General features: G+C 54.6%; 3 protein-coding genes across 3 annotated transcripts in view; all 3 read left to right on the top strand.

Annotated features, from left to right (window-relative positions):
* Positions 1–8,082, top strand: part of MRGPRF (MAS related GPR family member F) — a 9,322-nt gene extending 1,240 nt beyond the window's left edge. The window contains exons 2-3 of the mRNA XM_018043520.1: positions 1,914–2,026; positions 6,278–8,082. Coding sequence (XP_017899009.1) covers positions 1,979–2,026; positions 6,278–7,261 — 1,032 coding nt within the window. The 5' untranslated portion in view covers positions 1,914–1,978 and the 3' untranslated portion in view covers positions 7,262–8,082. The remainder of the gene's footprint in view (positions 1–1,913; positions 2,027–6,277) is intronic.
* On the top strand, positions 24,229–25,188 carry LOC102188749 (mas-related G-protein coupled receptor member D). Its single transcript, XM_018042769.1, has one exon. The coding sequence runs from the start codon at positions 24,229–24,231 to the stop codon at positions 25,186–25,188; it is 960 nt and encodes a 319-aa protein (XP_017898258.1).
* LOC106503748 (mas-related G-protein coupled receptor member D-like) lies at positions 27,886–54,492 on the top strand. The gene is made up of 7 exons (XM_013975959.2): positions 27,886–27,970; positions 28,132–28,157; positions 48,065–48,245; positions 48,384–48,572; positions 50,687–50,854; positions 51,013–51,968; positions 54,068–54,492. Exons 1-7 carry the CDS (start codon positions 27,886–27,888, stop codon positions 54,092–54,094), a joined length of 1,632 nt encoding a protein of 543 aa, XP_013831413.2. The 3' UTR covers positions 54,095–54,492.

The following is a 69,862-nucleotide window of genomic DNA, read 5'->3' as shown; positions in this document are numbered from 1 at the left end:
GTCACACACATGTCCTTCCACGGCCCACATGGGGCTCACCTCGGCTCTCAGGTCCCTCCGGCCCCTCCGTGCCGGTGCAGTAGCTTTTCAGCTGGCCCGCGGCAGGGCGAGGAGGGCTCAGACACACAGCAACAGCCACCCCTCGAGTGAACACTCCCTGCCCAGCCCCGTCGCGGGCAGGTCCCAGCCAGCAATCCTGGGGGGCATCTAGCCTGGCCGGAGGGGACCAGGGGAGGCCCTCCACGTCAGGACATCGAGCCTGGGGCCCGGGCCTCGGGGTGGTGTGGGTCTGGAAGGATGAGCAGAAGAGGAAGGGACAGTGGAGGAAGAAGAGGGTGGAAGGGCGACTCCTCCGCGGGAAGACGGGCTGAGGCCGGCACCTTGAGGGCTGCAGGCACCTGGAGAGTTTCAACAAGTCCCAGCGTGTGAAGGAGGTTGAGATCTGCCCGTGGCAACGGGGACAGGGGTCCAACGAGAGTCAAGACCGCCACGGGGGCGGGGGTAGGGGGCACAGTTATATGCACGCCTGCGACCCCTCCCCTGCCCGGCTCCTTCGCTATCTGCAGACCCACACTGCTCAGGCCTCACGAGCTGGCTCATGCAAAAGGGGTCCCACCCCTCGCGCAGCCAGAGGCTGGAAGGCCCGCCGTCCGCGCCGGCCCCGCCCCCGGCCCCGGCGGTGGCCCCTCCAGGCGACCCCGCGCCCGGGGCTCCGGGAGGCCGGTGGTTAAAGAGGGCGGGCGACTCTCGAGAACCGCCTCTCCGCGCAGCCAATGACCGGCGCCCGCCCGGCCCGGGGCGGAGGGGCGCGTGGCGGCCTCGACTGGCAGCGGAGGCCGGGTTGGAATTCCGGGGGAGTCAGGAGGAGGAGGAGGGGCCCAGCGGCCCGCCGCCCGGCCAGGCGCCCCCAAAGGCCCCTCCTCCACTCACAGCCTCAGTTTCCCGCCTGCACGGTGGGAGGGATGGGTGCTTGCCAAGTTGGGGCTGAGCTCAAGTTGGGGACCGCGGTCAATTCGAGTGAACTCGTGGCAAGTCCACCAGTGAGCTCTGCCCGGCCAGGATGGACAAGTGTTCAGGCCACTCCCGCGCTTCTCCCAGCCCTCTCGCCCCAACCCCGCCGTGAAGTCCTGGCCGAATCCAGCTGCTCTTCCTCCAACCTGGAGCTGGGGCCACCCTGGCGACTTCAGGGCTGGCCCCTTCAGCCTCCCTGCCTCTTCAGCCCATCTAGGCTCTGCAGACACAAATCTGCAAAGCCGTAATGTCCCCGCTATCCCCGCCACCCTACAAGGAAGGTGACCTCACCTCCCTGCCCTCATCACAGAGGGAGTGACTACACCTGCCTCCTCAGTGGTACCCAGGACCAGACAGGAGGATGGGTGTCCCGGAGCAGGCTCTCACTGACCCGGGGTTGATGGTGGGTGATGACACCAATGCTGATGATGACCGGGCTGCCTCCTCCTCCTCCAGGAAGTCTTCCTGGCCAGAAATGATCTTTTCTCTCCCACGTTCCCTCCTGGGACTAACTGCCCGGAACCCCTGTCCCACCCCTGGCTGGACACAAAGGTGATGCCCAAGAAATGTGTGCAGGTGAACAGTCGTATCCCCAGACGCCGTCTGGCTCCAGAAATGTCCGACAGAGCTGGGAAGGAGAAGGACTTCTTCCGCAGGCTGTGTCACTAGGGTATCAGCAGGGGGGTGAATGAGGACCCCTCCCCCCAGGGAAGGAGGGGATGGTGCACATGGTTGCCACCCGCTCTGGACTCAGCAGGAAGCCCCGTGCCTCCCACAAGGCCCTGCCCCTGGGGAACCAGGGGATGGTTCATGAACCTACCCTCCAAGGGGACAGCTCTGCGGGCCACCCCTGGGCGTGGAAGACACCACCCCCCTGATGCGACCCTTTCTGCCGTGCCCAGTGGGTTGTGCAGGCCGGTGAGCTGTGAGCGGAGCCTTGAGGAACGTGGACTGGCCAGGCCTGGAGATGGCTGGAAACTGCTCCTGGGAGGCCCACCCCACCAACTGGAACAAGGCAAGTCCCTCCATCAGCTCCGTACAGAGGGGGCTCCTCCGCCAGGGTCTGCAGGATGGGTGTGATGGGACGGGCACGCCACTCTGGTATGTCCTGCTCACACACACTCTGCCACCAAGAACCCATCCTCTAGCTCAGGACAGACAGGGCCCCTCTGGTCTGTGTGGCCTGGCACTGCTTACCAGGTCCCTTGGATCCCTAGTGCCTTCATCACTGGACTCCCTCAAATCCTGTCCTGTGTTACCAACCTCCAAAGATCTCATTCTCTCTTCCTTGTGGAGATGGGGCAGTCAGCTATTTCCCACGGCTAGGCCCTGCCAGGAGGCCCTACAAGGCTGGCTCCGAAGTGGCCCCAATGTTACATGCTCCAGGGGGCTCTGGCCCACCCTGCCAGTTGTCACCCAGGGTCTGGTCTCCATGGCTTACCTCCCGCGTGCAGGCACCATCCTGCAGCTGAGACTCTGACAGTGCATCAGGCTGACCCATCCCTTCTGCCCTTGCCCCTCCAGTCCCTACTTGTCTGAGGCCCTTGGAAACTCCGGAGTTCCTTTCTGAATCCTGGGCAAAACCCTCTCAAGTTGGAAGGACCTCTTGAGTTTAGCGGGTACAGTGTTTGAGGAAACCAAGGCTCACGCCAGTGTAGTGACTCAATGGGGGTGAGTCCAGAGGCCCAGCAGAGCCCAGACTCCTGCCCAGGACCTGAGCCCTAGCCCCAGGCACCTCTCCGCCATGCCTGCAGCCCCCTACTGCCTCCGATGGTGACTGCTGTGGGGTGGCCACCACGGGAAGCAGAGATGGGACCGGCTCCGGAGTCTCCAGAAACCCCAGAGAAGAGGCAGAGCCCAGGGAGGGGACCAAGCTCCAGGCAGGCATTTTACAGGGTGGTATGTGGCCGGGATGGCAGCTCACGCCCAGTGACTCACCAACCCTCCCGCTCTGACTCTGCGGAGAGGATTGCAGATTTTTTCCAGCCTGCGAGAGGCTCTGAGTGATCTGGTCTGTCAGCTGCAGCCCCTGCTGCCCGGCTCCCTTGGGCGCAGAGCTGGTCCTTCACAGACTCCTTCAGTCAGTATAGATTATGCCTCTCCTCCCCAGCTAAGAGGAGGTTCTTCAGAACCACCGACAGGACAGGCTGAGATTAGCGCAAGCTAAGGCGTTTGATGGGCTTCCCATGTGGTGCACTGGTCAAGAGCCTGCCGGCCGATACAGGAGATGCAGGTTCTATCCCTGGGTCGGGAAGATCCCTTGGAGGAGGAAATGGCAACCCACTCCAGTATTCTTGCCTGGAAAATCTCATAGACAGAGGAGACATGGCGGGCTGCAGTCCATGGGGTCGCAAAGAGTCAGACACGGCTGAGTGCACACACGCACAGCACGAGGGGTTGAGAGCTGACAGACAGACAGCTGTGGAGTCATCAGTAAATGTATTTAGAGAATGCTGGATAATGGCTAGGACCCCCATGCCCTGAGCTCATGGGGCCAACCCAGAGTTTACCAGCACCCTCCAGTCCCTGCTTGCGGATGCTCCTTGACCGGAGCCAGGCCAAAAATGCTATCCTTCTGTTATGGGGTGTCAGGCCCAGAAAGCCATCTTTCAGGACCCAGCTTTCTGCCAGAGCTGGGGGGCCATCTGGAAAGCAGCAGAGTGAGCTTGATCTGACATCCTTCTGGTTTTTTTGTTTGTTTGTTTTGCTTTTGTTTTGGAGGGAGAGTCATGAGCAGTGGGAACTGATACCCAGGAGGTGTTTAGAGGGAGGTGAGGTTCAGGCTCTGTGGGAAAGAGCGCTGGGATGGATTAGTGATGTCTGCCAGGGTATGGCAAGGAGAGTGATGGTGTTTGACGAGAGGTCAAAATCGATAGCCTGAGAACAGAATCCAGCATTTAGATGCGTTGTGCTTGGCCCACACAGTGTTTTTTCTTTTAGATATGAACGTTTAAAGATCGGGATAAAGAACGTTTAAAGATCTAGGCTTCCTAGATGGCTCAGTGGTAAAGAATCCCCCTGCCAGTGCAGGGGACGCAACAGATGCGGCTTGGATCCCTGGGTCGGGAAGATCCCCTGGAGAAGGAAATGGCAACCCACTCCAGTGTTCTTGCCTGGAGAATCCCATGGACAGAGGAGCCTGGCGGGGTGCAGTCCATGGGGTCCCAAAGAGTCGAACATGACTGAGTGACTGAGCGCGCACACACAGAGTTTAGTCTCGAGTTCTGACTTCTCTGGGGAGTGGGGGAAAGAGGATCCGTCACTCAGTCTGCCAGTCCGCCCTGGAGCCCCCCGGCTGGAGCAGGGCGGCTGCCCACGTGCTCAGGACAGGTGCCCTCTGCTTAGCCATTGTCCCCCCCCCCCCCCGCCACCGGCTGGTTTCTTGCGCCTGGCCCGCCTTCACGCATTTCTACGCCAGCCCAGACCCTGCAGCCAAGACTGACATTTAGCCAGATGGACTCACACAGCCAGACCAAGTGTCAAACCACCGAAGCGCTCCCCCACCGCTCTATAAATAGCCACTGCCTCCAGCGTCTCCCCCTCGAGGGACCCCCTGACCAGACTCAGTTCCCTCATGATCCAGAAAACTAAAGGGTCACCCAGACCCAGCAGGGGACTACCCTGATTCCCCAGGTCTCTCTGATCCCACTGTGGGTCAAGGGTCACTTTCGGTAACTTGCAAGTGATTTTGCTCTTTTAAATAAATGTTTTCATGTTTTAGTAGAAAAATTGCAAGTTTTGTAAATTTGCATAAACCTTGATCGACTCTGTTAGCCTGTTGTCACTTGCACTTTTTAATCTAGTATCTTTTTTTAAACCTTTCCGTTTGTGTTGGGGTATAGCCACAAACTAATGTGACAGTTTCAGGTGAGCAGTGGGAAGGATTCAGCCATACATACACCTACACGCATACAAGTATCTGTTCTCCCCCGAACTCCCCTCTCACCCAGGCGGCCGCATAACATTGAGTAGAGTTCCATGTGCTATACTGTCGGTTATACGTTTTAAATATAGCAGTGGGTACATGTCCATGCCAAACTCCCTAACTATCCCTTCTCTCCCAGCAACCATTGGTTCATTCTTGAGGTCTGTGAGTCTCTTTCTGTTTTATAAGTGCATTGAAGATACTTCCTTTCCCAAAGATATTTGAAAGTACATTACAGGGACTTCCCTGGTGACCCAGTGGCTAAGACTCCAAGCTCTCAATGCAGGGCGCCCAGGTTCAATCCCTGGTCAGGGGACTAGATCCCACATGCCACAATTAAGAGATCACATGTCACAGTTAAAGACGCCATATGCCGCAAGAGCGGCAATCCTATGCACCACAACTAAGACTCAGCACAGCCAAATAAATATTTTAAAAGTTTTTAAAAAGAAAGTAAATTACAGGCTCCAATGCCCTTTGCCCCCAAACAGCCTGTATCTTCTTAAGATCAAGGACCCTCCCATGCAGCTACAGTGCATTTTCTGTGCTGCTTTTTCAGCGCGTTCCTGTTCAGGAAGTGCAACATGGGTCCAGTACCATTATCTAGACATGGTTCCTATTCACTCTTCCCCAGCCATTCCCGTAACAGCCTCCACGGCGATCGCTAGACCCACAACTCAATCCAGGCTTACCGCCCTGCAATGATTGGTCACGCCGCTTTAGTTTCCTTCGGTGTAGAAAGGCTCCTCGGTTTTCTTGCACAATATGGACGTTTTCTGGGCAGTGGGACGTCAGGCCCCTTGATGAGGGACTGATCATTTTCACTGTTTTCACCATCACTGCGGTAGGCTGCCAGCTGCAGACTCTGGGGCACAGAATGGTAGCGCTCTGTGAGATCAGGGGTGTCTCCGGCTCCAGTTGGAGCCAATTAGTTGCTCCACAGCCAAGTCTGTCATCAGGAGCAACACTCCTGGAAGCAGATGGGGGTTTGCGGTGGAGCCTAGCATACCTAGATGCAGGTGGGGGTTTGGGGGTGGAGCCTGCACGCATGCACACTTAGTTGCTCACTCCTGTCTGACTCTTCGCTACCCCATGAACCACAGCCCGCCAGGCTCCTCTGTCCATGGGATTTCCCAGGCAAGAATCCTGGAGTGGGTTGCTATTTCCTTCTCTAGGGAACCTTCCCCACCCAGAGATCAAACCTGGGTCTCCTGCATTGAAGGCAAATTCTGAGCCAGCAGGAAGCCCTGGGGGTGGAGCCTAACAGACCTGGATGCAAGCATGGGCATGGGGGTGGGGGCCAGCCAGCATCACTGCATCTCCCCCTCCGCACCTGAACAGGTGTGTCCCGGCGTGAGCGAGGCCCCCGAGCTCTACAGCCGGGGCTTCCTGACCATCGAGCAGATCACCATGCTGCCGCCGCCGGCCGTCATGAACTACATCTTCCTGCTTCTCTGTCTGTGCGGCCTGGTGGGCAACGGGCTGGTCCTCTGGTTTTTCGGCTTCTCCATCAAGAGGAGCCCCTTCTCCGTCTACTTCCTGCACCTGGCCAGCGCAGACGTCGGCTACCTCTTCAGTAAGGCTGTGTTCTCCATTCTGAACACGGGGGGCTTCCTGGGCCCCTTTGCCGACTACATCCGCGCTGTGTCCCGGATCGTGGGGCTCTGCATGGTTCTCACCAGCGTCAGCCTCCTGCCAGCCATCAGCTCGGAGCGCTGCCTGTCGATCATCTTTCCCACCTGGTACTGGCGCCGTCGGCCCAAGCGCCTGTCGGCCGTGGTGTGCTCGCTGCTCTGGGCCCTGTCGCTGCTGGTCACCTGCGTCCACAACTACTTCTGCGTGTTCCTGGGCCGCCAGGCGTCCGGGGCGGGCTGCAGGCACATGGACACCTTCCTGGGCATCCTGCTCTTCCTGGTCTTCTGCCCGCTCATGGTGCTGCCCTGCCTGGCACTCATCCTGCACGTGGAGTGCCGGGCCCGGCGGCGCCAGCGCTCGGCCAAGCTCAACCACGTCATCCTGGCCGTGGTCTCGGTGTTCCTCGTGTCCTCCATCTACCTGGGCATCGACTGGTTCCTCTTCTGGGTCTTCCGGATCCCGGCGCCCTTCCCCGAGTACGTCACTGACCTGTGCCTCTGCATCAACAGCTGTGCCAAGCCCGTGGTCTACTTCCTGGCCGGCAGGGACAAGTCGCAGCGCCTGTGGGAGCCTCTCAGGGTGGTCTTCCAGCGGGCCCTGCGGGACGGGGCCGAGCCGGGGGAGGCGGGAGGCGGCACGCCCAACACAGTCACCCTGGAGATGCAGTGTCCCTCAGGGAACGCCTCCTGAGAGGCCAGGCGCCTGCAGGCGAGGCGGGGCCCACGTGACCTCCAGAGACCCTTGACAGACGGACAAGAGCCGGCAGCAGCCCTGGGGCCCAAGCGCAGGGAGAGAAAGCCGCTCCCGCCTGCAAGCCGCCTTCTCCCGGGGCACAGGCTCCCCTGGGGAGGCTGGCAGCGAGACAGACAGCCCCCCATGACCCTGCCAGGCTCCCCCGGCCACCCCTCCTTCCCTGAGCTGCGGTACAGAAGTCGCCCCAGGCCATGGGCCGGGTGTGGGGCTCCTCCTGACCCCAGGATGGTCAGGAAGGGAGAGGAGGGAATCACTCAGCCCTGTCCACCTCCTGCCCGAGAGGCGGCCCTCTCCGGAATGACTCTGCCAGCACCATTGCCCATGGGGCCAGAACTTCCTCCTGCCGTGAGGACACCTCCTGGCTCCGTTCTGTCCTTTTAAGGTGACCTTGTGAGCTGCGGGGGAGAGCTGCCCCTTAACCACCTCAGGGTCCCATCTTTCTGCGGATGACGTTCCCGCCTCTGGGGAGCCCTTGGGCGGCCCAAATGGCGGGGCTTCTGTCCTGGCGAGTGGCTGGACGCAGAAAGGAGCCTCGGCCGGCTTGGGTAACTCACTCTCTCTTCTGACTCCGTGCCGGCTGCTGCGTCCAAGCCGCCATCTGCCTGGCCCGCGGGGCTCTGGTGGGCCGTCTGAAAGTGGGCGCTGGCTCTCCCTGGCCACTCCAGCCCACCTGCAAGCACGGTGGCCCAGCTTGGTCAACGGAGGTTTTATGAAAGACAGTAAATGTGTATCAATAAACGTTTTCTATCTTGCACTGAGGAAGACTTCCTGCCCTCTGTCCTGTCCGTGGGCTCGTGCCCACACTGAGGACCCCACGGGCATCCGAGGCCCAGGTGGGCTGCCCTTCCATGCTCCCTTCCCCACACAGCCTGCTCTGTACCCCAGGTCTCGTGTCCCAGCTTCTGGCAGGACTGTCTACACCCCCAGGTGCTCCCTCTCCAGGGACGGTGTCCACTCCTCTGCTGGAGGAGCATGATCCCCACGCTACCCTCTGTTGGCTAACCCCGGTGCCCTTTCCACTCACCCAAGGCCCCCCGTTCCCTCTGGAAACTTAGCTTTCATCACGCCTCCTGAGTTCCAGGCTCTGTGCTGGCTGATAAGGCCCGGCCTGGGAAGAACACAGTATGTCCACAGGGAGCCCCCCAACCCCCCGCCCCGGGGGGGCCGCAGCATCTTCGGCTGTATGTCCCTCCCGCCTTCCAGAACTGTCTGTCCTGAGGTCTCTGGGGCCAGGCTGGCGTCCCTGTGCCTGGCACCTCCCAACTTCCCAGCCAGAGCCTAGAGCCCCTCCCAGGCCTCCACTTGGACTGGGCTGGCCAGCTCCCTGACCGCCCCTCGCCCCGACAGCCCATGGGAGATAAGCATTTTGGATCCAACCTTCCCTTTTGTGGGAAGATCTGGGGAAACCGCTCACTGCACAGGCCCCAGGGAGAGACTGAGGGCAGAGGCATCGAGGACCCTTGGAGCAGAGCGCCCCTCTTCTGTGGAGACGGCGGGGGTGGGGGTGGGCAGGGCGGCCAGTGGAGGGAACTGCCCTTCAATTCAAGGGAGCAGTTCCGCCCAGCGGCTGGCATTTTGCCCACAGACGCTGGACGCCCTCTGCCTCACCCTGGTGATGCTGGAGCCCAGGCCGCCACACCCCCTCAGGCCGGCTGACCCCCAAGTACGTGGCCCCAAGGACAGGCCTCCTCAGGCCTCCACTCCCGAGCTCCCTGTTCTCACAGCCCCGGCTGCCTCTCCAGCAAGGCCCCTGCTGTGTGCCCCAGAGGCCAAGGTTCCAGGAGCTCTGGTGTTGGGGCCGGTGCCCGCGTCCTCTGTCCCAGCCCCTGGGGTGCACCCCCCAGGCCCTCCTCCACACACCAGACAGAACCCTGGGAGAGCAGAGTTGGAGGGCAGCACCACTAACATTTCTGGGGCCCCAGAGAAACCAGGTGGGGTCCTGACAACACGCATGGGGGGACCGGGCCCGGGACTTGGACCCGTCACTTGGAAAGCTCAGGCCTCCACGCGGCAGGAAGGCCTCCAGGCCTGCAGGTGCCCAAGGAGGCCAACCAGGGCTGGCTCCTCAGGGCACAGTGCATCACTGGAGTTCACCTATTCTCAGGAGCTCCCACCCCAGCCCTCCAGCCCTGAGTCCCCCGTAGAAAGCTGTCCCCAACCCACCCAGGAGCTCAACCAGGGCCTCCCTGCCGGCTGCCTCGGCTCAGAACCCAGGCCTGGTGGGTGGGTGGGCAACACTGGCCCACAGCAGGGCCTGGAAGTCAGGGCAGGGCTGCAGCTGTATATTTGAACACATATGTGTCCTTAGCAGGTGCTAAGCCAAAAAGAGGGGGTGTGCAAATTCCAGGACTGAGGCCTATCACAGCCCTTGGCCCCTTCTCCCTACGATCTTGCCAAGAAGCCAGGCCACACTAACCCCCTGCTGCCCCCAGCCCCCTGCCACCGCACCCCAGGAAGCTTTCATGCATAACCTGCCCACACCCCAGCCACCTCGCTTCTGTGCTAATGGGTCTGTGCTGCTGCTGCTGCTACTGCTAAGTCACTTCAGTCGTGTCCGACTCTGTGGTCTGTGCTAATGGTGGGTAAAGACATAGATGCCTGCTAGCAGACGCCTCAGCCCTGGACCATGCTCCTCCTCCCTCTTTTGGTGTTTAATTATTAAAAGGGGCCTCCAGGGTTCACTGCAGCGGTGGGGTGATATGCCTCAGCTATCCTCACCCCCTGAAACAGCCCAGCCTAGCCCCCAGCAGTCCCCGCCTCCCAAAGCCTCCTTCTTTCTGGGTGTCCCATAAAGGCAGGAAGGCGAGGGTCCAGCAAGCATCACAGATTTCCACCCTGAAACTGCATGGGGCAAGAGGTCTGACCGGTCTCCCCTGACAACTGCTGTCAACAGAGTCATAGAATTGGGGCATGCGGTCTCCATACCCACCAGGCAGCTTCTAGATGGCTGGACAAAGAAAGAACCCTTGTCTCTCTGCGGCCCCCCAAGGGCCCCACCCCGTAGGATAAGCGCAGTGGAGGGAGAGGGAGGGGTGGCCTCGGGCAGGACAGACTTCTCCACTTCTTCATACTTCGTGTCGCCGCTGTCTCTACATGAGCAGGGCCCCCCCACCCCCACGAACCATGGGACCTTGGTGGGCAGTGCCCTGGTTTTCCCGCATTACAGACAGACTTCAGAGGGGAGGGGAGCAGCCACTGAAGGAGGGACGTTCATGGGAACAGCCAATCCCAACCCTGCTGGTCGGGGCGATGACTACTGTTTATTTCTTTATAGTTTAATTTAATGATTGCTTCACAGTGATGTATCAGTTTCTGCTGTACATCAGTGTGAATCGACTGCAAGTACAGATATATCCCCTCCCTCTTGAGGCTCCTTCCCACCCCTCATCCTATCCCGTCATTTATTGAGGACCTACTGTGTGCAGCTGGCCCTGGACTGAGCTCCATGAATCAGTCGCCTTTAATCTTCAGGACAGGACTCTGCGGTACAGACTATTCGCGGCCACTGTAGATGCCGGGGCTCAGAAATGGGGTTGCCCGTTGAAGATCAGTCCTGCCAGGTGGACAGCCCTCTCTGGAGCCCCAGTCACTGTCCGGCACAGTGGTTTTCTTGTTTCCCTGGAAGCTCAGACCTCTGAACCTCTGTGTTTTCCATCGGCCAGGCACCGGGAGTTGAGGTTCAGGGGTGATGGCCAGACATAGCAAGCCCATCACAGCCCAACGACACCCTGGACCAGCCTTGTTTTATTCCATGGCCACTAGTAACCAAAGGCGGGGACAGCTCAGTTTCAGGCTGTGGATGTCCAGAATGAAGTGGGGGATGTGAAGGCATGCGTGTTCAGCAGACGGTGCAGTGAACAGCCTGGAAGCTGACATCTCCTCTGTCTCATCTTCCACCCTAAGAAGAGGAAATGGAATGCTTCTCTAGCATCCGCCTAGCTTTCCCGTATCTCCTGCCAGTGTGGTTTTGAGATAAATTGGTTTTGAGATAATTGTATTTTATGCCAGAACTTTCTGAAGCCCAAGAGCTTTTCTGCAAAGCTTGGTTCAAAAGCCTCAGCCAAGAGGATTCTTCTGTCCTGAGAACCAAGAGCTCCCTTTAGAAGGCAAGATGGAGCAATGAGTCCATTCATGATCCAGCCTCTCAATGTTCGGGGAGAAGCCCCGGCCCAAGGAAGCCTGTCCCTAAGCAGGTTGGCTACAAGGTCAGGGAGCTCTGCAAACCTATCACAGAATCTTCCAGAACCAAGACAATTGAAAACATGAGTGCGAGAATATCACATTCTCAGCCAGTTGGGGCTGGAGAGCGGCCAGTAGGGGTTTGGAGAAAACAACAGGACACAGTTCATAAAATTAAAACTCACGGAAACTCCGCTTCAGTGAGTCAGATGCCGGCAGCGAGTTTCCTGGCAACTCAGGAGACGGCTTCCCTACACGGGCAGAATTTTTTTTTAATCTTCGTAATTATTTAATGGCAGTCTGATGGATGCATTAATACAATAAGTTGCATCCATTTAATGTAGAGTTCAATAATCTTAGACACACATGTGTATGCTCACGTCATCACCAAACCAACATACAGAATGTTTCCATCCCCCCAAAACAACATTTCCATCACCTCAAATTTTCCTAGGGCACCCAGCCCATCATCCCCGGCCTCTGCCCCAACCCCGAGGCAACCGCTCATCTCTGCCTTATGTAACTGTAGATTCTAGATTACGATTAGTTTCATACGCAGAATTTTTATCAGCCAGAACTTTCGGTGACAAGTAACAGGAACCCCGGCTTCCCAGGCAGCTCAGTGGTGAAGAATCCAGCTGCCAGTGGAGGAGATGCAGGTTTGATCCCTGGATTGGAAAACCCCCCTGGATGTTTCCTGCTCCAGTATTCTTGCCTGGGAAATCCCACGGACAGAGGAGCCTGGCGGGCGATAGTCCATGGGGCACGAAGAGTCAGACACGACTTGGCAGCTGCGTACGCACGCAACAGAAACCCCCCAGTTTAACCGGCTGAGGGGGAGGGGTGGGTGGTATAGGTGGGGTATATGCTTGTGTTTATATATTTTTTTTAATTTTTACTTTATTTTACTTTACAATACTGTATTGGTTTTGCCATACATTGACATGAATCCACCACTGGTGTACATGCGTTCCCAAACATGAACCCCCCTCCCACCTCCCTTCCCATAACATCTCTCTGGGTCATCCCCGTGCACCAGCCCCAAGCATGCTGTATCCTGCGTCGGCGATTCGATTCTTACATGATAGTATACCTGTTAGAATGCCATTCTACCAAATCATCCCACCCTCTCCCTCTCCCTCTGAGTCCAAAAGTCCGTGATACCCATCTGTGTCTTTTTTGCTGTCTTGCATACAGGGTCGTCGTTGCCATCTTTCTAAATTCCATATATATGTGTTAGTATACTGTATTGGTGTTTTTCTTTCTGGCTTACTTCACTCTGTATAATCGGCTCCAGTTTCATCCATCTCATCAGAACTGATTCAAATGAATTCTTTTTAACGGCTGAGTAATACTCCATTGTGTATATGTACCACAGCTTTCTTATCCATTCATCTGCTGATGGACATCTAGGTTGTTTCCATGTCCTGGCTATATGCTTGTGTTTAAAGGAACTCCCTCACATACCAGCAAAGGTCCGCAAGTGATTTTCAATACAGACATAGCTGGGTCCGGAGCATTGAATTGTGTTCCTGAGGCTACTCGTCTTTACCTCTGCTTCCCTCCTTTGCTTTGGTCTGTATGGCCTTTGTTCTCAATAAGTCAACTAAACGGCAGGTAACTAGGAGTTCCCAGTTGACTTTTGACAATTTCAGCAATCTCAGCAGAAGGAGAGCATCCCTTTGCTGGTAATTCTGACAAAGTCCTGACCCTCATGCTCCCTGGGCAGGTGCTGGTCACCTGCCCTCCCCTTAAGTGGGAGGCCCTGGGGCGTAAGGGGGTGCCCACCACGCTGAAAGTGGGGAAGAGGTGAGTGGAAGTCGCTCAGTCATGTCCGACTCTTTGCAACCCCGTGGACTCTCCAGGCTAGAACACTGGGGTGGGTAGCCTTCCCCTTCTCCAGGGAATCTTCCCAACCCAGGGATTAAACCCAGGTCTCCTGCATTGCAGGCAGGTCCTTTACCCGCTGAGCCACCAGCGAAGCCCAGGAAAGAGGTGAGTTCAAACAAAAAGCATGGAAAGGAGATGCCAGCAGGTAAGGTGCCAAAGGCAGACCACGGCCCACCACCCGCACACCCACTTCTTTCCCACGTATGGTTTTATAAAGTTGCTATCACAGATCTGTAGCTCTATTATTCATAGCAGAAAGTGTGCTCCCCTTTCCCCTCCAGAGGAGGGACAACCTAAAGTCAATCCCAGAGACACATGCCCAGCACCAATCCCAGGATCTGGGAGAGAGACCATCTGCATCTCTCTCCATCAGATCCAGAGGCACTTCCTCTAGGATTGGTACCCAGTCCTAGTGATGGGCACCATGCATCCCATCCAGATGATGATGGCCACTCTCAAGACACACAATTCAGGGACTTCCCTGGTGGTCCAGTGGTTAAGAATCCACCTTGCAATGCAGGGGACGAAGGTTCAATCCCTGGTCGAGGAACTAAGATCCCATATGCCTCAGGACAGCTAAGCCTACATGATGCAATGAAAACCCAACACAGCCAAATAAATGTGTGTTTGTAAATATATGTCCACAACTCACAGTGGACAGGACAAAGGGAAAAACTATTTTTTTAAAAATCCCATTTGGAGAGAAGAAGGGGACGACAGAGGGTGAGACGGCTGGATGGCATCACTGACACAATGGACGTGAGTTTGGGTGAACTCCGGGAGCTGGTGATGGACAGGGAGGCCTGGCGTGCAAAGTCCGTGGGGTCGCAAAGAGTTGGACACGACTGAGCAACTGGACTTAACTGAACTGGAAAGGAGAAAACAGAAAGAACACACAGTGGTCCTGGTCCACAGCATCCTCTGCGCTGGACAGGAAGTATTGAGGACTGGCAGCCAGGGAGATTCTTGGTCAGCCAATAAGCGTGGCCCCCAGAATCCAAGGTGCCCCTGTCAGCCCACCTCTGGTATCCACGTGCTTGCATGATCCCATCCCCTGAGTGTGGGCTGGACCAGGTAACTCCCTTCTGACCAACAGGATGGAGTGGAGGGCATGAGCTGGTGATTCCCACCTTCCCTTCCCTTCCCAGCTAGCAGACTCTCCCCTTGCTAGCTTTGAGGATGCAAGCTGCCATGTTGGGAGCTGCCATACGGGGGAGACCCCGATGGTGAGGAGCTGTGGGCAGCTTCTGGCTAACGGGCAGCAACAGTCCAACAGTCTGCAAGGAACTCAGTCCCATCAACACCTGTGGCAGCTTGAAAGCCGGTCATTCCCCAGCTGAGCCTTCAGATGAGACACCTCCAGAGACCACTTCCAGATGACCCCACAGGATAAGCTGGTGCTGCCTGGTTTGGGCAAGGCTGCCCTCTGAACACCTTCAGGGTGTTTGGTTTCTTTGCTCTCAGTCAGTTCCATGAGCTGGAAACCAGAAGCAGATTCTTCTGAGTTGAGTCATGCTCCTTGAATCCAAACCCAGGTCCACAATGTTCTAGCCCTCTGGCACTGTCCCGAGGCTCAGCCAGCCCTCTGGCCTCAGCTGAGTGGCCTCCGTGAGACCTCAGAGCCCTGAGGAGCCGAGCTGACCTGCCTCCCGGGACAGAACATGGGGCTCCCACACAGTCAACCCCCAGGATGCCCAGAAAGGCCCCCTAAAACCACACACATCTCCAGCCGACAGGCGGTAGAACTCAGACTTGAAAACAAGGTCCTAGAGGGCAGGCCCCGTGCACCTTCTCCCCAACCCCGCCCTCCACACAGAGAGCGCTGGGCGAGCCCATCAACCAGAGCATCTCCACGCGGACGTAATGGGCTCTCTCCATGCTCTCAGCCGACAAGGGCCCTCTTCCTTCCACAGCCCCACCCTAACTGCCCCTACCCCCACCAAGGGACTGGCCGATACCCTGAGGTCGCCGTGGCTGTCCCAAACAGCCTTCAGGAAGGGGAGCGTGGCTGGGATGGTGGAGGAGATGGGTGACCCCCCTCATAGGTCTTCATGGGCCCCCAGACAGGGAGCCGGGGAGGCCACGCCCAGCCAGGCCCATTAGCCCCCAGACAGCTCTTCTGCAGGCCACCCACTGGGTGGGGCGGGTGCCCTTCCTGCATTTATGCCTCAAGCTCCCCTTCCTGCTTCTCGGAGGGAGCCGGGAGAAGGCTCTCCTGAGGCCCCAGAAGCCAGGCGCCTCTGAGGCCGGGACTGGGGCAGCGGAGGACGGTTCAGAGCATCCCTGCTGAGCTAGGACGGGGGAGGCGAGCCCTGGGGGCTGGGCCCAAGGGGTGCAGCTGAGACCCCAAGCACCGGAGCGAGGAGGGGGCCGCCACCTTTCCTGGAAGACTGAACACCACGGCTGGAGCAGGTGAGAGGCCCCTGGTTTCCCCCCTCTGGGTGGAGGCAGGACAGGCTGCCCCTCTGAGCCCTCATCTTCTAAATAAAATGACTTCGTGAAGCCTCCCTTCAAAATATTTAAACAGATGACGGGTTCTTTTTTTTTTTTTTAATATGACGGTTCTTACCACTCTCCGGGGTGTCCCATCAATGGTAATGGCAAAATCAGGACAAAGGTGAGACCAGCAGGTGCTGGGGAAACCCGACTTAAAGAGAAGACAGACAATTGAGTTTTGAACAATCAGCTTATGAAACAGCCGGGTAGTGTATTAGGCACTAGAAAGAACCCTTCAAGGATACAATCACACAGCAAACAGTATTACCCGAGGTAAGGACGGGGCAACACCTTATTTTTTCTTTACCATTTGAATCTTTCAAAGTAAGCCTGCTTTGGTATCTAACCTATGCAATTAAAAAAAAAATGTTTAAAGTTCACTGAGAAATAGACAATGTCATAACAGTTGTGGCAAATAACACATTTCCGTGAGTCTTCCATGGAAGAGACAAAAATTCAAATGAGGCTTTCAAGGACAGGAAGACGACAGCTAACTCGGTAGATTTTGTGCTTTATTTTATTTAAGTTTTGGTCTCGCTGCACGCCATGCAGGGTCATAGTTTGCTGGTCAGGGATCGAACCCATGCGTCTCACAGTGGAAGCTTAGAGTCTTAACCACTGGACCGTTCTCTATTTTAAACTGTCATCCATCAATAAGCCGTGAGTGAGTATTTACTCCTGCAGGCACTGTGTTGGGGACCAGAAGCCTGTGGAGAGGGATCAAGTCAGACCAAGGCCAACCTGAGGGGGTACACCTGCTGCACTAGAGTGTGAGGCCGGGCGGGGGCACGGTGGATGAGGGTGTCCAGGCTGCACACAGCATGGCACTGAGCCTAGGGGTCACTCCCATGTACTGAGCTCACGCTGCGTGCCGGGATCTGACTCAGGGGCAACCAACACACAAACCTGCCCCCGTGGGAGGAGAAGCCACGCACGGACACCGCCCGGTCCATTTGCGAGCCGCGTGTGTGTGCTCTTTCCTTTTATTGGGAAGTAGTCACAGTTCAGCATTCCCTTTCACTGGGGCATGAGTCTGCTCATCTGCCGTAACCAAGCACCTCAAACAGAGGGCATGAAGGAACATCTCTATTTCCTAACCGTTCTGGGGGCTGGAAGTCTGAGATCAAGATGCCAGCCAGTTGGGCGCTTGGTGAGAGCTCTCTTCCTGACTTGCAGATAGCACACTGCTGCTGTGTCCTATGTGGCATGGGGGGCGGGGGGGGGTAGCGAGGGAGAGAAAGAAAGCGAGAAAGAGGAGGGGAGGGGGCGAGGGAGGGAGACAGAACTCTGGCATCGCTTCTTAAAAGACATGAGTCATGGGACTTCCCTGGTTAAGTGGTTAAGACTCTGCGCTCCCAGTGCAGGGGAGCAGATTTAATTCCCGGTCGGGGAACTAAGAGCCCACATGCCGAGTGGTGCAGCCAAAAAGCAAAGTTGATCTTTTATTAAAAAGGACACCAACTTTACCGGATTGAGGCCCCGCCCTTACGGTCTCCTTTGACCTTTCCCTGGTGGCTCAGAGGTTAAAGTGTCTGCCTGCAATTCGGGAGACGTGGGTTCAATTCCTGGGTCAGGAAGATACCCTGGAGAAGGAAATGGCAGCCCACTCCAGTATTCTTGCCTGGAGAACCCCATGGACAGAGGAGCCTGGTGGGCTACAGTCCACGGGGTCGCAAAGAGTCGGACGCGACTGAGCGACTTCACGTTCACTTCGCTTTCACCTCCTCAAAGGTCCAGCTCCAAACACAGTCACGCTGGGCATAGGGTTTCAACAGATGAGTTTGAGGGAGACACAACTCAGTCTGTATTCAGTGGGAATAAGGGCCCCTCCTCTCTTCAAACTGGTGGCTTAGAGGATAAAGCATCTGCCTGTAATGCAGGCGACGTGGGTTCCATCCCTGGGTTGGGAAGATCCCCTGGAGAAGGAAATGGCAACCCACTCCAGTATTCCTGCCTGGAGAATCCCATGGACAGAGGAGCCTGGCGGGCTACAGTCCACAGGGTCACAATCCCTCTACTTTCCCTCAGCCTCAGTATTTGACCTCCCTTCTAGTTCCACTAAAGGGCTTCCGAGCTGGCTCAGTGGGAAAAGGGGGCTGAGCAGGGACAGTGAGGGAGACCTGGGCTGGATCCCTGGATTTGGAAGATCCCCAGGAGATGGAAGTGGCAATCCACTCCAGTATTCTTGGCTGGGAAATCCCATGGACAGAGGAGCCTGGCGGGCTGCAGTCCATGGGGTCACTAAAGAGTCAGACACAACTTAGTGACTAAACCACCAGCAGCACTTTCACTGAAAAAGAGCAACGGCTTCTTCCCATCTTGTGTCCTGCCCATGGCCAGAGTCTCTGCTTCTCTCTGGGCTGACGCCCCAGTTCCCAGCCAGGCCAGGCCAGCTCCTGGGCAGTGCCCGGTCCCATGGCCTCTCACCTCCCCCAGGAGCCCTCCTGCAGCTTTCCTGACCATCAGCGCCCCCTGCCACTGCCCCCTGCCTGCTGAATCACTCCCATCCACACACAACCAAGCAGTAATATCTTTTTTTTTTTTTTAATAGATACAACCTCTGCCTCTGGATCTCATTTCTCCACCTTCCCCCCAACCCCGGCCTCACCCAATAGGACAAACTCCTTCAGAAGGTCAGTTGCACTCCCTGGGCCCACAGCAGGCTCCTGGGTGCATCTGGGGGTCTCTGGGGGCTGAGTGCTGCTCCCGGGAGGGGTTTTCTGGGATCAGCAGTCCCTCCCACCCCTGCTCAATCCAGCCCTTCCTCCTGCTCTGTTAGCTGTGAGTTCTAAGCTCCTGGGTCACCGCTGTCACCGACTCTGGGACAGCCAGCCCACTGGAAGCTGCGTTCTCCTTGCTGACCTTGCCTTGCCCTCAGAGCCTCCTCCCAGGAGGGCAGCACGTCTGTCTTCTTGTCCCCGCACCCTCAGCAGCTCTGCCCCGTCTGCGATCCATCAGCATTTGCAGAGTGGGTACCTGACAGTTAGGAAGGAGCAGGTGCTGAGGGTCCCTGACCCGGGTCAGGCAGGGGAAGCTGGGTGGGGAGCCCAGCCAGGGAAGCCCAACAGCACATATATAGGTGAATACACATACACATAGCAAACACATGTACCAGCGTGTATACAGATAGAGTAAAGGTGCACCCTGATGCACCCTGTGCGTGTCTCCCCAGCCCCCTCCCGGCTCAGCAGCGGGGAGGATGTGGTCCTCGGAGAGGAGCCCAACCCAACTCACACAGTGCGGCTGGAAAGAATGTGTGTTCACGGAGCCATGCTGGTGGCCACCCGGTGGCAGCACCCTAGGCTGGTGGCACGGAGGAGGGGTCCCGCGGGCTGGGGAGGGGCCGGGGAGTGGGATCCGAGCCCCCCTCACCTGGCCTCTCCCAGCTGCCCCTTGGACCTCAGAACCTCCCAGCCCCTCCCGCGCTCCGAGTCCCCATCTCATTAGTCAGCCCCTCCCACCACCACGCCCGGCGGTCGGGGGCAGTCGTCTGACTGTATTTTCCCCTCTGCCAATACACTGTGCGTTCTGGAGGATGGGCCCTGTCTGCCAGAGTCGTCGCTACAGATGGGCTCTGCTTGCGCGCTTGTGTACACTTAAACACACGTTTGTGCGTATTGTGTGCGTGTGCACACGTGCTGTCTGTGTCTATGTCCATGTTTCCCTATGTGTCTTTACTCTGTCTATCTGTATACACGCTGTTACATGTGTTTGCTATGTGTGTGTGTATTCGCCTATATATGTGCTATTGGGCTTCCCCGGAGGCTCAGACGGTAAAGAATCTGCCTACAACGCAGAAGACCTGCATCCTGGATCTCTGGATCAGGAAGATCCCCTGGAGAAGGGAATGGCTACCCACTCCAGTATTCTTGCCTGAAGAACTCCACGGACAAAGGACCCTGGTGGGCTACAGTCCGTGGGGTCACAAAGCGTTGGACACAGCGGAGTGACTAAGACGTCACACTTCCACATGTGCTGTTATATGTGTATACGTACTGTGTTTATATATATATTTAGAGAGAGAGAAAGAGCTTCCTTTGTAGCTCAGTCAGCAGGAGACCTGGGTTCCACTCCTGGGTCGGGAAGATCCCCTGGAGAAGGAAATGGCAACCCACTCCAGTATTCTTGCCTGGAGAATCCCACAGACAGAGGAGCCTGGCAGGTTACATGCAGCCTATGGGGTCGCAAGAGTCGGACACGACTGAGGGACGAAGCACACACATATCATATATGTGTAAACTGTGTGTGTTATATGTAGGGATAGGTTTTGTGTGCATATACACGTATATATGCTATTGCATATGTGTAGTACACAGTATAGATTCGAGAAATATTATTTAAACTTGTGTTGAACCCAAAGGAAAGACTTCTGACTGTAGCCACAGGGAATCTGTGGAGGTTGGTGTCTGTGTGATAGGTGCCATTCGCTCACTCTGGATACAAAGAAACCTGGGAGAAAACATAATCCCCTCCCTCTTGCCCAAATAGAATACAGAGCTGAAAGATGAAGGACAGGAAAGGAAATCTCCAGGTGCCCCAGGAAGCTTGCAGCTAGGGCCGGTGCCCAGGATGCGTCAGGTGGATAGAGGCTCTGGGGGCAGAGGTTAGGTGTGGCTGGGGCAGGGAAGGGGAGAGGGGCTAAGGGTCAGCCTTGGAGCTGCGTAAGTGGAAGAACCTGATCAGGAGACCTCCATGAGGCCAGAACCTGGGAGGACACTGCTGCTTAACGAAAGCAGAGTTGACCCAGATGCGATCAGCACCTTCTTGCTGCCTGAGGTTCAGCAGGGGGCAGGCAGTGAGTGAGACTGGGCACCAATTTGAGTAACCAAGCCCCAATTCTACTCCCATTTACAGGAGTAGAATCTGAATTTACACCAAATCTCCAAGCCAAGAAATCCAACAAAAACCAGATCTTGGACCAGAGAAATCCTCTGCGAGCCCAACAGAAGCCAACGCCAAACATCTGGGCAGCAAAAGTTTGGCCACCTAGAGGGTCTCCCACGAGAAGTCACAGTATCCCTGTAGAAGAAACTTTGTAATTGCAAAGCACATGCGGGATGGATAGGGAGATTAGGAAACATCATTTAAAAATGGTATCAGATCAAACAGACTTTCAGACTGAAAAAGTAATACGGTTGCAGAGGGTCATTACATAAAAGGTACAATTCACCAGGATAATATAATAATCTTGGATTACATACGCTAAACAGTCCAAAATAGGTGAAGGAAAGAGAAAAACAAGAGAACTACAATCATAATTGGTTAATATCTGTAGAAGATAGATTAATTGGGCTATCGATCACTTAATGCAATTTTGAAAGCTTTATCAAATGAGCACATAAAGTACTAAACCAAGTGAGCAAACGAAACAGCCACGCTGCCGAATGAGTCTCAACAGATATCTAATTACTGACCACATTATCAGACCATGACATCGGAGATCAATATCAAAAGACACTCACAGTATGCGCCGTGCAATGCATTTCTAAATTCATGGAAGCTTAAATTTTAAATGTTTTAAATTGCAAAATACTTAGACGTTAACAACAATGAAATCACGACATAAGTCATGAAACATCTAAGGACCCACTTACTAGCATGTTTATAACCCTAAATATCCGTTAGCAAAAGAAGAACATTTGAAAATTAATAACCAAAGAATTCAACACAAGAAGCTGAAAAGAATCACATGGTAAATCCAAAGAAAGTGGAAGAAATGAAAGGATAAACGAAGGGAATGGGAAGAAGAGAAATGACTCAGTTGATTTGCTTTTAAATAGTTCCCAAAAACAAACCTCTGGCAAACTGTTAAAGAAAAGAAAAAAAAACAAGTCACTAATGTTAAATGATGAATAGAATCAAGGTTTTAAAAAATACTAAAAGATTACTATGCAAAGTATTATACCAACTATGAACAATTTTCTAGAAAAATAACATAACTTACCCTAACTCAAGAAGAGCTTAAAAATCTAAATAAACCTAAAACGTTAAATAACTTGTAGTTTTTTTCTAAACCCATGTGTATCCACTAACACTCATATAAAATTCACCGGAGCAGATGGTTTTCCCTTCTGCCAAATCTTCAAAGAAGGATAATCCTTACATGATACAAATTGTTCTGGAGGGTAGAGAAAAGAGCTCTTTCTCCAAGTCATTTTATGAAGCCTGTATAATCTTACAGCTTTGAAATAAAAAACAGACAAGGATAGTACCAGAAGGGAAAATTATGGGCCAATTTTACTTATGAACATGGGTGAAAATTTTCTAAATAAAATCAGAGCACCAAGAGGGGAAAAAAATGTAAAAAAACAGAGCAAAGTAGAAATGGTTTATCCTAGAAATACAAGGACGAGTGAACACCAGGAAATATATCAATACATATTCACCACATAAATAGATAAGGGAGAAAAAAGAGGAAATTATTAAGTACATATCACAGAAAAAAACTGTGATAAATTCCATCACTCATTTATTAAAAAAAAAAAAAAAACTTTTTAAAAACTAGAGAACTTTCTCACCTTGAAAAAAGATAGTACCAAAAACTTAGAGCAAACATCGTATCTAATGGAGAAACTTTAAACACATTCTCTGTAAGATTCAGTTCAGTTCAGTTCAGTTCAGTTCAGTCGCTCAGTCGTGTCCGACTCTTTGCAACCCCATGGACTGTAGCACGCCAGGCCTCCCTGTCCATCACCAACTCTCAGAGTTCACTCAGACTCGTGTCCATCGAGTCCGTGATGCCATCCAGCCATCTCATCCTCGGTCGTCCCCTTCTCCTCCTGCCCCCAATCTCTCCCAGCATCAGAGTCTTTTCCAATGAGTCAACTCTTCACATGAGGTGGCCAAAGTACTGGAGTTTCAGCTTTAGCATCATTCCTTCCAAAGACATCCCAGGGCTGATCTCCTTCAGAATGGACTGGTTGGATCTCTTTGCAGTCCAAGGGACTCTCAAGAGTCTTGATTAGGAAGAAGTAAAGTGTGCCTGATTCCCGTCTTTGTTAAAGATAATACTAGCTGTCTGGGCTACGCTATAAGACAAGAAAAAGAAATTAGAGGTATGAGGAGAGATGCACAGACAATCAAAATATTCAACCAAGTGATAGGGGTGAGGACCTCAATGAGCTCATTTGTCTGATTAATAAAAATTAGTATCACCCCAGTTTCCTGCCTGGAGCTACTCTCTGGAAAGTAGTACAGGAAGTGGGGAAAACCAGGCCGAGCATGGTGGTGTCCCTGAGCTAAAGATACAGGCGTCAGACTTTGGGGAGATAGAAGTGGCTAGAATTTGTGAGATGGAGTACCAGAGAGAAGCAAACCAGCTACTTGGAGAAAGAACTCCAAAAATCTGCAGACGGTCCCCTCGAGTCCTTAGCTAAAATCTGGACTGTGGAGAGTAGATGAAGCATCGTGAAACTGGCGGCTGTCAGGTGAGACTCTCGGGGATCACACTAAGCCAAGTATTCTTTAGGATTTTTTTTGTTGTTGTTTTTCTCTATCAAAAACAATATTTATTTTTTCCCCCAAACTTTAAACTTTTTATTCTGTATTGGGGTATAACTGATTAACATTGTTGTGGTGGTTTCAGGTGAACAGCGAAGAGACTCAGCTAGCCATGTACACTTCAAAAACAATAACAGTGTGTTGATGTTGTAGAAATAGGTGAACCAGTGATAGAGAACAGAGAGCTCAAAAACAGTCCCACTGGTAAGCAGGGATATCCTAGAAACATATTGCTGAGTAAAAAAAAAAAAAAAAAAACCAGCACAGATTCTAAATCACAGCATTTGTAAAAATTAAAAATACTTGTGGAAAGCCACTTGTTCCGAAAGATAGTCAGATGTCCAAGGATGTAGATTAAACAGGTTAGAACAGACGCAAGTTGGGGCAGGGGAGGGGAGGGTGGACTGAAGGGGGAAACAGAAATAAATAAAGGATTGTATTTGTTTTTCAGTGGCTGGATGATCCTGGTGTGCCATAAAGCCAGCATGTAATTAAACTATTCTTTGCACCTGAGGTCCAGTTTAAAAAAACTTTAGTTCACAGAATTTGAAGATTATGTGTGAAAAAAAAAAGACTATCAATAGATGTAGAAAAGCCTTTGATAAAAGTCAATTTATCTCTTCATGATGAAAAGGAACCTAAACTCAAGATAGAAGAGACCCTTTTAGCTTGACAAAAGTCATCTCTAATAACTCTGAGTCTGCAGTGGTGGACTATCAGGCAGATCCAGGCAGGGTGGGAGCCACGGGGAGCAATTGTAGTCTGTTACAGAAAGAAAATCGGGGTAGGGAGCGCTAAGCAATGCAAAATCTCACACTGGTCCATCTCCCTTCCACAGGATGAACGATACTCCGCTCCAGGCCCCGGCCCCGGTAGAGAGCAGTCCCGAGGTGGAGGAGCTGGGCACGGCCCACTGGGTGCTGAGTGCAATGGTCCTGTTCACCTGTGTGGGTGGCTTTGTGGGCAATGGCCTGGTGGTCTGGTTGCTGGGCTCCCAGGGGCAGAGGAGCCCTTTCAGTGTCTACGTCCTCCACTTGGGCGTGGCGGACCTCCTCTTCCTCCTCTGCATGGCCTCCAAGGTCATCCTGAATTGCTTCCAGCTGGACAGCACAGGCCACATGGCCCTAGAGATAGTGAGCAGGGGGAAATACTTCACCTACATGGCCGGCCTGAGCCTGCTGACCGCCATCAGCACGCAGCGCTGCCTCTCCGTCCTCTTTCCCATCTGGTACAAGTGTCGCCGGCCCCAGCACCTGTCCGCTGTGGTGTGCACCCTGCTCTGGGCGCTGTCCCTCCTGCTGAACACGCTGGCCGCATTCTTCTGCAGTGATTTCTTGGGCTGGGACAAGCTGCTGTGCTTCAGGATGGACTTGGTCATCAGCATCCTCCTCATGGGGGTCTTCACGCCCCTGATGGCCGGGTCCGGCCTCATCCTCTGTGTGCGGGTGCAGAGGAGTTCCACCGCGACCCACCGGCCGCCCACGCGGCTGTACGTAACCATCCTGGTCTGCGTCTTGGTGTTCCTCGTCTTCGCCCTGCCCCTCGGCATCCATTGGTTCCTCATCTCCTGGTTGGACCTGCCCCAGCAGACGAAGACTCTCTTCAGCCTACTTGCCCGCCTCTCCTCGGCGGTGAACAGCAGCGCTAACCCGGTCATCTACTTCCTGGTGGGCAGGCGGAAGAGCCGGGGTCTGCGGGAGCCCCTGGGGGCCGTGCTGCGCAGGGCGCTGAGGGAGGAGCCGGAGCTGGAGGGGAGGGAGACGCCCTCCTCCACCACCACCACTGACCCGGGAGTCTAAGGGCTCCGGACCCTGGACACCAGCCTGCCTGGCTGGCTGGCGGTTGGGAGCCCAGAAGGCTGTTTGCATCTCATCCTGCGGGGATCTCTCATCTTTTTGCATCTCATCTCTTTCCCACCCTCCAAGCCTCCCCACTGACTGTCCTGTCCAAGACCTCACCATGCGACTCAGTTGGGAAGATGAAGTAATTTTGTTGTTGTTGTTCAGGGAGTATCTTCTGATCAGAAGGCAGGTGGAAGCTTTCAGCCCAGGTCTGTCTGATCCTATTTATCTAAACAGCCTCTACAGGTAGGTAGCCTGCATCCCATTGGGTGAGAAGGTCCCTTCTCCCAGCCTCCTCCCTCCAAGAGGGCATCTTAGTACAGGAAGTAGGATGTAATTCTTGTGGCTTCGAGACCCCTCGCTGGTCCTTGGGCATGTGCAGCTGGCTGCAGGGTGATGCCCCTGGTCTACCTCCCGCCAGGTTTCCAGCTGACTCCCTCTATTCCTGCAGGCTGCAGCCCATCAACTGAATCGCCACTGCTGACCGCCGATCATGAAGTGGCTCTGTCCTCCATGTGGCCAGCACCTGACCACTGGCTTTTATCTTTTCGTCACCGTGCCCCCTCGACGAGTCTGATTGCTTTCCTCCATGAGGCTGCACTGGAGCTGGAGAGCCCCTGCCCGACCTCATGAGAGTTGAGAGGACAGTTGTTGAGGGGACTGTGCTCCAGGAAGGGGGAGGCATAGCTGCCTCCCAGAGCCCCATGTGCCCAGTTAAGGAAAGTCTGTACCCTGATTGCACCCTTCAACTTTGGCCCCTTTCTGGGGCCAAAGCGCCAAGAGGAAAAGCCTGGGGGGGGCAGTGCCCTTCTCCCCACTTCCCTATTTCTTTCCGCCGTCTCCTGGGTCCAGACCAGAGTGGACACCTCTCTTACTCTGCACACATCGCACCCTCTGCCACTGTCCAGTGTCCAGAATTCCTGGACAGGAAGTGGAAAGGCCGGCTCCCAGGACCCCGGCCCTGGCTATTCTGTGCATCAGAAGTGGAAGAACACCTTGTTCTTTCCCTTGGCCTCCTTACGAAGCCGTTCCCAAGCTCCTCCTGAAAGATGGAGGCTTTGAGCCAGCTGGCACGATGGTCAGATCCTCAGAAAGGAAGAGAAAGGCTCGTTGATCATCTATAAAAAGCACAGTGTGGCAGCAAACCTCCCGGTCGGCACAGCTGGGAGTCCCAGGAACTAAGACCCCAGTGTCCACGGGCCTGGGGCCCCTCATCCTGGCCCCGCTGTGGGTCCCCCACCCAATCCTGGCCTCCCCATGGGTCCCCCATCCCATCCTTCCCTCCCATGTGTCCCCCATCCCGTCCTGGCCTCCCCTGTGTCCCCCATCCCGTCCTGGCCTCCCCCAGGCCCCCCATCCCGTCCCAGCCTCCCCCAGGTCCTCCATCCCATCCTGGCCCACCTGTGGGCACCCCACTCCATCCTGGCCTCCCATGGGCCCCCCATCCCATTCTGGCACCTCTGTGGGTCCCCCATCCCATCCTGTCCTCCTCTAGGTCCCCCATCCTGTCCTGTTCTCCCCCAGGTCCCCCATCCCATCCCAGCCTCCCTTGGGTCCCGCATCCTGTCCCAGCCTTCCCTCAGGCCCCCATCCCAACTTGTCCTCCCCTGGGTCCCTTATCCCATCCTGGCCTCCCCAGGCCCCCCACCCCATCCCAGCCTCCCTTGTGTCCCCCATCCCATCCTGGCCTCCCCTGTGTCCCCCATCCCATCCTGGCCTCCCCTGTGTCCCCCATCCCATCCTACCCTCCCCTGTGTCCCCCATCCTATCCTGGCCTCCCCTGTGTCCCCCATCCTATCCTGGCCTCCCCAGGCCTCCCACCCCGTCCCAGCCTCCCCCGGGTCCCCCATCCTGTCCCAGCCTCCCCCAGGTCCCCCATCCCAACCTGGCCCACATGTGGGCACCCCACTTCATCCTGGCCTCCCCATGGGTCCCCCACCCCATTCTGGCACCTCTGTGGGTCCCCCATCCTGTCCTGTTCTCCCCTAGGTCCCCCCTCCCATCCCAGCCTCCCCTGGGTCCCCCATCCCAACTTGTCCTCCCCCGGGTCCCGCATCCCGTCCTGGCCTCTTCTGTGTCCCCCATCCCGTCCTGGCCTCCCCTGGACACCCCCCATTCCCGGCCTCCCCCTGGAGTTCACTGAGGGAGCCAGGGATGGACAGCCCCCTGGAGGCAGGTGTGCTCTCCATGTCCTCTGATTCCTGGGTCACCTCCTTTCCCATCTCAGGTCGGATCCCCAGGTCTGTGTGTCCCAGGGGAGCATGAGGGGTGGGAAGCTCTTTAGCCATCATTCCAGGCATCTTATGGAGCACCCAGCACCAGTACTGGCCTTGCATGCTGTAAGCACTTAATAAGCACTCATTTGGCTCATAAGAGTAACCAACGCCTGTGTAGTGCTGCATAGCAGTGGGGCTCAGAGAGGTCACTGTTTTATCCAGAGTCACACAGCCAGTGAACAGAAAGGCCATGATTCAGGACTTCCCTGGTAGCCCAATGGTTAAAACTCCAGACTTCCACTTCAAGGGACACGGGGTCAATCCCTGGTCAAGGAACTAAGATCCCGCGTACTATGAATCAAAAGAAAAAAGAAGGAGGAAAAAAAAGGAAGGAGGGCTATGATTCAGCACTTACCTTTTAACCCAAACCGCATGCTCCATGCACGCCTCCTCTGAGCTGGACAGGAACCAAATGGCCCATCCAAAGCAGATGGTTGGTGATGAAGGGGACCTCACCTCTTGGGGTAAGTGGCCAACACAGGGCCCCTCAGCTGCACGTGGAAGAAGAGGAGCCCTAGAAATTTGTTCACACCATTATATTTTGATAAAATTTACTATATTCTACACCAGTTAAGACCATAGGTTCTCTCTGCGCCAACTCTTCCTCCATCCCTTGCCACTTCAGGCAATGTGACGCTGGCATGGCTGCAGGTATCAGGGGACCTGCCTAAGGGAAGGTTGGGCTGGTGGCAGCCGCAGTGTGGGCTTCATGGGAATCTATGAGGCTCGCAGTCCCCACTTCTACATATAGTTGAGTCAACGCAAGCTGCCTCAGCAAAGGAATGTCTTTCAGGGGTATTGCCACTACCCTCTGTGCCAACTTGGCTGGTATCGTGGAGAAAAATGCAGGCCCAGAGTTGAAAGGACATCTGAACGTTGCTGGAAGTGAGTGGGTCGTGGCTGGTGCAGAAGAAATAGGTTTGAAGTACACACAACCAGAAGCTAGTCTAGGAGGAGGGTCCGTTCTCAGGAAAGCCTGGTCAGAACAACCCTCATCAAGAAAGCTGCTTGAGATTGCAGCGCGTATCATCGTAAAATATGCTCTACATTTATCTCTAGAGGAGGCATGCTGAAAGGAATTTCTGAGACATCCTGTCTTTGTAGATACAATTATGGAGCAAAAGTACATGCTGCCAAAATGCCTATGTGAAGTCGCATGCGGTGTGCATCCCAGCTATCGATATAGTAAAATAAATCTGATCGTGAGAAAACACAAGTTCTCTTTCTATTTTCCCTACAGAAAATGTTACAGAAGGTCCAAGAACAGGAACTCAGGGCCACATGGGCAGGGCGGGGGATGAATCGGCCCCCATCACACAGGCTGTGCGCGCTGGTTGAATCATGTGCTTAATTGCTCAGTCGTATCCGACTCTTTGCGACCCCATGGACTGTAGCCCACCAGGCCCCTCTGTCCATGGGGATTCTCCGGGCAAGAATACTGAAGGGGGTTGCCATTTCCCGCTCCAGGGGCTCTTCCTAACCCAGGGATTGAACCCAGGTCTCCCACACTGCAGTCAGATTCTTCACCATCTGAGCCACCAGGGAAGCCCGGTCAAATCATGAAGTCACTCTCATTCTCCCTGTCGGCGTCCTTGAAGGGGAGACGATACTAGCGCCTGTCTCACGGGTTCACAAGGGTCACTGAGATGACTGTGCCCTGTTCAGCTGTATGTGACCCACAGTGAGGACGCAATAAGTGGTCACTATTTTCATGCTCTGGATATTTTGGATAATCGGGAAAGGGTGCACCCAGCCTCCAGTCTGGTTTCTGCTACTGCTGTTGCTAAGTCGCTTCAGTCGTGCCCGACTCTGTGCGACCGCATAGATGGCAGCCCACTAGGCCTAGGCTGTCCCTCTTGGCAGGACGCCTTGGTTAATCAAGGAGCTCTCCCCTCCAGAGACTACAGGAGTTCCCTGAGTCTCCTCCTGTTAAGTCCTCACCATCCCGGAGCCTGTGAGGGCCGGTTCCAGCACCTACGCTGGCCAGGTCCCTCAGTCCCAGGGCGCGGCATCGCGACGGGGGCAGGAGAGGCATTTGCAAGTCATCCATTCCCACAGCGGTAACCTGACATTTAACTCACATCTTGACCCCTGCCTGCCCTGTTTTCAAGCCGGTTCTCCAGTCTGGGTGTTGACTGCGTGAGCTCTCTGATCTCCTTCCAGTTAATTTCCTCTATTGCCTGGCCGCAAGAGGTTTTTGTTGCCTGCACCAGGGAACACTAACTTACCCGAGAACTCCTATCAGAGAGGCAGAAGATCCTCCGGTGGAAAACGCAGGACGCTGAGAACCGAGCCCTGGATGAGGGGGTGAGGCTGATAAAGCCCAAGCCCCAAAGCTCCCCCTCCCCCGCATGCATGGCCTCCACATAAGACCCTGGAGGCAGCCCCGCCCTGTGTCCAGAGTGTATAGACACTAGGGAGGGAAGGTGTGGGTGGGATGAACTGGGAGATTGGGGCTGACATAAATACACACTACTGTTGGAGAAGGGAATGGCACCCCACTCCGGTGTTCTTGCCTGGAGAATCCCAGGGACGGGGGAGCCTGGTGGGCTGAAGTCCATGGGGTCGCACAGAGTCAGACACGACTGAAGCGACTTGGCAGCAGCAGCAGCAGCCACTACTGCGTATAAAATAGATAGCTCATGAGAACCTGCCGTATGGCACAGGGAACTCTGCTCAGTGCTCTGTGGTGAACTAAATGGGAGGAAATCCAAAAAAGAGGGGCTGTATGTATACATACAGCTGACTCATGTTGCTGTACAGCAGAAACTAGCAACATTGCCAAGCAACAACGAAGTGAAAGTGAAAGTCACGCAGTCGTGTCTGACTCTTTGCAACCCCATGGACTGTAGCCCGCCAGGCTCCTCTGTCTATGGAATTTTCCAGGCAAGAATATTGGTGTGAGTTGCCATTCCCTTTTTCCAGGGAATCTTCCCAACCCAGGGATCAAACCCAGGTCTCCTGCACTGAGGGCAGATTCTTTATCAGCTGAGCCGCCCGGAAAGCCAAGCAGCTGTACTCCAATAAAATAAAGTAATTTTTAAAAAAAGAACGCATTGGAAAATAGTTAACTTTCATGCTGGTTTGGCATCATTGGAGGCCGCTTAAACGCATAAGTCACCACGGCAGCGAGAACACTGACAACGAAATAGTACAAGCGTCATCAATTCAAAGACTCTCAGACCAATCACCACACAAGAAACCTTGAAATGCCCTTGAAATCTTATCTCTCGTGTATGGAAAAAAACCTGATAGAGATTTCCCCAGATTTGATAACAACCCTGAAAGTGTATAGGACATTACCAATAATGAACTGAGAGGCTAAGAAGCATTTAAAAAATATTTATTCTTTTGGCTGCATCAGGTCATAGTTTTGGCGTGCAGGCTCCCCTGTGGCATGTGGGATCTTAACTCCCTGGCCAGGGATCAAACCCAGGTCCCCTGAACTGGAAAGTGGATTCTTAACCACTGGGCCACCAGGAAAGTCCCAAGAAACATTTTCAAACTATTTAATATGACAAAACAAATGTTGATCAACCATGCTTAAAACAAAAGGTTGAATTATCTTTCAGCTCTCTCTATGGAAAATAATAAAAAATATTGACACATGAAAAGGCTATCAGAACGTGCAGCCAAAAAAAGGTAGGAAAAAAACATTACAGATGTTTTCCTCTGTTTGGTATTATATGTGGTACTTGTCAGCTTTTTAAAATCGATGATTTGCTGCGATTTCTTTTTTCCTAAACAAATGCTCCTTGAATCTAATTTTGCTATTGTTACTTTGTAGTTTTTTCTTAAAGAGGTCCCCTTTTTATCCATAAACTTTGGGCCCCACAAAATTTGCCCCTGGATAGAAGGCAGAGGAATTTCCATTCAGTTTCTGGGGTCATCAGCAGGACCCCTGGTCCACGTACGACAGCCTGAGGGGGTGACCACAGAGCTATTGCCATGATGCACAGAGTAGGAGGAGCCCCGTGAGAAGAGTGGGCGGAGCCCCACAAAGTGGGAGGAGACTCTTGAAGAGCGGGCGGGGCCCTAGGACTGCCGCTAGGGTTCTGGGAGCTGAGGATGCTCGGAGGTTGCTTCTAACAGCACTGGGTATCTTCAGTTCAGTTCAGTCACTCAGTCGTGTCCGACTCTCCGCAACCCCATGAATCGCAGCACGCCAGGCCTCCCTGTCCATCACCAACTCTCAGAGTTCACTCAGACTCATGGTCATCGAGTCAGTGATGCCATCCAGCCATCTCATCCTCTGTCGTCCCCTTTTCCTCCTGCCCCCAATCCCTCCCAGCATCAGAGTCTTTTCCAATGAGTCAACTCTTCGCATGAGGTGGCCAAAGTACTGGAGTTTCAGCTTTAGCATCATTCCTTCCAAAGAAATCCCAGGGCTGATCTCCTTCAGAATGGACTGGTTGGATCTCCTTGCAGTCCAAGGGACTCTCAAGAGTCTTCTCCAGCACCACAGTTCAAAAGCATCAATTCTTCAGCTCTCAGCCTTCTTCACAGTCCAACTCTCCTTAGGTTGACTCAAATCCCTAATTTCTTGTTTTTAAATATGAACTGAAACTCAGGTCCTTTCCATACCAATGCTAAAAAAAAAAAAAAATTAGTAGCCTGGCGGCTGAGATAGATTTGGAAAACAAGCCAAACAGAACTCACAACGTGCTTCTGCAATTTGCTGAATTAAAACATCTGTTGAATTCACAACTGCACAGGTCTGTTATCCGTTCAACAAACATTTATGATCATTTACCATGAGCCAGGCATTACTTCTAAGAGGCGGTACATCTGTCCATGGAAAAAGAACTATTGAGAAGGTTCCAGAAGACACAGGGCATATCTCAACCCTGAAGAGCCAAGCCCCCCGGAACCACCCACAGCTTCTCCGGCTGGAAGGTGCCCCCTCCTTCTGTCTGAGGCCACCCCACCCTTCCTTGAGGAGCTGCGGCCGACCCCAGGGAGTTCTGCTAAGGAAACTCCTTTCAACCCTCTCCTGCCTTGCCCGCCTTGTCCTCCTTACCTTGAACCAGGTCCCACCCGAGCCAGGGCAGGTGGAGAGAAAAGCAGGAATTTCATACCCCAAATGAGAAAACGTCTGGGTGACTTCTGTGGGAATGGGTTTGGGGAGTACATAAGGGTCCAGGGCGCAGAGTTACTTAAGCCCAATTGGGACGGGTTGATACGCCTGTGTTTACAGAAAGCGCATGAGGCGGGATGTGGTCCCTGACATCTGAGGACCGTTAACTTGAGTGTGAACCTCATCCAGTCGAGGGGCTGGGATGTCAGAGTCCGCAGGTTAATGTAGACGGAGGGGCCTGAAAACTGCAGAAAGCTGGACATCTGGTGTGGGAGTCCCGCCCCGCCCCCGCCACGGCCCCAGAGAGGACCCAGAAAGACATGAGGCACCCAGGGAGGAGGCAGTGCCCGGACATTCCAGGACGCTGGGCGTGAAGCGAGCGAGTGACTCAGAAGAAGGGTGTGGTGTGGGCCCTCACCCAGTCCCTTTCTAGTGAAGCAGGACTTCTGTGTAGGAGTGGCCTCCCAGGCTTATTTTTTCCTTCAGGTTGCACAATGGGATTTTTTTTTTAAGGTGTACAATGCGGTGATTTATTTAACACAGGCACACGTTATGGAATGATTGCTGCAATGAACGTACACCCTCACGTCCTGATTGCATGGTGTGTGTGGTGGCAACACGTGATATCTACTCTCGTGCAAGAAGGTATCATTAACTCCAGTCACCGTGCCGGGCAGCAGATCCCCAGAACTTATTCATCTATGACAGATTTTTCCCCCCATTTCCCCATCCCCAGACCCTGGGAACCATCATTCTACTATCTGCTTCTTTTCTTTCTTTTTTGAATTTTTATTTATTTTTCTGGCCACGACATGTGGGATCTTAGTTCCCCAACCAGGGATCGAACCCTCTCCCCCTGCACTGGAAGCTCAGAGTCTTACCCACTGGACCCCCAGGGAAGTCCCCTACTCTCTGCTTCTGTGAGTTCAGTTTTTCTAGATTCCACATACAAGGCAGAGAGGTGTCCCCAGCTCGGCCACTTCTGACCCTGGAGCAGATCCTCTATCTTTCCAGCCCCATCTCTGGGCACCAGTCAATTCCTTGGCTCCCTGACCTGCTTCTAATCAACGTCTTTCTTTTTTCTCTTTCCCCCTTAAGTCGACAGGGTTAATGATGACCATCCTAACCGAACAATCTGAGCAGATGTGTATTGTCACTCGGGTAACTGCATGAGTGAAGATGCTTTAGGCAGCGAGTGAATGAAACTGAGGTTAAGCTGGATAAAAGGGAAAAGGCATTTGTTGGATCTTTTAACTAAATATGCCCCCAAATGTTATGACTTCAGGTGTGGGTGGATCCAGGTGTCGCTGAGACCTTGTTTCTCTAATTGGTTCTGATACCTGCTGTGAACCCTGGAGTGGGGTCTCCCTGATGCCGACACAGTGGGCCCCAGCCTCTCAGACTTCCATCCCACCTGCTCATCACCCCGGGGGGAGAACGCCTTTTCTTCAGTGTTTCCCATAAAACTCCTGGAATGGACTCCTGTTGGATAAATTGGATTCTAGTCTTTCATGTACCTTTTCCCAGACTAATCACATTGCCAAGGGGATGGAATCCGCTGACTCTCTGAATCTGAAGGATATTATACTCATGGGGAGCCAGATGTGAGGTTGGAATTCCCCCTGAAACCCCCCGGGTTTCGTCTTTGGGAGCGAGAGCTCACAGATGCTGGTTGGCCTGCCTCGGAGTTGGGTCGGCCGCCAGCTCCCTGAAAAGCGCGGTTGCCCCATGCAGCATGTACATTCCAGCATCTCCGTGTTCCAATCAATCAAAGCCAAACTGAGGCCCTTCCGATGACACCACAGGCAGTGACTCCCTCCAACTCCCTAGCTCTCAGCGTCCTGTGCGACATTCCGCCCCACCGTGTGACATTCTGGGGAGGGACACAGTGGGAGACTGAACTGAGCCTGACCTTCCTGGGAGTGCCGAGGAATGCAATAAACCGTCCAAATCACCATGGACGTGCTGCCCAGGCAACCGCAGGAGGGATGGAGAAAGGGTCAGGGAAATCGGGACCAGCCTGTGAGTTCACTGCAGCTTAGACTCAAGTGCGTCTGTCTACTCACGTAAGATGGCACGCAGCGGCTGGAGCGTTCGCCCCCGGGACACGGAGCTGGAAATCCACGCCACAGCGCCACCTCCCCGCTAGCTGGGTGACATGGTAGTTGCTGAATAACCAGACACACCAATTCTGCATTTGTGAATCGGTGAGCTCCTTTGGGAGGTGACAGCTGTTTCCCCAACAGGGTTCACCTGGCCACCTGACCTGTCCCCCAGGTCACAGCTGATGGGACAGATGACTCTTACGGTCCAGACAGCGTCCAGCTTCTCCAGTGGGCTTTCCCTGGTCAGCTGGCGGGACCCCAGCCTGTGCTGGAACCTAGGCCTGAAGTGGGCTTTCTGGGTGGCACAGTAGTAAAGATTCCGCCTGCCAGCGCAGGAGATGTGGGAGACGGGGGTTTGACCCCTGGGTTGGAAGATCTCCTGGAAAAGAGAAAGGCAACTCACGCCAGGATTCTTGCCTGGGAAATCCCATGGACAGAGGAGCCTGGGGGCCACAGTCCATGGGGTTGCAGAGTTGGACACGACTGAGAGACTGAGTGCATGTGCGCGTGCACACACACACACACACACACACACACACCTGGAACAGGAGTCAGTGCTCCCTCCTGGCTCTGCTCGTGTGACTCTCGGGCGCCCTGATGCTAACCCCCGGCAGAAAGGCCCTCTCTCTGCACAGCTGTATGAGTCCCATTTTCAGATAATTCAGCTTCCAGGATCCTGGTTTTACTCGTCTGACACTTTACTCCAGAGCCCCAGGAGCCTCTGAAATCCAGACCTTTTCTACCTAATCTTCCAGGGCTCTGTGATGAGCTGAACTGTGTGCCCTGCACAATCCGTGTGTCAAAGTCCTGACCCCGAACAGTTTGGGATGAAACTGTATTTGGGGTTAGGGTCTCCTAAGAGGAAATTAAGGTGAAGTGAGGTCACTAAGCACGGGCTGCTGCGACTGGTGCACTAAGCGCGGCCAAGAGGAGCTACCCCACACCTGAGGCCAGGGGCGGCAACAGGGAGGAACAATCCCACATCCAAGGAGCGGTGGCTGCACGGGCACAGGAGGGCCTAGAGGAGCTATCCCATGTTGAAGGTCAGGAAGGGCGGTGGTGAGGAGATACCCTTCGTCCAAGGTAAGGAGCAGCGGCTGTGCTTTGCTAGAGCAGCCGTGAAGAGATAACCCACGCCCAAGGTAAGAGAAACCCAAGTAAGATGGTAGGTGTTGCAAGAGGGCATCAGAGGGCAGACACACTGAAACCATACTCACAGAAAACTAGTCAATCTAATCACACTAGGACCACAGCCTTGTCTAACTCAATGAAACTAAGCCATGCCCGCGGGGCAACCCAAGACGGGCGGGTCATGGTGGAGAGGCCTGACAGAATGTGGTCCACTGGAGAAGGGATGGCAAGCCACTTCAGTATTCTTGCCTTGAGAACCCCATGAACAGTATGAAAAGGCAAAATGATAGGATACTGAAAGAGGAACTCCCCAGGTCAGTAGGTGCCCAACACGCTACTGGAGGTCAGTGGAGAAATAACTCCAGAAAGAATGAAGGGATGGAGCCAAAGCAAAAACAATACCCAGCTGTGGATGTGACTCTGATGCTGGGAGGGATTGGGGGCAGGAGGAGAAGGGGACGACAGAGGATGAGATGGCTGGATGGCATCACTGACTGGATGGACGTGAGTCTGATTGAACTCCGGGAGTTGGTGATGGACAGGGAGGCCTGACGTGCTGTGATTCACGGGGTTGCAAAGAGTCGGACACGACTGAGCAACTGAGCTGAACTGAACTAAAGTCATAATGGGTGGGGCTCTAACTCCATAGGATCAGTGTCCTTATAAGAGGAGGTCAGGACACAGACACACACAGAGGGACGACCCTGTGAGGACACGGGGAGGAGACGGCCAACTGCATGCCCAGGAGGGAGGCCTCAGGAGGGACCAGCCCCACTGGCACCCTGATCTCGGGCTTCTGGTCTCCAAGACTGGGAGACAGTAATTTCCTATTGTTACAGCTGCCCAGGCAATTCGATAAACGCCGAGGAATGCAATAAACTGTCCAAACCACCATGGACGTGTTGCCCAGACAACCGCAGGAGGGACGGAGAAAGGGTTAGGAAAATCGGGGCCAGCCTGTAAATTCACTACAACTTAGACACAAGTGCATCTGTCCACTCACATAAGACACCGCGCAGCAGCTGGAGCGTTCGCCCCGGGAACACGGAGCTGGAAATCCACGCCACGTGGCCACCTCCCCGCTGTCTGGGTGATGTGGCAGTTGCTGAATAACCAGATTACACCAATTCTGCATTTGTGAACCCGTGAGCTCCTTTGGGATGTGACCGCCGTTTCCCCAATTGGACTGCATTGCAGGCAGATTCTTTACCATCTGAGGCACCAGGCAAGCCCTGGCTACATTTGAGGCCCAGCCTGATATCTCCATCTCATGACACTTTTTTTTTTTCAATATTTATTTATTTGGTTGCGCTGGGTCTTAGTCTCGGCATGCAAGATCTCAAGTTGCAGCAAGCTGGGTCTAGTTCCCCAGTCAGGAATTGAACCTGGGCCCCTGCATTGGGAACTCAGAGTCTTAGCCACTGGGCCACTAAGGAAGTCCCTCACAACCCTTAATTTAATCACACCTGTTGTGACAGAGCCCGGGTTGGAAAGTAATTCCTAGACACAGTATTTCAGAAGGGAGGAAGTTTACCAAGAGCAGGGAGCAGAGATAATGAAGCAATTTCGAATGCAGCCCGCTGACCTCCTGACAGACCAGGGAAAGTCAACAGTTTTCGTGGGTTAGTAGCCAATTTCTATAGCCTCAAGAGAAAGAAAATTCCTGCTGAAAGGTTGGCATTAAATGATTGATTAGGGTGCTATAAGGATCAAGGAGGTGGCTTAGACAGTAAAGAATCTGCCTGCAATGAAGCAGACCCAGGTTTGATCGCTGAGTCAGGAGGATCCCCTGGAGAAGGAAATGGCAACCGACTTCACCATTCTTACCTGGGAAATCCCATGGATAGAGGAGCCTGGTGGGCTATACTCCATGGGGTCACAAAAGAGTTGGACATGACGGAGTGACTAACACTTTCAACGTTCACTTTCTAGGACGCTGTAAGGGGCATTTTTGCCTAACTCAGGGTCAGGATGGCTGCCAGTGGTGATCGGGGTGGAGGGCTTTTGACAACGGTTACAAAGCAGCTCGGTCTGCTTCGAAGGTGACCTTGCTCTAGGCTCTGCTTCTGTGGCCTTGGTGTCAGGCCTTGCACTTGTGGCCTGGGGACAGGACTCCACAGCCCCTGCAGAGTCCTTTTCGCCGTGTAAGGTAACACCCCCGGGTCTGGGAATCAGGACTCTGTATTCATCTCCTCAGGCTGCCGTAACAAAGCACCGCAAACTGGGGTGCTTATAAACAGGAGGCATGGCCATCTCACAGCTCTCCAGAGGCCAGAAGTCCGAGATCAGGCGTTGCCGAGGCCGTGCTCGCCCTGCAGGTGCTGGGACCGTGTCCTCTCGGCCTGCAGTGGTCCCTGCAGACTTCGGTATTCTGTGCAGTGGTCCCTGCAGACTTCGGTATTCTGCGGGATCACGTGAATCCTCTGCCTCCACATCATCCTCCTCCTGTGTACGTGTGTCCAAACGTCCCCCTCTTATAGAGACACCAGGCATGTTGGATTAGGGCCCACCCCGATGATCTCATCTTCACTTGGTTGCATCTGCAAAGACTCTAGTCCAAATAAGGTCGCAGTCTGAGTTCCTGGGGTTAGGCCTTCTTTGGGAGGACACAGTTCATTCCAAAACAGACGTGGACCTCCTTGGGGCCATGATTCTGCCTCCTCCAGCTTCACCCCCAAGGACTGGCCGGCATTTGAGGCAGGAGAAGCACCGGGCACCTTGAGCAGATGCCGTCTCGCCTCCCAGTGCCCTTCACAGTACAACCTCAAACGCTGATTCTCAAGGGAGGTGACGGAACCAAGGGAGTGATGGTCAGACCCAAGGGAAGACAAAGAAATGTCGCCAACCAAGGTTACCACAGGCAGAGCTGGTGCAGGGTCCCAGGGCTCCAACTCCATGTTCTGGTCTCCACACTCAGGACCCGGCTTAGAAGGGATTTCGAGAACTGGAAATATCCACAATCAGGAGCCCTTGGCCTCTGCCAGCCCAGCCACATGCCTCAGGCTTCAGCTTGTGATGTTCTTGAGGGTTTGGTGCTCAGCTGTCCTGGACACAGGGACCTCTGCTCGTAAATCCCGCCGTCCCCTGGACAGGAGCTGGTGAGGCTGCGGCCCAGGACAGCCCGCCTCCCTCTGCCTCTCAGCTCCGCACATCGGACCTTTGAGGTCATCTTCCTCTCTCTCGGAGGACATGGATTCTGATCCCAGTGATAGGACTTCCAGGAGCATCAGGAGACCGCCCCCCCACCCACCCAAGCTGGCCCTGCCCGGGGGTCCCAGGCCATGGGCAGCAGCTGAAGCCTCAGGTTCCAGCTCATGGGTGGGCTGGGCCCCCTCCCTCAAAGGACAGGATGCTGCAGCCGGCAGCAGGCAAGAGGACTCACAGGGGGAGCCACAGGCCCAGGCTGGACCAGCCACGTTCCTCCTGAGTGACCCCAGCCCGCTCCTCTGTCGGCATCTCTTCTGCCCATGGGGACAACCAACCACTCACCACATCCCTGAGGACCAGCTGTCCCATCCATGGTGCCCAACTGTGGGACGTGCCAGCCTGAATCCCTCCCCGACCTGTTCACATCCATCCTGCGGACACAATAAACTTCTATTCAAAGGGAAAAATGCAAAGTAGAAAAAGTATATTTTTCCTTCATCCACTTTAATGGAAAAAAAACAACCCTGATTTGTGAAAAATGAAAATAAAAGCTGATTTGGGGCAATTTTTGTTCTCCTTTTAGACCTTGCTATGGTAGCTCAGCGGTAAAAGAATTCACCTGCAATGTAAGAGCCGCAGGAGACATTGTTTCAATCCCTGGGTCGGGAAGATTCCTTGGAGGAAGAAATGGCAACCCACTCCAGTATTCTTGCCTGGAGAATCCCATGGACAGAGGAGCCTGACACACTACAGTCCATGGAGTCAAAAAGAGTCAGACACAGCTGAGCAATTGACACTTTTCCCAGGTGGCACCAGTGGTAAAGAACCCACCCGCCAGTGCAGGAGACATAAGAGGCATGGGCTTGATTCCTGGGTCAGGAAGATCCCCAGTACTCTTGCCTGGAGAATCCCATGGACAGAGGCGCCTGGCGGGCTTCAGTCCATGGGGTCGCAGGGAGTTGACTGAGCACACACAGAGACTTCACTAGGACAAACAAGGGACATAGGATCCCTTCCACCCGGTGGGCCTCCCTGAGGCTGTTGTGACACTGAGCAGGACCCCGGGGGACCCTGAAGCTGCCTGGGCCTGGTGATGCTTATCGCAGCAGCCCGTCGTGTCTGGCTCGGCCCAGACTTGGGCTTTGAGCTCCAAAGCTGGCCCTTCCCCCTTCCCGACAGGCCTGGGGACAATGCACACAGACTCTGTGTCCCTGAGACCTTCCTGAGTGGACGGCACTGTGTCCGAGACCCCTCACTTGCCTCCAGCCTCCCTCTGCCGAGCAGCCTGGCTGGATGGAACCAAGGTGACCCCACGCTGACCGCCTCCCCTCCCACAGCCACATCTGGACACAGGAAACACTTGCCCCAGTGCAGGGGCCTCCCAAGGATGATGGCCAGAGCCTTCTTCTGGCACGCCAAGTTCCCCAGCATGAGTCACAGCCAGGCCCCCATCGCTCTGGGCCCCCAGCATGAGTGACAGTGAGACGCCACGCGTGTTGGATTCGGGGCCCCCGCCCCCGATGATCTCATCTTCATTTGGCTACATCTGCAAAGACTCTAGTTACAACTTCTTCTGGATCACCAACAGGTGCTCATTGTCCTTGACGGCCAAGGCCGCCTGGGCTGTGGCTGGGCTCCGACCTCGAGCTTGCTTAGCAGCAGAATCCTCGGCCCCCAGAGTGGGAAGTTGTATTGCCGGTGTTACAGATGAGGAAACTGAGGCGGGAGGGGCTTCCCGGGCTTCCCATGAGAGTAAGAAACAAGGCTGGGTGCCCACGTCCCCGAGGTCCCCGTCATTCTCTGCCCTCTGTCAGTTCAGGGCCAGGAGGCATGGCAGTTTGCGGGGGCTCCGGGCACCCACCCAGCAGGGCTCCTCCCACCCTCCAGGCTTGCTGGCCCATCCCATCCTTCTGCAGCCCACTGCAGGCCCTCCCTCACCTGTGATGACCAACATCAGGATCAGCCTCAGGACTTCAGCTCCAGGAGGGTCCAACACCCCGGCCCACAGAGGGATCATTACCTGTCACCGTGAGGCCCAAGAAGATGACAGGCCTCATGACACCTGATGGTTTGAAATGTCTCCCTGTGCCGGGGTCCAGCCCCGGTGGATCCAGGGTGATTCGAAGGTGGGGACGGAGTTGGCGTCTTTGGAAAAATACATATTTAATCACAGATATAGAGAGATTAGAAATGGATAGTGTAGTAGGAAGATTAGTGGAGAAAAAGAGGCTGAATAACTTGGATTACGTGGAATAGCATCCATGCTCCAGATGGGAATTCAGCCAGAAAAACGGGAGCAAGAAAGAAGCAACATGGGGGAATCAGTCTTTATGGAAACTGATCCGATTTCTTTATTTTTGGGTTTGCTTATATACCTTTTGTTACACATAGGGATGAATACAGAGTCACGCGGGGGTCAGCAGTCCTGACCTTTATCAAAATCAGGTGCTTCACATAAATGTATAAAAAAGGTACATCATCTTCTGGCCATGAGTGAGACCTGCTGATATTTTATGATCCTTTCTTTCTGATAACCAAAAAACTTATTTTTTCCAAGGGTGTTTTTTCTTAAACCAGGCACCACCCTCCAAGTAATGTTACATTCCTATAGGGTGAGGGTGTAGTGAGTTACAATCAAGAAACGAATTTATTTAACCCAAGGTTAACATGATTAGTCTTAAAGGTTAATACTTATTTCTCCTATATGCTTAAAGGTTAATACTTATTTCTTCCTATATGCTAGTTATATTCATTATAAGGGCAGGGAACATGGAGATTTAGCAGCAAACATCAGCCCAACAAGTGAAAATCCTTTCACCAATGTTCCCCTTAAGATCTATTTAGTCTTAAGATATGATAAAGTTACATTTTTACATAACAAGGACACAGTGATTTATAACAAAGTACAGTGATCTATTACAAAAGAGAAAATCCATTAACTCAAAAAGCCTAGTATTGCTAACATCAAAAACTACTATATTTCCTTTTCTATATTCCAAATACATTGATTAATATATTCCCAGGTGCCTAAGGATATGGAGGCCTGGCGGCAATCATTGACTCAACCAGAAGAAAAAGCCCTATGCTAATTAAGACACTCAAAATACTCCAAAACTCTCTGTGCTGCTTATGGTTGAGAGGCAGTAAACAATCACGTGAGTAGTGGCAGCAGTATGGATAATCCTGTCACACAAGCTAGTCTGTCAGCAGAGAGGTCTGACCTGAGACACCCTTGTCCCACCCAGGGGAGGGAATTAGCAGCAATTATTGGCACAACAAATGAAGAACCCTTCACCAATACAATCCCCAACCAACCCACTATACTAATAATTCCCAACTCCCCAAGAGAATTTGCCTTTAATAAGTCTAACACATCTCGTGCCTCTCAGATTGGGAGGCTGTAAACAATCACATGCGGCCGGACGAACCTATACAGGGGGGCTAGATAATCTTCAGAGGAGTCCGCAAGCTGAAACGCTCTTGTCACGCCCAAGAATTTTTATTGCCTTGGAGCTGCATGTTTACTCCTTCTCCGAGAGAAACGGTTATGGGGGAGAGCCCCCCGCAAAGTCAGAGGTGTAGGTGAGAGCATAAAACAGACTCTGGTTTTGGGGTTAGATGCTCGGGAACAGGGGGTTTCCTGAGGCTTGGTCACGCCTTTGCGTATGCCAAGCCTCCTTCCTCGTGACCTTTGCCCTGGGCGGAGCTCCTCACGCTGGCCCCGGCATCCCCGCTCATCTCAGTGCCCCTGGGGGCCCCAGCCTGGAGCTCTGTCCAAAGCAAGGACCGCAATTCCGTTGTGAAGTCGGCTCTTGTAGCAAAGGTGTTACCCAAGCTTTTAATTCACAAGGTAGGGATCTTTTGGATTAAAAAAAAATGTAAGTCCCCAAAATTCAACCCCAAAAGCTTATGCCATACATGAGATGTTAGGAATATCTGGGGAGGTTCCCACTGGCCAGTCGAAGGATCAAATGGAGCACATCAGAAATGGGTGAATTCCTGAGTCTCTTATGAAAACCCAGCCATATGCTTCCCTCGTCACATCTGGAGGTTGGTATGACGACTCATGTATCTGAAAACTGATGAGGGAATGGAAAGAGTGAGCATTTACACCAGCTTTTCTGTTGTTCTTGTTGTTCAGTTGCTAAGTCGTGTCCAACTCTTTGCGACCCCATGAACTGCAACACACCAGGTTCCTCCGTCCTCCGCTATCTCCCAGAGTTTGCTCAGATTCATGTCCATTGAGTCAGTGATGCCATCCAACCATCTCAACCTCTGTCGGCCCCTTCTCCTCCTGCCTTCAATCTTTCCCAGCATCGGGGTCTTTTCCAATGAGTCAGCTCTTCCCCTCAGGTGGCCAAAGTATTGGAGCGTCAGCTTCAGTTTCAGCTTCAGTCCTTCCAGTGAATATTCAGGGTTGATTTCTTTTAGGATTAACTGGTGTGATCAAAGCAATGTCTCCGCTTTTTAATATACTGTCTAAGTTTGTCATAGCTTTCCTTCCAAGGAGGAAGCATCTTTTAAGTTTCACGGCTGCAGTCACTGTCTGCAGTGATTTTCTTTCCAAGAAAAGGAAATCTGTCACTGTTTCCACTTTCTCCCCATCTATTTGTCAGAAAGTGATGGGACTGGATGCCATGATCTTAGTGTATTGAATGGTGAGTTTCAAGCCAGCTTCTTCACTCTCCTCTTTCACCCTCATCAAGACGCTTTTTAGATCCACTTCACTTTCTGCCAACAGAGTGTAAGGACCACATTTTAGGCGATGCAGGGAGTTCTTGTTTACTGGGAAGCAGAGCTGCAGAATGGCCAGATTAAGACACCATCCATTTGCAGCTCCTAATGAAATAATGGATCCAGGATGCTCAGAGGCTGTGGAAGCCACTCCGAGAAGAGCAGAGTGAGAGCAGCCGGCAGGCGAAGGGGAGGGTGGGCCTTGCTGGGGTCCCAGCTCCATCCCCGAGGGCAGCAGGACCAGGCAGAGAAGCAGGGGGTTGGATGCTGGGAAGGAACTGGCATTTGTTCTGTTGGCTGTGACGCTGCACTGAGAGGTGCATCTAAGTGTCTTCATATTTAGGAGTGAAATGATACAATACCTGGGATTTACTTTAAAACATTCCAGATGAAAAGACAAAAAGCGGGGTACTGGGACTGATTATACAAGAACAGCAGAACGGTGACAACTGTTGAACCTGGGAGACGGGAGCTTGAGGGCTTACTACACTTGTCTCTCTATGGCTTTAAAATTCCATCATAAACATGTAACATGAGAAAAGAAACAGAATAATAGTTGGAGGTCCAGGCAGTGGCCTGATGGACGAAAGTAAGCATCCAAGGTCTGGAGGGTGGAAGGACAGGCAGAGACGAGAGCATGTGGCTGAGGGGCAGTGCCAGCCCTGGCCCAGGAGCCACCTGAGAGCTGGGCAGCACCCACAGCCCATCGGGTGCCCTCTGAGGGGGGCACAGCCATCTCCTCTGGACGCTCCCAGGGAGGATGGCTCCTGTGCACTAAGAACTTGGACCTCCAGGGAGAGCTTCAGGGTAAAGCCAGGCATTGTCCCCCAGCCCACTCCCCTTGGCCTCCGAGTCTGCCCACCCCCTGTCATGGTGCCCTGGAGGGATGCGGCAAGCAGACTACATCGCCCTGGGTTAGGAAGCCCATGCCCCGGGAGGTCTCCCAGTTCGGGGAGCAGGCACCATTCCCTTATTCATAAGGAACTGCCCTTCCCACTTCCTCAGAGTGAGGCAAACCAAGGTTCTCCGTGGATTCCAATGACAGCAGAGGAGAGATAAAACGGGGGAAGGAGGATGAGTCAAATTCAGCTCAAGCTTCACCTTCCACTGGAGAGAACTGAAAACACGTCCACAAAACTCATGCATGGATGCTCACAGCGGCAAGCTCCGTAAGAGCCACACTACATTTGCGTCACTCATGAATCCACAACACGCATTCACTGTAACCAATGTCCATCAGTAGATTATAGGTAAACTGTGGTCCAGCCACACTGTGGAATATTACTCGGCCATGAAGAAGGAATGGCGCTCTGGGGCCTCCCTGGCGGCTCAGTGGTAAAGAACCCACCTGCCAGTGCGGGAGACACGGGTTTGACCCCCGATCTCTGAAGATCCCTCATCCACAGAGCAACTAAGCAGGAGCGTCACAACTATTGAACCCGTGCTCTAGAACCCGGGAGCCACAACTGTTGAGCCCAAGGGCTCTAGAACTCGGGCTCCACAGCAAGAGGAGCTACCGCAGCAAGAAGCCGGAGCACCACAGCTGGAGAGCAGCCCCTGCTCGCCACAGCTGGAGAAGAGCCCACAGAGCAGGGAAGACCCAGCGCCCCCCCAAAAGGGGGAATGACCCTCCGACACAGGCTACAAGGTGGGTGGCCCGTGAAGACAGCGTTTTCAGTGCCAAGGCCAGGCACAGAAGGCCACAAATCGTATGATTCTGTGTATGCGAAATATCCAGTACAGGCACCTCCCCTAGGACGAAGCGGAGGGGGCGGGGTGTTGTTATCGGGTAGGGTTTTCTGGGGGGTGATGAAATATTCTGAAATCAGATGGTGTGGTTGCACAACTCTCTGAATTGACTAAAAACTATGCAACTGTCATGCTTTCAGGGGAGACTTTTATGGCGTGGATGAGAGTTCAATTTTTTACAAAAACAAGCCCATGTAAACAGGTGCCCAGGAAGCCCACCCTGCTGCTGGGGGTGGGGTGGGGGGTGGGGTCACTGGAGCGAGGCCCCGCCTCCTTACCCAGAAAGCAACTCGGCTCGTGCTGCGCAGAGAGCTGCCTGACCCATCCCGGCCCTTTATCACACCTGTCTTCCCCTCCCTTCTTGCATCATCCTGCTGCTCAAACACACCCAGAAGTCTTCTGACCCAGAGGTTTTCATCTGCCGTTTTCTTGGTGTGGAATTCACTTCCCGCCCTGAGCTCGGTATAATTGGCTTGCTCGCACCATTAAGATCTCAGCACAGACCCTCCTACGGACGAGGGCTTCCGGCAGTTCACTCTAGAGCAGTAGCGCCCTGAGCTCCGCTGTACCACCTGCGGCACTCAGCATCTTCTTGTGTCTTTGCTTATCTATTGCCTGGAGCTTCTTCAAGGCTGGATTCCCAGCACCCGGCATGGTCCCTGGAGCCCAGCTGGCGCCTCCTAAATGCATGTTGATGAATGAATGAGTGAACATTGAACATATTGATATTCAGTATGTGATACGATCAATATCGAATATTGATTCGCATTGAAGGGAATTTTTTTTTTTTTTTTTTTGCACGATATGAGGCTTGGGATATTAGTTCCCCGACCTGGGATCAAACCTGGGCCCTCGGCAGTGAAAGCTCAGAGTCCTAACCACTGGACTGCCAGGGAATTCCCAAGGAATACCTCATCACCTAGAGAAGGCTTGGTTCCTTCCATCCAGGACTTCCACATCCTAAGAGGAAGATTTTTCAACACCCTTATTGCAAGTCATATGGGGTCAAATTCCTCTCTCCTGTCCATGCCGTTGGCAAGGTTAAGGGTGTCCCCAGGGGTATCTTGGCCCCATCTGATTGGTGACAAGCGGAATCCAAGGGGCGTGATCGGAAAGACCTCCTTCTTGTTTCTCCTCTGACTCTTCAACGTTTACTTAGAGGGGTCAGTTCTTCCCCAGCTTTGGAGGAAAACTTGGCCAGGCCCCAACTTCCCTGGACAGACAACAAAGTCTGGTTTCAGAAATGACACGGCGAGTCTGCTGCGAAACCTGGTGGGCGGTGGTCTCCTCTTGGACTGTGGGCGTCTCCCCTCAGGCCTCTCCTCCTCCTGCCTCCTCCTTAGCGGTAATTCTCACTTCAGAGCAGTGGGAAGAAGGGGCTTCTGGGAAGTTCTGACTGGATGGGCACCATCATGGATGGATTCACCCTCTCTGGGCCCGATGAGGGTTTATAGCTGACTCCTTCCCTGCAGAATGCTCATCTGTCTTTCAAAGGCTGCTGCTTGCTCCTTGGAAGGAAAGCTATGACAAACCTAGACAGTGTATTAAAATGCAGAGACGTCACTTTGCTGACAAAGGTCCATATCGTCAAAGCTGTGTTTTTTCCAGTAGTCATGTACGGATGTGAGAGTTGGACCATAAAGAAGGCTGAGTGCTGAAGAACTGATGCTTTTGAAGTGTAATGTTGGAAAGACTCTTGAGAGTCCCTTGGACTGCAAGGCGATCAAACCAGTCCATCCTAAAAGAAACCAGTCCTGAATATTCATTGGAAGGACTGATACTGAAGCTGAAACTCCAATACTTTGGCCCCCTGATGTGAAGAACTGACTCCTTGGAAAAGATCCTGATGCTGGGAAAGATTGAAGGCAAAATGAGAAGTGGGCAGCAGAGGATGAGATGGTTAGATGGCATCACTGACTCAATGGACATGAATCTGAGCAAATTCTGGGAGACAGTGAAGGACAGGGGAGCCTGGCATGCTGCAGTCCATGGGGTCACAGAATCAGACAAGACCGAGCAACTGAACAACTGGGAACCATGGCAAGTGGTCCACCTGCTTGGAAGACACTGCATTAGCAGCAATGCGCAGGCGCCAACTGTTCTAGGAGGTGGACACGTGCCACCACGAGGGAACTTCGTCACAGAGAGTTAGCAGCTCGCCAAGGTACACCATAGGGTGCATGTTAAGCTGGGGGTGGGGCTGGCTCCTGACTGCCTCCCTCACCCTGGAGGAGCCTGTGTCTGGGGCTCCCACGTGCCATGCTGACAGGCACCCCCATCCCAACACACAGGACCCCCTTCTGGAGCAGGGCGGGCCTCTGTGCATCCCCGGTGAGAGGCAGGGGCCCTGGCCAGGGCTGGGGTTGCTGCCCATCAGAGGTTTGCCGCAAAGTAATCCTTTTGTCCCCCTCCCCCCAGCAAACCTGCCACCTCCCCCCGTCCCGCATCGCTGCCACACTTTCCCTTGAAGCCTCTGTGGAAACTTCCTGTTACACATAGAGGAACCAGCCGAGGGGACAGAAGTCTCCCAGAGTCACGTGACAGCCGGGGTTGAACCGGGCCTTAAACCTTCTTGGGGGTTCCCTATCCAGGGTCTGTCTTTCTGCCTCCTACAGGGAGGAGCTTCAGAGATCCAGAAGCTTCCATGCAAGTGCTCTGCCAGCCCCGACCCTGCAGGGCGAACCTCGTGGTCTCCTGGCTCCCGGAGGCACCAGCCTCCCAGTGGACCCCAGAGCTCCCAGCTGGAGACCCTCCCAAAGCCAGTGCCCCAAACCTTCCCTGCAGAGGCTGGGAGGGGTGAGGGGCTGGCTATTGGTGCTCCTCCGTGCCCCCCCTCCCGTGGGGCCTCCTGGGCAGCCCATTAGCCCGAAGCCTTGGGCTCCTGCAGGGAGAGGCCTAATGCAGCTGGTCCCCCAAGGGCCCTGCTTCCTGTAGATGGATTGGGCGTCTCCCCTCCTCAGAGGAGGCAGAGCCTGGGGTGGATCCCGGGGACCGGCCCATCCGACTCCGAGAGCCTGCAGCCGGACCTGTGGCCAGAGAAGCTGAAGGGCCAGGCCCCAGAGAGCCGCCCAGGCCTCCAGGAGCTGGGTCCTCCTCCAGGCGCGGACGGCACGGGCGAGCCAGGTGAGAGGCCGCTGCTTCAAGCCCTAGGTCAGACCTTACCCCGCACGGCAAGCGCACCATGAGCAAGGCCGCTCCTTCTGGGGCCGGGGTTCAGGCAGACCCGAGGCCTGGATGGTCCTAAGTCTCCTCTTTTGTGGGAAAGACGGGTGGGAAAGTGGCCCTTAGATCCGCTGAGTTCCTCCCACCCTCAGGGCCGGCGGTGCCATGAGCTCCACGTGGGAACAGCCCCGCCCTGGGTACCTGGGTGTCATCTGTCCAGCCCCCAGCAAGTGCCCCCAGCTCGAGGCGAACACAGACAGTCCTCACTGAGCGTGCCAGGGATGGGAGGGACTCTCATGGCCCAGACGCCTCCTCTCGTCGGACAGACGACTGTACAAGACCCCCATCTGCCAGGTGCCCGGCTCTGCCATCCAGGGGTGGGCGTCCAGGCCGAGAATCGCTGTCAGGGGGCTGAGGCTGGCCGCCCCCACCCCCGTCCCCTGATATCCGTGCCCCACCTGATAACCATGGCCCAAAGGACCTGAGTGGCCCTCTCAGCAGATGGGGAGGGGTCTCCAGGGGGCTGGAGGAGGGTCACGACTCCAGGCTGGGCACTAGACAGTCGGGGGTACATGTGCTGGTGTCTGAGCCAAAGGTGGGAGGCCCAGCAGGGGAGGAGGGGGCCCTGAGGCAGCGCAGGGGCGGGAGGACTCTCCCGGTGGAATGCGGCATCCAGCGGTTCCTGATCCGTCTGAAGCCTTCAGCGGTCAGACCCCATGCTGTCCTCCACGCACATGTGCAGGAGGACAATCAGATGGCAGCCTCAGGGTCCCTTATAAGGAGAGGTTAAGGGCACACGGCCTGGGGCCACGGCTGCCGCCCCCGCCCCCAGCAGCCCCTTCAGCCTCCAGGAGCATCTCTCGGCCCTGACTCTAGGGGGCGGTAGGAGGGGGTGTGGGTCCCTCAGGACTGGGAAGGGGCCTTGTTCAGGCCCCATCCCCCACCCTCACCCAGGCTGGGCACTGAGGAGGCCTCAGTGATCAGCTCGAGAATAAAGAATATGATCAGTAATATGGATATCACTGGGGCTTCCCAGGAGGTGCTAGAGGTAAAGAACCCGTGTGCCAGTGCGGGAGACGCTAAGACAGACGGGTTCCATCCCTGGGTCGGGAAGATCCCCCGGAGGAGGGCACGGCCACTCACTCCAGCAGTCTTGCCTGGAGAATCCCCACGGACAGAGGAGCCTGGTGGGCTACAGTCCATGGGGTCGCAAAGAGTTGGACACGACTGAGCGACTGAGTAGGCATGAGTATTGGTTAGAAGCGATACCATCCATTACACCATTAGTTCAGAAAGAAGCAACCTTTGTGAAATAAAGTAGCAGCTGCTCCGGGGACCGATTCCCTGATTCCACACCCAGAGCCTTGATGTGTTCCCAGGTTCCCGGGGGACCCTGCCCCTGCATCTGGGTCCGAGGGCAGCTGAGCCCTGTGGGTGGGCGTGAGGACCGTGACCCTGGCGGGCACCGCAGTCCGCAAGAGCAAGGGCACATGGTGCCTCCAGTCCCAGGCTGTGGAGTCCGCCCCAGGTCCCGGCCGGGCCCAGAGCACGCTGAGCTTTGCCACCCTGGGTCTCTGAGCCCCGCATGCCTGGGGGGAGGGCGAGGGGGTCAGACCAGGCAGTCAGTGGACAAAAGGAGTGAAAGCGGCCCCGGGTGGGGGACACGCGGGCTCATCAGAGTGTGGACAAACGTTAGGGCGGGGGCGCCCGGGCCAGCAGTCACAGGGCAGGTGATGTGCGGATCGCGCCCTCCCCGGGCCCCGCGCGGTGCTCATAGCGATGAGCTCTAGCGTCTGGAGGGAGGCAAGCCCCACAGTAACTGCAGAGAGGCCGTGCTGACCCCAGGGCGCACTCTGGCACCTGGGAAGGTCAGGGGTCGGGGCCTCAACATGTGCGCTCTGTGTCCCACTTGGCCCCCCACCACGATGGGGTGTGAGGTGCCAGGCCCAGCGATCCCTGATCCCAGGGAGGGGCAGTGCCCACCACCTCTCCCAGGGAGCACCTCACAGTGACCAGCCATGCACGGCACTCTGCCCATCGGCAGCCACTCTGCCCACCCACACTGACTGCTGCAGGCCCGGGAGCTGGCCACTCAGAGGCTCCAAGGGACCCACCCCCAGTAGGGTGGAGGCCAGGCCTGCACCGGGCACTGACGGCCAAGCCTGAGGGCTCGGAGCCTTGCCCCGAGCTTGGCCACCATCACATCCAGCAACAGAAACGGCCTGCCCCAGAGCCGGAAGCACGTAACCTGAATTAGGAATGAGGGAAGGTGGCCTGGTGTGGCCAGCGACAGCTCCAAAGAGTGGCAGCTGGCATAACCAGAGGAATCCTGGGGGTGGGGGCACCTGAGCCGCAGGGGCCCCAGCCCTGCGGCCCTTAGCTCTCTCCCCACTGTTGGCAGGGATGGAGAACACTCTCAACAGCAGCGGCTCCAGGAGCAGCGGTCCGCGCCCCACCCCGGCATCCCCCGACACGGTGCGGGAGGTGCTGGACGCGCTGGTCATGTTCACCTGCGTGGGCGGCATCGTGGGCAACGGCCTGGTGGTCTGGCTGCTGGGCTCCCGGCGGCGGAGGGGCCCACTGGGCATCTACCTGCTCCACTTGGCCGTGGCCGACCTCCTCTTCCTCGTCTGCTCGGGCACTCTGATCATCCTGAGCGCCAGCTCCTGGGGGGCCCGCGTGCACCACATGGGCCCCCGGGCGGTGAGGAGCGCCGGGTACCTGGCCTACACGGCGAGCCTGAGCCTGCTGACGGCCGCCAGTGCCCAGTCCTGCCTCCCCGGCCTCTTCCCCACCTGGCACCGGGGCCGCTGGCACAGGCGCCTGTCAGCCTCGGTGTGCGCCGCACTCTGGCTGCTGGCCGTCCTGCTGGTCGTGCCAGCCTGGTACTTCCGTGACGAGGCCAAGCACCCCCACTCGTGGCAGGGATCCAAGGCGGAGACCGTCCTGCACTTCTTCACCCTGGTCAGCTTCACGCCCGTCATGGCCCTGTCTGGGATGGCTCTCTGCATCCAGGTGCAGAGGATCTCGCGCCCGTGGCAGCGGCCGCTCACACGGCTCTACATGGCCGTCCTGCTCTGCGTCTTTGTGTCCCTCGCCTGTGCCCTGCCCCTCGGCATCTCCGGGTTCCTGCTCTACTGGCTGGACCTGCCCCAGCGCGCGAAGACTCTCTTCGGCCACTTCACCTGCCTCTCTCTGTCCGTGAGCAGCAGCACCAAACCGATGATCTATTTCCTGGTTGGCAGTGGGGGCCGCTTGAGCCTGCGGGAGCCCCTGGGAGCCACGTTCAGCAGGGTGCTGCAGGAGGAGTCTGAGCTGGAGGAGGGGGAGACACCCTCCACTGACCCCAGTGACAAGGTGAGGGTCTGAGAGCCTCTGGGGCCCTGCCCCGAGCCACCCACCATATGCCAGCCACGTGAGCCCTGTGCCACGGCTCCCTGCCCGGCTCCCTGCCTGGTTCCCTCCCTTTCCCAAGCCCAGCGTCCAGCGGTCACTCGAGGCAAACAGCTGCTGTGCGCCAGGTCCTGGGGGGCCAGTGTGCGGGGCAGTGAGGCGGAAGCTGAGGTCCCGGGCCCAGGGACACAGAAACTCTTGACAGCAGTCGGGCAAACAGCACGGAGCTGTTAGCTAACCCACAGCCTTGGTGGGTGCCCCTCACCGCCAGGTGCCAGCCCTGCAGTTGTTGGATCATCAGAGAGGTCCCGGGAGAGGCGTGACAACTGGGGCAATGGTGGGGGGTGGTGGTCAGGGGACTCAGGGTGAGGGCCAGTGGTCCATCGTATCTAGATGGTTCTGTATTATGTTTAGCACTGATTTACTTGGCTGCACCGGGTCTCAGTTGCAGAATCTTTGTCGCCACGTGCGGCACGCGGGGTTTTTTAATTGCAGCACGCAGGATCTAGCCCCCTGACTAGGGATCAAACCCGGGCCCCCTGCACGGTGAGTGCAGAGCCTTAGCCACTAGACCGGCAGGGGAGTCCTGGTGGTTCTGTATATTCACTGGACACACAGCAGCTGAGAGCCAGCGCGGGTGACAGGATGCAGGGGCAGCCCGCACGCACCACGGGAGCAGCACAGAGGGCGCTGACCGGGCCGTGGGCCGTGGGCCGTGGGCCAGAGAAGGTGTGCATGGAGCCAGCGCCGGGCCAGGCGGTCCAGAGTGGACGGAGGGGCGTACCTGGGAGACACGCCCCAATTCCCAGGGTCCTAGACCCGGCCAGGCTGCGGGGGTGGCTGTGAGGGGTGGGGCCCTGGGAGCCACATGATCTGTCAGGGCCGTGGGTCTCTGTGCCTCCAGGTTCACCCAGAGGCCTACAGGCCGGAAACATAGGCCTGGGGTGGGACTGCTACCCCGCTGGGTCCATGCTCACCAAGTGACACAGGGCAGGCGGTTTCTGCTCAGCCACACTCCACAGCAGTGGGCACCCTGCATGGACCACGCATACAGTAGGCATTTAATAGGTGGTGTTTAACATTTAAACAGGCATTTAACAGCAGCTGCTTGGTCGAGTGTCAGCGCTCACGAGGTGCTCATGGGTGCATCCTGGCTTCATCCACCCCCTCCTTTGGGGCTCTTCCGCCTCCTCTGCGTGGACCCCTGGGCAGCAGTGGTCTCCCCCACCTGGCTCCATGCCCTCTGACCGCCCCTCCTGTAACCCCGCCCACCAGCTCCAGTCCGCCTCAGGGCCTTTGCACCTGCTGTTTTCTCTGCCCAGAATGCTCCTCCCCCAGCTGCATACCGAGCTCTCTCCCTCACTTCCTGCAGGTCACCGCTCAAGTGTCACCTCTTCAGAGAGACCGTTCCTGACCGCCTTACATAAAATCATACAGCACACACACCCCTCTGGGCCTCCCACCCCACTCCACTTGCCCTGTGGGCTCACCACTGTGCGCTACAGGCTCACCAAGAGGGGCTGTCCATTTGGGTCACAGCTGTGCTCCACACCCAGGACAATGCCCGGCACAGAGAGGGGCCCAGGACATGTTTGTGCAATGTCCCGCTTGGCAGGCAGGCCTGGGGGCCCCGGGAACAGCAGCCACGATCGTGGGTTGGGGTGGTAACCCAGGTGGCTCCAGTCCGTACTCATCTCGAGAGCTGCTGCTGCTGCTAAGTCACTTCAGTCATGTCCGACTCTTCATGACCCCATGGACTGCAGCCCACCAGGCTCCTCCGTCCATGGGATTTTCCAGGCAAGAGTGCTGCAGTGGGTTGCCATTGCCTTCTCCACATCTCCAAGAGGGCCCTCCTCAAATGACACACCCCATGAGGGCCCTCCCCTATGCCCAGATGGGAGCGCTGGCGTTCATGTAGGCACAAGTGAACGGAAGTGGGTGATGCGTGTGTCTGCCTGTTGAAGTCCATAGTACATAACCCACACCATCCTCACCTGGTGCTGACCACTGGTCTTCAGCTGTTTCATGCATCTGCGATATTTTTTTTTTTCTCTCCTCTGTAGGGTAGACTCCCGAAGAGGAAGGCCTGATTCTTTACAACCTTTGCCAAAGACTGATGGCAAAGACTGCTGTCCATCACCAAAATGTGACTTCCAGAATGAACAAGCAAGCTTGAGCATGAGCTGCTTCTTTGCTTTATCTGTTTTAAGGCTGTGTTATTTGGAACGTACGAGTTTAGGGGTGTTCTATCCTGGGGAATTGGAGCTTTGGTGGTAAAATATGAAGCTGCCCTCCTGAATCCGAGTGGTGTTACTTCCTTACAGTCTATTTGTCTGATATTATCACAGCTCCATCGGCTTTCTTGGCTTGCTATTTGCATGGTGCATCTTCTCTTCCTGTGACTTTCAAGCTTTCTATATCCTTATCTGTTAAGATGTATTACTTGTAAACAAGTCAGAATTGAATGGAGTTGTAACTTTGAAAATTAAACCCACCACTGCAGTGAGTGGGCTTGTGGTTCCTGAGTCCTGCCTCCCATGCAGGAGTCAGTCCTGGGTAATGGCAAAGTGGGATGAGAAGGCGGGAAGGCCCCGCCCTCACTGAGGGACCACAGCGATCGGGGGTGGGGAAAGGACTGGCTCTGGCTTTGAGCCTCGGCTCCGCTATCACCTCTCTGGGGGCCTTCTGTCCTCGCGGAGCTGTCTTCTCATCTATAAAGTGGAGACAGCCACCTCCCCACCGCCCCCCACCAGGCTGCTGTGTGCTGGTCTGGCCTCCATCTATCAGCAAGCGCTGAGAAGTGTCATCCCAGGGCCTTCTGCGGAGGGGACCTGAGCTGGGTTAGAGCTGGGTGGGCATAGCCCAGCCCTGCCTGAGCCACCCCAGGCCACCTTCATCCTGTCCCTGGGTCCACCAAGGGTCAGGTAAAAGACGTCAGCCTGCACGGGGACTCGTGGGATCTCAAAGGAGGAGCTTTCATCCCAGGTAAGGCCGGGACTGATGTGGCTTTTACATCACCTAGGCCTCATTTTCCGGGGCAAGGCTGTGCCCATCCTTGATTCAGGAACTCCGCTTCGGACTCACGGAGCCCAGGGCACACTCAGGCCAGGGTAGTGAACAGGGCAGCGAGGCTGACCAGCGGGGGCTGGATGAGGCGACCCAGGTGGGGATGACCGGGAAAGCCAGAGTGGCCGGGGAGGCCAGGACGACAGGGGGCCGTCCGGATGACTCCCTCCGGCCTGGTCACTCGGCTCCATTCCAGTCCGCTCCCGTCCACTCTGCTGCCCAACCCCCGTGCCCCCAGAGGCGCCTCTCAGCTCCCTTTGCCAAGGCAACATTTGCCCTTTCAGACCTGGCTCCCTGCCGTCTGACTGGGCGAGAGCCAGGAGGACTCAGAAGAGGGAAACTAAGCACAGAGCCGATCAGCCCAGAAACAGAACGTGGCAACCAGTTGTTGCAGTTCAGTCGCTCAGTCGTGCCAGACTCTCTGTGACCCCAGGGACGGCAGCCCGCCAGGCTCCTCTGTCCATGGGATTCTCCAGGCAGGAATACTGGAGTGGGTTGCTATGGCCTTCTCCAGGGGATCTTCCCAACCCAGGGATCAAACCTGGGTCTCCTGCATTGGCAGGTGGGTTCTTTACTGTCTGAGCCACCATACTTTGCAGCAAATCCGGAGCCTGGCATGAAGTTGCAGGTTAACAGTAAACAGACGAATGGATGAATGCTTAGTATCCTCCATCCTAAAACCAACCAACCTCGGCGTTGCACACAGTGACTCCAGACAAGACAGAGCAGAGGCGAAGCTCGTTCTGAAAACTGGGGAAAAGGTGAAGCTACACGCGCTGGGTTTCCCAGATTGTGCTGGCGGTGAAGAACCCGCCTGCTGATGCAGATGCAAGAGACGCAGGTTTGATCCCCAGATCGGGAAGATCCCCTGGAGGAGGGCATGGCAACCCACTGCGGTATTCTTGCCTGGAAAATCCCATGGATAGACGAGCTTGGAGGGCTCCAGTCCACAGGGTCGCAAACAGTCGGACACCACTAAGGGCGTGCACTCTCTCTCTCTCTCTCTCTCTCTCTCTCTCTCTCTCTCTCTCTCTCTCACACACACACACACACACACACACACACTGGTCAGGGACACCCCCCTCCCCAGCTCCCTGGGCAGAGGCTGGAGGAGTCTTTACTAGGCATGCTTATTTCCTGTAGCTTATGTAACAAATGACCACAAACTTAGCATTTTAAAACAGAACAAATTCGGACTAATATCTCTCAGTGGACTTGGAGGTTTTTTTTTTTTTTTTTTTTCTAGGACAAAGCAACTCCTTGCAGGGATACTTTAGCCTGTTGCTGCCTGAAAGACCACTAAAGTACAATGCTACAGGGTGCTTCTGGCAGACAAAGCGTTCACGGAACCAAGTGAGACTGATCAGCTGAATCAGGGCAGATGCTTCACTTCCTAACCTTTTCAGCCAATAACATTTTCGCACGGACTTAGGGTCCTATTTTCCGTGTTTCTCTGTTAGTTGTGTCAGAATCAGATCTTCAGTATTTTAAACTGGGTCACATATTCGCATATGCTAAACCTGAAAGTGGGATGGAGTCATCACAGCAAAATATTCCAGCCTTCCCTGGTGGGCCAATGGGTAAGACCCCACCTGCCAGTGCAGAGGACGCAGGTTTGATCCCCAGTCTGGGAAGCTCCCACATGCCAAGGGGTAACTAAGCCCGCTGCACCACAACAACCGAAGCTCACGAGCTCCAGAGCCTGCTGCCTCACAAGAGAAGCCGCTGCGGTGAGAAGCCCCCGCTCGCCCCACCTACAGAAAAGCCCTTGTGCAGCGACCAAGGCCCAGGGCAGCAGGCACAAATACATAAAAATAAAATAAGCCTCGTTAATAGACACTGACGCTTGCATTTTCTATCCATCTCATATGTCACAAAATAGCCTTCTGAGTTTTTTTCAACCATTACTAAACATGAAAGTCATTCTTAGCTTGCGAAAGTCATTCTTAGCTGTACCCAAAGAAAGGGCCAGGGGCCCAGATTTGGTCTGAGGGCAACCGTTTGGCAACCCCTGATCCAACTAACATTGGGAAAATCGTTTACTGAATTCTGGGGGAGCTCCATGATGTAATAGGATGAAGCAGTTTTGAATGACAGTTGTGACAAATATTTTTAAAACATGGGACAATGTTTATGACACATTAAGTGGAAAATAGCTGAACACACAAGGGTATGCGCAGCCGGATGGTAACTGTGTAAAAATGTGCAAACATACGGAGGGTGATCTGCAAACTATTAAAGGGCCAGCTGGGCAAGCAGAGTGAGAGCACTTTCATCACTCGGTTTTCCTTTTTTTTTTTTTCCAAGAAGACTCAGTATAATTCTTGGCTCAGTGTGATGCGTGGTGAAGTGAAATTTCAGGGGTTGGGGGAGGCAGCATAGCCAGTGATCAAGGCTCTATTGGGGGTCGGATCTGGGCTCTATTGGGGGTCGGAACCCACTGGTCGTCACTCACTGCTGAGACCCGGCTCCCTCTTCCAGGAGCAGTGGGGAGTGAGAGGGGGAATCTGGAGGCTGAGCCCTGAGAGGAGCCCCTCTCCCACGGCGGCCTGCTAGGCCACCGTCCCTCACAGGCGCCCCTCTCCCAGCTCTTCCCCGGGTCTCTGGGGTCAGCCAGCTCTCTGAGGCTGCTCCTCAACAGTCCAGGTCATGGGGGCCCGCCCAGCCCTCACCAGCACTAACCCGGCTCCTCCATCTGAAGGAGGCACCTCCGTGGTGCAGAGGCTTGGAGGCCGGTCCAGCCATGGTGGGAACGGTCATCCCTCCCTCACAGTCCTAAAGAGCCTGGCTCAAGGGCTCAGCCACCGTATGCTGTTCAAGAAGTCCAGGGGACACAGGGTGAGCATCTGACCCAGCACTTCCACTCCAAGGGAAGTGAAAACAGACTCAGGTAAAAACTCATACTTGAATGTTCCCAGCAGTACTATTCATAGCAACCAGAAAGTAGGAAAGTCCAAATGTCCACCACCCTGATGGATAACAAGCTGTGATCGGGCCATACCATACAATAGTGTTCAGGCGTAAGAAGGAGTTCACACTGACACGTCGATGAAACTTGACGAGGTTCAGTGAAAATAGCCAGACACTCAAGGCTACATTGTATGATTCCATTTGTATTAAATGTCCAAAGTAAGTGAATCCAAAGAGATAGGAAGGAGGTTTGTGGTTGCCTGAGGCTGGGAATCAGGGACTGGGGAGTGACTGCTGGTGGATCTGGGGTTTCCTTCTAGAGGGATGAAAACGTTTTGGAACCAGACAGAGGTGAGAGATGGGATGAGATGGTTGGATGGCGTCACTGGCTCCGTGGACATCAATCTGAGCGAACTCGGGGACATAGTAAAGGAGGGGAAGTCTGGCGTGCTGCAGTCCGAGGGGTCGCAGAGTCCGCCATGACTCAGCGACTGAAGGACCGTAAGGAGAGACAATTGACAGCTGTGCAACATTAAGAACGCCACTGAACGGCGCACTTCAGGACGGCTGGCTTTAGGGCGTCCCTGGGGGCTCGGTGGTCAAGAATCTGCCTGCCCGTGCAGGAGACACAGGTTCCATCCCAGAGCCAGGACGACCCCGCACGCTGTGGAGCAACCAAGCCCGTGTGCTACGGCTATTGAGCCCGTGCCTTAGAGCGTGGGAGCCACAGCTGCTGAAGCCCGGGTACGCTACAGCCCACGCTCCGCAACGGGAGAAGCCGCCGCAGCGAGACCCCCTCGCACTGCAACCAGAGAGAACGCCTGTGCAGCAGTGAAGGCCCCGCACATCCACAAAGAAATGAGTTTTTTAACGGTTAATTTTAGGAATTCCCTGGAAGTCCAGTGGTTAAGCCTCCACGCTGCCGATGCAGGGGGCGTGGGGTTTGATCCCTGGGCGGGAAACTAACATCCCACAGGCCACATGGCCAAAACACAACAATGAAATAAAGTGGTGAATTTTACATTCTGTGAATTTTACCTTAAAAGAAGTCCCGATGGAGCTGGCCAGAGTTGGGGGAGGGGGAGTACAGCAGCTGAACGGCGCCGTCAAGAACGGGCCAGATGTCCGAACCACACAAATAGGTGACATAGAGTCCTCCATCCAATGCACATACAGCGATGCCTACATGGGACAGACCTGGGCCAGGGAGAGCCAGGCTTCGGGCCCCGTCAGGCCGGCTTGAGGAGGGCCGGACACAGGGCGCTGGCCGCCTCTCCCCGAGGAGCACAAAGATCTCCCTGGAAGCTCCCCTCCCCCCGGGGGCTGCAGTTTTCCTGCCCTGCCCTCCCCCGACCACGCCCTGCAAGGGCCCGCAGTGGTCCAGGGGAACATCCTGCTGGCAGCTGCCAATCGCCCTGACTGACAGGCCTGGAAAATCCAGAATGCCTCACCCTCTCACCCTGCCAGGCATGTAGACCTTCTGGGCTGCATGTGTGAATTAGAAATGAAACGAATACGATTATTATTAAGAACATTTGGGCGGCACTTCCTGAACCATTAAGTCACCCTTCACCCAAGCCAGAAATATTGGCATCTTCCCAGCCCCTCACCCCACAGGGATCAGGCGATGAATTCTGATGATTTAACCCGTGACTATTCAGCAGCTGTGCCCCTCAGCCTTCTCTGCCTGGCCACGCCTCCAGACTCGGGCTACCTACCCCTTCCTGCACGATTCTGGTTCATTTAAGACACCTTCTCCTCTTGGTCATCCCCAGAAGGACTTTTCTAGAACACAAATCGGGCGGATCTCCTCCTCCTCCCACCTGTGTGAGACCCAGGCCCACCCCCAGCCAACCAGGACCACAGGATGCCCAAGATGGAGAAGCACCCAGCAGGGGCCTGTTCCATGCTGATTACAGGACCACACTCAGCGCTGTGGAAAACTTTTAAAAAGTGCAAGAACTGAAGAAAATGACAAGCACTAGACCTAGTCCCAAAGGTCAGAGATGTTTACAGTCTGGCCTTACGACTCTCCTTCTTCTTTACGCACGTGGGTGTCTTTTGCACAAATTGCACACGTGCTCAGACACTCGGCAGTGTCCGGCTCTTTGTGACCTCGTGGACTGTGTGGCTGGCCAGGGTCTTCCATCCATGGAGTTCGCCAGGCCAGAATACTGGAGTGGGTTGCCATTTCCTCCTCCAGGGAATCTTCTCAACCCAGGGATCAAACTCATGCCTCCTGCATTGGCAGGCGGATGGGTTCTTTACTACTGTGCCACGTGGGAAGCTCTTACATAAATCAGAGCCTGCTGAATCGCTAGTTCTGCATCCCATTTTTATCCTTAAACATTAACATTAAATGATTACACAATGTGATTGTAAGATGATTCTACCATTTGATTTTTACAAATTATCTGCAAAAAAGATGAATTCCTAGAAATTATAGAGGAACTTTGGGGTAAAGATGGCAAGTGAAAGTTAGTCACTCAGTTGTGTCTGACTCTTTGTGACCCCATGGACTATAGACCATCAGGGTCCTCTGTCCATGGAATTCTCCAGGCAAGAATGCTGGAGTGGGTTGCCACGCCTTCCTTCAGGGGATCTTCCCAACCCAGGGATCAGATGGCAGATTAAATGCATACATCAACCGAAGGCCACTCCTGAGTCAAATCAGCTGATTCCACAGAATCACCAGAAGCTCAGGAAGCGGGGGTCCTCGGGTGCTGAGGAAGTGGGGTGCATAGTCAATAAACTAACGAGGAGGTAGGAAAGCCTTTCAGAGAAGCAATCACTTCAGAGACAGAAGGAAGATTAGAGGCAGGAATCCCCGGTGGTCCAGTGGTTAGGATTCTGCCCCCCAGTGCAGGGGGTGTGGGTTTAATCCACGGAACCCGGGTCGAGGAACCAAGGTCCTGCACGCCGTGGGATGTGATCAGAGATTTTTAAAAATTTTTTTAAATTTAAGAATAAAATTTAAAAAATAATTTTAAAAAAGAAAGTAGAGGTGACCAGGGGCTGGGGTAGTGAATACAGTTTAGGGGGCACGGTTTCCTTTCGGGGAGATGAGAAAGTCCTGGAAGTGGATGGTGGTGATGGCTGTACAATATTGTGACATTGCTCAATGCCACTGAGTGGTGCCCTTCAAAATGGTTAAGATGGTATAGTGAAGTCGCTCAGTCGTGTCCGACTCTTTGCGACCCCATGGACTGTAGCCTACCAGGCTTCTCCGTCCATGGGATTCTCCAGGCAGGAATACTGGAGTGGGTTGCCACTTCCTTCTCCAGGGGATCTTCCCGACCCAGGGATCGAAACCTGGGTCTCCCGCATTGGAGGCAGACGCTTTAACCTCTGAGCTACCAGGGAAGCCCTAAGATGGTATATTCTATGTTATGTATATTTTACCACAGGTTTTTTTTTCTTTTTTTTAAGAAAAGGGACCTGGGACTTCCCTTGGGGTGCAGTGGATAAGACTCCGCCTACCAGTGCAGGAGACGCAGGTTCGATCCCTGATCCTGGAAGATCCCACAGCGAAGCCCGTGGACCACAGCTACTGAGCCTGCGTGCCTAGAGCTGGTGCTCTGCGACGAGAGAAGCCCCAGCAGTGAGAAGCTGCCGACTGCGACAAAGAGCAGCCCCACCCTCCTCGACCAGAGGAGGCCTGGCAAAGCCGCGAGACCCAGCTCAGCCAAAATAAATGAGTTAATCGGACTGTGCTAGTCTGATTATCAGATCCGACGTGCTACTCAGCGAAGCCCCCTCCCCCGACCCAGGAGAAGAGTCGGCGCAGGTCTCGTCTCTGCAGTAAGATGGGCCCCTCTGCTCCGAGGCCAGGGGACAGTCAGGGCAGGGATGCCACGCAGAAGAAAGGGTGTGAGGAGGAGGGACGAGCAGCAGATGCCGCCAGCCTACCCGCCCTGGCGCTGCCTGGGGTCCGACAAGTCCAAGGGGAGAGACAGACACTGACATCCGCCCCCCGGCTCCAGGGCCGGGCAGCTGGCTCCCCGGCAGAGCCCTAGGTCAAGGAGCCTGTGAGCATCTGAGCATCCAGGCCTCACCGGATCCAAGTGGACAAAGACCGGGTGTCTGAGGAGAGCCCTCCAGCAAAGGCAGATGACAGAAATATGGAATAAAACCGCTGCTGGAAGAGGGGCGCAGGCAGCAGGGCACTGCACCCCAAGAGCCGAAGGAGAGAGACGGGGGATAAGAAGGAGTTCTTAAATCATGGTAAAATGTGATCGTGTGAATTTTTAAAACCTGAATGTCAATATGAGGAACGGCTCATAGAAAGAAAGCAAAAGACCAAGAGAGAGAAAACGGAAAATGCAAAAAGAAAATATGTCCAGATTTGCCCTATGCATGAGAGGAAATCCAGAGAAAGGGCAGAGAGATGCCACAGAGAAGAAAATCCACAGCAAGATGACCTCAGAACAGCTCCCAGCGCAGAACCATCCAAGAGCTCTGCCCGGCTGCACAGGGACGAGCCCCAGATGATCAGAAGCCCCAGGAGGTGGAGCTGGGGACGAGATGGGTGCAGAGCCACGCCCGTGAAGCTTTTAAGCACCGTGAGCCAAGACTCACTGAAAGAAATGCATTTACGTCACGATCGTGCACACGCAAAGCCCTGAGCAAAGTTCCATCAGACAGCGCCTCCTCTTACCACGTGTCACGTCTGATCACTCCGTCCTGCCCCTTCTATTTCATGTCACTGTTTGTTAAAATTGCCGGTCACAGCTCACCGTGTTGACTTCACAGTCCACCACTCGGGTACGGCCTACAGTTAATGCTGTGCTGGGCTTAGTTGCTCCGTCGTGTCCAGCTCTTTGCGACCCCCATGGACTGTAGCCTGCCCGGCTCCACTGTTCATGGGGATTCTCCACGCAAGAATAGTGGAGTGGGTTGCCTTGCCCTCCTCCAGAGGATTTTTTTCCAATCCAGGGATCGAACCCAGGTCTCCCACATTGCAGGCAGCTTCTTTACCATCTGGGCCACCAGGGAAGCCCAAGAATACTTGAGTGGGTAGCCTATCCCTTCTCCAGGGGATCTTCCTGACCCAGGAGTCAAACCTATGTCTCCTGCATTACAGGTGGATTTTTGTGTTTTTTTTTTTTCTTTTTTTTTACCAGGTTGTGCTATGATGCAAAGAACTGACTCACTAGAAAAGACCATGACGCTGGGAAAGATTGAAGGTGGGAAGAGAAGGGGTCAACAGAGGATGAGGTGGTTGGATGGCATCATCGATTCAATGGATATGAGTTTGAGTAAGCTCCAGGAGTTGGTGATGGACAGGGAAGCCTGGCGTCCTGCAGTCCATGGGGTCGGAAAGAGTTGGACACAACTGAAAGCCTGAACTGAACTGAGCTACCAGGGTAGCCCACAGTTAATAAAAAAAAAAAAAAAAAAAAAAAAAACAGCTAAATGCTTGGTACACACAGTAAGTCGCCTACATATGCAGACGAATCTTCAAGTTGCGAACTCTCAAAGATGCTGTGTGTTTGCACGTCCAGTCACGTGTCTGGTGTACACTGTCTCGCGTGTGCACCTCTACAAGGGGCTGTGCTTCTGTGCACTGCACACTACTGCTTTACCTCAAGCCCAGGGTGTCTGGAATGAAGCGTGAAAACAGTAGTGATGTAGCTGGTAGCGTTGTACTTTTCAAGGTACTGTGCTATTAGATCAAAATTGCTTGCTTTATTTTTTGTGTTTGTATTTTATGTATTATTTCTGTGAAAAGTATTAGAAACCTATTCCGTACGGGACTTCCCTAGTGGCCCAGGGGTTAAGATTTCACCTTCCAACACCGGGGGTGGGTGCGGGGTCAGTCCCTGGTCGGGAAGCTAAGATCCCACATGCCTGGAGGCCGACAAACCAAAACCTAAAACAAAACTGTAACGAATTCAAGAAAGGCTTTTTAGAAAATGGTCCGCATCGTAGCCCTCTCACAGTATGGTGCTACGCGGCCGACTGCGTTAGCTGGGCCCGGGGCTAACTTTGTTGGACTCGTGAACAAATTGGACTGAGGAACTCGATCTTGGAACCAAACGCGTTTGTTTGTAGGGAACTTACTGTATAAACCATGGCATATTAGCCATTAGAAAGAGTGAAATAATGCCGTTTGCAACCACATGGATGAACCTAAAGATTATCATAGTAAGTGAAGTCAGTCAGACAGAGAAAGACAACTGTGTGATACCCTTTACAAGCAGAACCTTTAAAAAAGAAAATGATGGAAATGAACTTACCTACAAAACAAAGACAGACTCAGAGACATAGAGGAAGAATTTATGGTTACCAGCAGGGGAGGGTAGAGGGTTAGGGCATAGATTGGGAATTTGGGGTTGGTATGTACACACCACTGTATTTAAAATAGATAACCATCCAGAACCTACTGCAAAAAAATAATAATACATTTTTAAAAAAAGAAAAAACAGCAGTCTAGCTGGAGGAGGGAGGCAGATACTGTGACAGTGTAGTGCTAATAATAAAGGCCTGTGTGTTCTGCTTTTTCTCTTTCGGCTATGCCAGGTCTCCGCTTTGTGCAGCAGCTTCGTGCAGGCCCCTCCCCAGCTGCGGTGTGTGGGCTTCTCGTTGCGTGGTCTCTCCTGTTGCGGAGCGCAGGCTCCAGGACACTCAGGCTTCAGCAGCTGCCGCTCGCAGACTCTAGGGCTCGGGCTCAGCAACCATGGCTCAGCCGCTCCTCGGCGTATGGAATCCTCCCGGACCAGGGATGGAACCTGTGTCCCCCGCGATGGCAGGCAGATTCTTATCCACTGCACCACCAGGGAAGTCCTCCTGTGTTCCACTTTGCTAAGCTCTGAAACTTCACCCGGAACCCCAGAGCCCTCTCCCTTCCAGCAAACTCTGGCCCCCTTGTCTGTGTGTGTCAGGACCACCCCTCACCCCCACCCTCCAACTGCTTTGTTGAGACCAGCTCATGGGTGCAAGGCTGGAAGCTGGGAGACCAGTGTGCCAGTGGATTCCGGTCACGAAAAAGGGGAGTCACCGTGGGCACTTGAGACCCAGGATCGCATCACAGGACTCCAGCTGTGCAGAGAAAATGAGCAGCTAGCCATGACCCCAGCACTGGGAGGACAGGAGGGACCAGCCCCGGAAGGACCAGAGGATAAGGATGTGGTTCACAGAGCATCAGCCTGGCATCACAGAATGAAGCAGAGAAAAGAGGACGTTGGGGAGAAAGACGCCGTGAAACAGGTGGGGATCCCGAGGCAGAGTGCAGGGTGGACAGGGCGGAGGCTGGGCCCAGATCCAGGGCAGACAGGCTGCGTGGGGGCCAGGGCAGCCACAGAGGAGGGGAGATGTGGGCAGACTCCAGCGTGGTCTGAAGGCAGGGCACAGCGGACTTGCTGGCAGGTCCGTGGCGGGGGTGAGAAAGAGGTGAACAGGATGGCTGTGAGGGTGACCTGAAAGACAGCGCTGCAGCTTTAGAAGGCATGTCAGTGTCCTGGGGCGGCTTGAAACCACAGAAACTTGTTTGCCCCTGGCTCTGGAGGCCGCAAGTCCAAAATCAAGGGGTCAGCAGGGCTGCAATCATTCCCAGCGCCCTAGGGGAGGAAGAAGCCTTCCTGCGTGTCCCACCTTCCGGGGCTCCAGGTGCTCCTGAATTTGGGCCACATCCCTCCAGCCTCTGCCTCCTCCTCCAGGTGGCCTCCCCCTCCAGGTGGCCTCCCCCTCTTCCCTCCCGTCTGTCCTCTTTCGTCTCTTATAAGGGCACCTGTCATTGGCTTGAGGGCCCATGAGCCAGCAGGATGATCCCACCTTGAGATCCTTAATTACATCTACAAATACCCTTTATCCAAAAAGATCTCATTCGTAGGTTCTGAGTATCAGGATGTAGGCATAGCTTTTGGGGGCCACCATCCAGCCCACTGCCCAGGGGCTGATCAGGCCCTCAGATAGGGATGCATTGAGTTCAGGATGCCTCTAAATACCCAAGGGCAGATGTGAGCAGACTTCTATTTGGAGCTAGGGAAGATCATAGGGAAGATAATCCTTGGGGAGCCATCAGCATGAAATTGGCATGTAATTGACATTAAGGCTTAGGCCCCTTCTCCCAGAAGCACAGGGGTTCAGGACTCGGAGTCTGGCTTATGGGGAACAGCGCTCAGGGCAAGAGAGTGAGGACACCAAGGTGGGCTCAGGGGAAGCCGAGCAAAAAGGTCTTGGCTGGAGACAGGCATCGGCCTGATCCCAATGTGCCAGGGGCCAGTTTCACCAGAGTCCTCCCACTTTGAGCCACGGGCCAGCATCTTGAATCGCTGGGTCCTGCTGAGTTCTGTCCAAATTCCTGAGCCCAGAACAGGGAGCAGGATAAACGGTGGTTTTATACCACAGAGTTTTGGGTAAATTTTGTTATGTGGCCATAGCAACGGGAGCAGCCTTTCTGCTCTGACGAACAGGAAAGCCCCAACCAGACCAGGAGCCCAGCAGGCCCACGGCTTCCTGCCTCCGACTGCCCACTTTCTGTCTGTTTTCTGGAACACGGGATGTTTATCTTTGGGAGGGTGTGGCTCCATGTGTTAGAATTCCTCTTTCCATTTTATTAGGACTGCTGAGTGTTGGGTCAGGGATCAGGGGTGAGGGTCCTGCCCCAACTTGAGACCTAACTTGTGACGCCATCCTGACCAGAAGCCTGAGCTCTGTACCCCTCGCCCTTCGTGATGGGGCCGGGGGGACCCAGTGGGGCCTCACCAGGGGGAATAAAGAACAGAGAGGAATGATCATGTCCCAGGCTTGCCGAGGACCAGAAGAGGGCTGGCTCTGTGCTGGGGGAGCAAGAGATACGTTCATTCCCAGATGATGGGGACCTGCCGGCTCCCACAGGGAGGGGTGTTCCCCGGACATTCATGCGAGGTAGGGCAGCAGTCCCTAAGGGGCTTACTGGGGCTCCACATGCTGAACCCAGGGAGGAGGCTCACCAGCAAGCCATAACCTCTGTCTTCTCACTCAGGAAAGGGTATAAAGACACCAGGACGCTCCCTTCACTGAAGAAGATCAACCGAAGTTCCCTGCCCTTTTTTTGGCTGTGAGAGCCAGCCCTGGGCAGCCCCACATGGCCACTCACAGCCTCTGTCTGTCCGGGTTCACCAGCAGCCTCCGCAGCATCTCTGGGTTAACTTGAAAAAAAAGGAATTCCCCGACGGTCCAGTGGTTAGGACTCTGTGCTTTCACTGCCCAGAGCCTGGGTTCAATTCCTGTCGGGAAACTAAGATCCCACATGTTGTAGAGCACGGCTAAAAAAAAGTAATGGAAAGCCCTTCCTCTGTGTGGCACACCTGGTTTCACCAGACTTGTTCGGTGGCACAGATGGGTTTCAACCCCAACTCACCCAAAAGCCAGTTCCATCCACCCCGAGAAAGGTGAGCGGGCAGCCCCAGGGCAGGCCCCTCTGACTGCTGAATCTGTGGGGCTGAAGGCTAAAACGAGCGACGTAGCAACCTCAGAATATGGTTTGAGAGGGAAAGACGGGCGTGAGCAGCCCTCCGCTGGGGTTCTCTCTCTCTGTGTCCTGGAATCTCTAACTGAGTTCATGAAAAGAATCCAAGTACGGCTTCCCCCTAAGTAGGGAGCCCCAGCCTCTGGACCACAGACCAACCCGTCCTCCTGGTCAGATCAGTGGTACCATTAGATTAAAATGCCCGAAAATGTAATGCACTTGAATCGTCCTGACCCCATCCCCCACCCTGACACTCGGAAACACTGTCTTCCACGAAACCGATCCTTGGTGCCAAAAAGACTGGGGACACTGCCCTAAGGAGACTCGGTTCTGATTTGCAACAGATGCTGAAACAGTGATTTCCAAATGTTTCTGATCACATACCGCATCAACAACATATACAAAACTTGTATGCCTGTGACCAGTGGGATCTACCCTAGGAATCAAGGTCGGTTTAACATTCAAAATTCAATTCACACAATCCACCATATGAGATGGTTGGACGGCATCACCAACTCAACGGACATGAGTTTGGGCAAACTCCGGGAGATGGTGAAGACAGGGAAGCCTGGTGGGCTGCAGTCCATCGGGGCAAGGAGTCCGGACGACGACTTAGCAACTCAAAGACAAACAGCCGCCAGAGAGCTATGTATACCCACGTGGTCATCCCCACAGGCACAGAAAACCTATGACAAAGTCCCAAAACCATGTGTGATTTAAAAATAAAACCACTAATAAAAATTTATAAATAAATCAACAAAAATTCCCAGCAGATTAAGGATGGACGGGAACTTCCTGCCCTAATACTGCATTAGGAACACGAGCGGGGGCGGGGGGGGGGGCAGTGCGAAGGGTGCACGGTCCTGTGCGCTTACTAGAACTTGTGTCGTACGCTGGCGATGGGTGGATTTCATGGTACGATCACCCCACCTCACTAAAGCTGTGCAGCAAAATAAGTCATCCGGCAGCTGTGGGCAGGGGAGAGAGAGCTGAGCGGTGCTTCTGATGGAAAAGAGGGGAACCGTCGCTGAAAAGGGCAGGCAGCCCACCACAAAGAGAGAAGTGAGAGATGAGAAGAACTCATGAACCGACAACCCAAGCTGGCATCACTAAGGCTCTGGCCGCCCAGGGTGAGTCCAGATCGGCTCCCTGGCTCCACTTTCCTCCGAGCAGAGAAGTTTCCAGACCAAATAAGGCTGCAGCTTTGCAATGCTCCTGGCATGGAACACAGTTCCTGTTCAATGCCAGGTTGTAAGTCAGCCCTAAACCATCCCCAAAGCAGCCGGGTGCCCATCAACCCTCTCTGATCGCCTGGTAACGCTCCAAACAAACCCAGGTAAACAGGGGGCAGGCAGGGCAGGGCAGGCCCACTGCTGCCCACAGCCCACCAGCAGGGGAGGAGGGTGCACCCTGTTGCGTGGAAGGGAAGCTCAAGATGCCCCCACCCCAGGCACGGGGCTCGACATACAGCAATGTCGGCTGGTGGCTCCTGGGGCCCCAGGCACCCTGGCTTGGCCGAGCCGCAGGAAACACCACTTGCTGAACCTGGAGGAGAAGCCACCTGTGCCATCTCAGCTCTGCAACAAGATGCCAAGGACAGCAGACACTTCCTGAGCACAGAAGCAACGTGTCCAAGGGCCTCGTGAGTTTAAAGCCTTTCCACTCCACAGCAACCCTGTGAGGCGTCCTGTTATGTCCCCATTTGACAGATGAGGAAACAGGCCCACGGCCACATAGCCTGTACAAGGCAGATCTGAGCGTGTGCCCCAGGGCTGACATGCTCCAAAGCCAGGGCTCCAGGCTGTATTGTATAACCCCACACCAAAACGAAGGAAACAGCAGGGCCCCACAAGGGTGCCCCCACGGAGGAGAAGACGCACCATCACCCAGAAGGGACTCCACACCAGTTGCTCCTTCAGGAGATGAGCCTGCTGGAGCTGCAGAACACGCTCCTCTGGTTTGGGCTGTTCTCTCCTTTTCTGGGCTACCCTTTCCAGGCTGAGGGTTAATCACAGTCTTGTCGAATCTCCGAGACCCCATGCGACTGTAGCCCACCAGCGTCCTCTATCCATGGGATTCTCCAGGCAAGAATACTGGAGTGGGTTGCCATTTCCTCTCCAGGGGATCATTCTTGATTGAGGATCAAACCCAGGCGTCCCTACTTTGCAGGCAGATTCTTTACCATCTGAGCCACCAGGGAACTCCACGACATTTTTTAAGCTACAAATACTTTCTGAACAAAGTCTCTCTGGGATGAGAAATGGAAAGCTTCTGTGCTGTTCAACTCACAACATTTTAACCATGCATCAAACCCGGCTTGAGTGGAGGGCAGTGGCAGAGATGAGGACCCCACGTGGGGCTGGGGTCCTGCCATGGAGCCCAGTAGCGTGGCCCAGACCTCACTGATACACTGCCCGCTGCCTCTCTGTGG

The sequence above is a fragment of the Capra hircus genome, chromosome 29 (assembly GCF_001704415.2).
Source record: "Capra hircus breed San Clemente chromosome 29, ASM170441v1, whole genome shotgun sequence".
Taxonomy (NCBI): domain Eukaryota; kingdom Metazoa; phylum Chordata; class Mammalia; order Artiodactyla; family Bovidae; genus Capra; species Capra hircus.
Note: the sequence above shows the minus strand (reverse complement) of the source record. Positions and strands in the feature narration are given on the sequence as shown.

Excerpts from the sequence above, each read along its gene's own strand:
- LOC102188749 (XM_018042769.1), top strand. The coding sequence starts at position 24,229 with ATGAACGATACTCCGCTCCAGGCCCCGGCCCCGGTAGAGAGCAGTCCC.
- LOC106503748 (XM_013975959.2), top strand. The coding sequence starts at position 27,886 with ATGCACGCCTCCTCTGAGCTGGACAGGAACCAAATGGCCCATCCAAAG. Across the intron at positions 50,855-51,012 it reads TGCCCCAGAGCCGGAAGCAC|GGATGGAGAACACTCTCAAC; the intron begins GTAACCTGAATT and ends CACTGTTGGCAG. Across the intron at positions 51,969-54,067 it reads CCACTGACCCCAGTGACAAG|GGTAGACTCCCGAAGAGGAA; the intron begins GTGAGGGTCTGA and ends TCTCCTCTGTAG.